Consider the following 72,089-nt stretch of genomic DNA (forward strand, 5'->3'; position numbering starts at 1 on the left):
CAGTGTTACAGACATAATGAGTCCTTGCAGGGAAGCAGGGATGCCTTTGCAGTGGTGATGCACAAACCACAGAGATACAAGAGATCTGTTGCAAGCTACTATTTCTACCATAGATGTTTTTGTATGCTGATGTGATTACAGTTCCTGTGCAAATACAGCTTGCTATCCTAGTATTTTTTTCTTAGTACAGAAGCAGAAAACATCATTTTATGTAGTTCCTTGTTTTCTTGTGTACTTTCTCACTGTATGTGCAAGCTAGGATATTTGAAGCAGGGACAGAGTTTTTCCTCCTCTCCTCTTTTAACTGAATATAGTATTAAGTGTTTGAAAGAAGCAAAGGGACAGGTCTTCTATATTCTCCTCACTGCACACTTTGTTCTTGACCTCAATGAGCAGCTCTCAAAGCATCAGGACAGCATTGGTGTTCTCTGCTCTCAGGCCTTGAATTCTGCCCATGAGTTAATCTCCATGGTGGTCATCTTACTCACAAGCCATTTAGTCACAAGGAATAGGCTAACAGTACTTGATCATTTCTCTCAGGCTACTAAAAATCTGCCATCAGAAGTGACATTCTACCACTGTCAACACAGGCTGGAGATGAACCACTGGATGGTGGGGCTATGCCAGGTTCAATCCCATTACTCTCTAGCTCCCATTAAGGACAAGTCAGAGCTCAACAAAGATGTATGATCATCTGCACCTCACTAGCTTTCACTCACAGTTCAGGTGCAGAGGGAACAGAGGAAGCAGAGAGAGGAACAGGAAACAAACCGAGAAAAATGTTTAAAAATCTGTTGGTTTTTTTTGCAGGATGTCTGATGTATTAAAAATTCTGATACTGTTCTGTGTTCCTGACTTTTTACTGCATTAGAGCATTTTCTTCACTTGTCCCCATTCCCCTGCAGCATTCAGCTCTAATTTCAAGGTTTAGATATATGAAGTGGCATTATTATATGCACACAAAGCATGTTTTATCCATAAGATTCATGTAGATAAAGTAGATGTGAACCATTCCAATACATTAGTTTGAAGGGCTGCAAAAGCCATTTTGAGCACCTCATCTGTAGCATTGACTCAGATGGTTATTCCAGGATAAGTACCCCAGGGAAGCTCTCAACAGGTAAACTCAGTTTCACAAAATTAGATTGAGATGTCAAAATATCACCATACCACTGAAAAACTAAGTACCAGAATCATAGTGCTTAAGTTTCAGAGGATAACTGGGGAGTTGAATGGGAAATTGAGTATTTGCTGACCCATCATGCTGTTGAATGTCTCTATCTTAATGTGAATTGTACCTATAGCTCCATATTAGGTATTTACTAAAGTGCACCAACACAAGAACACTGCTTTTACACAGCCAGAAGTAAGTGCTGAGAATTCTTCTCTTGCTTTGTTCTACTTAGAATTGTTCATGAATGTTCAGGCTTCAATTAGCATTTGCATGTAGGAGACTCTCCGTAGCTTTATTGAAGTTCCACAGCTCCTATTTAACCTTGTAAAAAGGAGGTCTAACTTGTATCTGCATCAGCAAGTAGGTACAAAAAACAGATGTGAAGAAACAGTGATGAATATTGCACAAAAGCATTGACATGGTTTGTTTATCCTCTTTTCAATATCTGGCAGCATATCCTACTTAGGCTATGACAATTAACTATTGGAAGAGCTGAACAAAAGCTATTGAAGTGTCCTTATATGAATATGCACACAAAACATATGGACATTTCTGTATAACTTATTTATAGATATTCTAAACCACAGACCTTTCATTACAAACTTGTAAAGGTGCATGCCTTCCACTTAACATGAGAATTACATTTTTTTCCAAAGTTATCAAAATGTTTTTTCACATGCAAAGATGATTTCACATATAACTTTCTGCACAGAGACACCCCAAATCCTCTCCATTTATGTAATTGTTATCATAATGTTAATGTGTGGACAAAATTTGCTCAAAAGAATGTGCAAAATCACAGTTTAGGAAGAAAACTCAGTCATGCCATCCTATATTCAGAGCAGCTTCCATAATGTTTCACCACAGAGATTTGTTTCATTTTGTCTATATTTCATTATATTCTTCACATTATTTTACAGAAAATTGTCTGGGCTAGTAAAGATTTTCTTATTTTAACTTGCCAAAACATTTTTTTTTAATCAGCTTTTGTATAACATCAACTGTTGTATAGAGCTGTCATTGGTCCATTTATTTAAGATGTGTAAAAGCAATGCTTTATACAATTGTATTTAAGAAATAACAGTTTGTGTTTTTTCAGGTATTCTAGGGTCAATTCCTCATGCATGCTAAAGTGTCCTTACACTGCTTGGTACAATTCAAGAATCCTGAAAAACACTGGAATTAGATCCATGTATATTTTATCTTTTCCAGCTATACCAGTACAGAATTGTAGGTTTAGTGTATCTGGGTGTTTCTGTGGTGAAGTGTTCAGGCAGGGCAGCAGAAACCAGCAGATCCTTACACACATTCGCTACACACTTGAGAAGCTTATTAAAAACTGAAAAACAGTTGGGTTTGGGTGATCTTTTTCATCACTGCCTACTCTGCCAATGCCTTTGGATACCTGTTAGCAGCAAGAACAAGATTCAGCCCATTTTATAGCAATCATCTACAGAATCTGACAATGTGCTTGCACAATGGAAGTTGCCGGTGACAGATTCTTCTGTTCTTGTCCATTTGATTGAATTAAACTCAAACTTTCTTTACAAAAATCAATGGAGTACTTGACTTAATTGATCTCTCTTGCTAAATATGCACACAAGGAGTACAGTGTGCTCTTAATAGCTCTGGTTCCACTTCCAAATGGTGTCAGAAATGCATCCATCTCCTATAATACCATTTTTACAGTTCAGAACACAAAGAAATTGGAAGATAAACAGCTGAATCAATGCCAGTTTCTGCCAAGCTGCTCAAAGGTAGCATAACTAAAACAAAGGTAGAGTGGTTTCAAATGATAAAATTCACATCCTAAACTGTTCAGTGCTAAGGTGTCCCAGCTTCCCCTATCCAAGCACTTACCCTCACTGTTTTGATGAGAGGCTTACTTACACCTGCCCTCAGGTGTAAAGAGAAAAGCAACACCACACAGCATAAGCATAATACATATTAATTGTTCCTGCTTTAGCTACAGTTTTCACCCTGGGCTATTGTCAAGGTCCTGTTTTTCTCTCACTAATGCTTCTGACACTTTTAATTTGGCCAACCTTTTCTAAAGGAATGTTTTTGAAAGGCATGAGGCCTAATATATTTATAGCCAAGAGTTAGCCCATCGGATGCAGTTTTCTCTTTTGGGGGAATCGCCTCTGGGATGCTATAGAGCACCTTTCCTTTTAGTAGGGATAGTAATGGGCATCAGATAGAAAAATCCAATGCCATCTTATTATCCAATATTTTTTTGTACTGATTTTATAATCTACTTTATGGCAATGTTAGAGTCAGCATAAAAAAAACCCTGAACTTTCTCATTATATTTTGCCTTCCTGAAGATGATTTAATAAGCATACCCTTTCTATTAATTTTCAGGAACATAAGTGACACCCACTGACTTGATAATTAACCTGCATCATTCTAAATTTGGAGGCTGTATTAACTTCCTGAAAAGCGAGGCATCCTTGTCTTGCTACAGAAATGATCTCATTAAGATCTGGCCCAAAGGATAAACTCTGCACAAGTACTCACAGGCATCTCCAGCTCTGTGGCAACCCCATAACTTAGGTAGATGGTACACACCCTAGTGCCAAAACCCAGCTTTAAAATTCATGCTTCACTCCAAGGAAAGCTACACCTTAAGGCTAAATTACACCTGTGCACACAGACCCAGCACAAACCTCTTACATCTTCAAAGTGTCTTGAGAAGAGCACTGGCCCTGTGGAGTCTCTCTCTGCAGAGGGGACTAAGGTAAACACCAAACAGTGCTTTACAAATGATTGTCTGAAAGTCACTTTAATGATTTGCCTTCTCTCTTACACATTCCCACGACACTTTGCTATAAAGTCTATCTCCCTCAAACGAACTATTCTGGGATCACCAAAAATAGTGTTGCTACAATAGGAAGCATACTTGACGGAATAATTGCATGTAAAAATCATATTTCTTTATCACTGTGTATTTCTTTATCACATATCACTTTAACATAGAAACAGTACTTTCACATAACTTCCCAGTAATGTATTTTGGCTGGTGTTCCTAGACTTGAAGACCTTCTGTCATCTGATAGTGCAAATATATTAGCACATACATTCCTCTGCTCCTCACCATGCCAAAATTCATTCACTCTTCCCAAACCATCTCCTCTAAATATTAGAATTCCCTTTTCTCTGAATTTTCCACTTCTCCTAGCTTGTTCTAGTCCCTCCCATCCAGTTTTCTAAACCAAAGTTAACCCTATAAATGTTCAGCTGAGCACAATCCCCTTTCAACTTCTCATCTCTCAAACTTACATGTTATTCTTTCTACACATGCTCCAGTCTCACCCCTAATCTCTCCTTCCATCAGCATATCAGTTTGTTTCACTCCACTTCTCTGCTATTCCATCCTGACAGCAGCTGGTGCCCAGACCAAGGATCCCATCCACCGTTTACACCTGTCACTCTCAAAGGTTTCCTCTGCCCTTCTGTAACATACACTGAGGGTATGCATACAGCACAACAAAACAAAGCAAAACAAAAAACAAACAAAACCACAAAAGAAAACCAAAAAACACCACACTCCTTTGGAACAAACCACACACCATGACAAATGGCATCATTCCTAGGGAAAATACATTAGAAAAGACATACAAGATATGGGAAATATCCAGAACAAGATATGGGGAACATTCAGAACAAGATATGGGGAGCATTCAGGCTGTTTCAGAGACCATCCTATTGGCATCCAGGAGGGATCTCCAGTTAAACCTGTAGAGAGTTTAAGAGTAGGCTTTAATCAATGGGTATATGAGAAGCTGTGTGCAATAGAGGTCTGCTAGACGCCATTTAAACACGAAAATAAATAATCCCACTAAACCTATAGTTTCAAATTTCTTTTGGCTGGAATTCCAGTACTTCAAAAGCCAGTAAATCATGCTCATGACCAGTGTTCTGGTAAAACATCAGGCCATAAGTACATCAAGTGAAAAATTGAGCATAAAGATTTATTTGAACTTCAAAATAATTTGCTGACTCTCAGTCACTGTTTACAAACTTCTCTTCTGTGTGAAGCACAATGTACTTCTGCAGGTCTCCCCAGAATGCAGATGTAGACATTTCTGAGATTCTGATGTCTGATTTAAAAAATCAGCAAATGGCCTTTCCATTTGCCTCTGATATGGATTCTTATCAGTTTCTGCAGGATGAACCTGCAAGGTCATGTGAGAAGGTGATGATCTACCAAAAGTGCCATTAAAACCAAATAACTCCTACCCTGCACACTCTCTGCTATCTAGGACAGACTTCCGCTGGCCATAACAGATCCCATTTAGATTTCCTTTCTTTCTTTCTTTCTGCTTCAGAAATTACAAAGCTCTACACAGACATAGGTTTGGAAGTGAGTACTGTCCAATGGATATAATTTGAAAAAAGAAGTGCAAGCCCAAGATAATGACCTGTGTAGGTGCATTTGTCTCATGAGAACCTACATAGACAGTTGTAGCAGGAAGCATGTGAGTCCCAGAACTTGGTAGCATGTTTGCATATACGTTGAGCAAGAGATGAAAGACCATGCACAGGTGATACCACAGATGGTGGTCATCACTTCTATCAATTCACAGGGAATGAAATAGAAAACAACAAAGAAAAGCATAAAATATAGTAAGACCTTGGTTGAATAAAACACATATTCAGAAACACGTTGTAAAGGTAGTAGCCCAAAGTTTTTCAGAGAAACTCCTTGAGGATGACCATGGTGCCTTAAGAACAGGTGTAATGTCAGAAAGAACTGAAAAAAATACTATGCATTGGCGACATACTGCCTGTTACCGCAATGGCACTTTCACAGGGCTAAGAGCTCAGTTCTTCTCAATACCAGTTGACGGGCACATCTTCCTGCTGCCAGGAGAGAGCGCCAATAGGTTTGTTCAGTAGGAGTGAGGGAGAAGATACCCTCGGCCTTTCCTGTTGTAACTAACTGTTGCCACTGGCATCTTGTGAAAAGAAAATTAATGACACTTGGAAAAGATTCTGTGCAAATGCATTGGTCCTCCATTTGCTGTGCACGATGTTAGGCCATCCAGTAAAGCTGGCTCCAATCAGAGATGGATGGAATTTCTAATACCCATCCATACTATGTCCTACCTGCTGTCTCCCTGCTGAGCAAGCACCACTATTCGTCTACACCCCTTGCAGGGCTGGGGAACACAGACACTTCACTTGTGGTCCCCGACTGCAGGGTGTCAGATCAGTGCTAAGGGCTCTGGGCCCCCACTGGGTGGCTTTAGATCTGATTGCCTCAATCATATAGATGTTCAGGGCCTCACTGACCTCCACTCTGGGATGAGAGGAAAAGCTTCCGTCTTTTGACTTCTCTAAGTACGAGCCGGGAAAAAATATCTGACTGATAAAAAGACATAAGAGGAAACAATCCTGTGTAATTTAACTGAAAGTGGTATCCATTTTTAATCCACTAGGTAGCATATCATTCCAGATCTTTCATTCTTCCATGGCAGGAGACACACTCCTTTGGAACAAAGTGAAAAAACGGGATGCTTTTTTGTTTCAGAAAAGCCCACTTGCATTCCTGTAAGCCTTCCCTGAGTACCGTGAGAGCCCTCAAGATTACTCCGACTAGAGGAACGACATTCAGTGTTTACAATAATCCTTTTCCTCAAGAGTGAAGAAAGCATCAGATGTGGCTGCAGCTTTCAATGCATTATTAATACCAAGCACTTGGCAGCATTTGTTTCAGTGAGATAAATTTCATCTGTGAACACAAAAGAAAAAGAAGGAAGACAGCTGGTCAGACTGGTCACAGGAATTCCTGCTGAGCCAAACCAAAACCCAATATTTCTGCACAAGGACCCATGAAACATGGACATGAAACAAAGCATAAAGAGTAATAATATTTCAAGAAAATGTATTCAGTTACCAATCTCAAAGAACAATTGTAATGCAAATTACATCAGCAGTTATGCAACAATGCAGACTAATTAGCGATATTAAACCATGTAAACAAACCTTTTATCAAATAAAGCAGGCACTAAAGGAGATCCTGAGGTATTTATGATGCCACTGAGTTTTCTGCAGGGGTTTTGAATCTGTGAATGTATAAATGTTTCCCAGGAAAGTTGCATGTCTTGCATGGTAATACTGATCCTACTGCCAGCAGGGTCTCTTTACTATCTTATGTGACCTATGTGGGTCTAATTTCTCGAAGGAAGGGGAGGGGAGGGGAGGGGAGGGAACCCAAAAAGAATGAAAACAAAATAAAAGGAAAAAAACAACAAAAACAACAAAAATCAGCAATATGAGAAACCTCTGTTTTGTTGGCTCAAGTTAGCAGAATAGAAAATAATCACTCACACAAAAAAAAGGGCAATTGCATGTCTGTGATCTGCACACTGCCATAGCTCCATTAGTCTGCTGGGGGCTTGAGTCAAGTGAACAGTCAATTTATGACATGATATGTAATAGCAGCTGGGCAGAACAGGAAAATGACCCAGACAAGAAGGTCAAAGCTCCTCATTCAAAATGTGTGTTTTCATGAAAAAAAGGTCCATGTGCCAGCTCAGAACTGACTTATTTCCAGACTCCTGATGAATGATTTGAAGTGGGAAGAGGGACTAAAGGTGAAAACTGAGATGTAGCTAAGTGCCCAGCACAGGCACCCAAATCAAGCAGGTGACACAGGGGTCCGTGTTTGACTTTCAAAACTGCATCACTACCAATAGTAATAAGCAAAAAACTCAACCCAACATCTTTGTGGCATTTAGTGTGGGTTTGCCACACAGGACTGGAGCAGTACATCAATTCATGTATAAATTAAGTTCATTTACCCTTCACCCTCTATGAGGACTCCCATTTATTCCCACACAGTTGTTCTTCAATCACAGTAAATTAATCTCGCCTGGAGTGGGAGAAAGCTGCTGCAATCTAATAATGTTACACCTGATTGGGAGCTTCCTGGGCAGTGTAACATTGTCCAATTCAACACTACTCCATCACAACCTTGGCTGATTTGTCTCTGTTTCCTTGAAAAGCAATTACTTTAGGGAGGGAATTGGTCAGTGCAGTAGTTCGTTTTACCACATAAATAGGCAATGCCTGTATCCATGGAGGGAAAAAAAATGGTGGCCAGGAAAAGAAGTGGATTCAGTCTGGAAGCAGGTGTGCAGCTTTCCTCCAGCCTCATGGAGAGGCCCCATGAAAAGATATGAATGCCATGGGCTCTGCTATCTCATGGCAGAGCACACTATCCATCCCAAGGCAGGCTCAGGGAGCAGCACTGCTGGTGTAGTGATAGGGGATTCTGTTTGCCTCAGTAGGTCAGGGTGAACTGCAGGAGGGTAACAGGAGTGTCTTCAAAGACTGAGGAGAACAGGCATTTTGAAGTGTGCTTTTCTAAAACCAACTCCATAGCGTCACAGGGCAGTACGGAGGGAGGAAATTACCCTAAGAATTCTGTACACAAGGACTTATTCTGTATTTTCCTTTCCCTTACAGAAGGAGGTCTACTTGATACTGAGCACTTTTTCAGTAGCTGCAGCTAAACTTATGTCACTGAGCTTGGTCATTCAACTGCTCTTCATGAAGTTTTTCATTTTATGCAGCTGACATCTCCCTTTACTTTTCCTCCTCTCCCACCTCAGATTTCTGTGAGAATACATCACTATGATATACCATACTACTCACAGAAAAATTCTGCAAGCAGCATTTACATCATCACCTAGTGACCTATTCATCCCTGATAGACCTAAGTCTTTCTTTAATCAAATCTGTAGTCCCTCCACCATGTCATCTTGCTAAGTAGGCCAGACTTATCTTGAGATGTCAAGAGCCTCTGTGACTAATTAATTATTCTACATTATCAGTCTTTTGAAAAGTACTTCAAAAATCACTGAAGATTCCACTTCAAAACTAAGAAAGTTAGCACACAAAAGAATTGAAATAATTTTTTTTATTCAGTGCAGAAAGTTCACTCAGACCAAGAAATGGCATTCAGTGCCATACCACTAGCTTCACAAACTTTAAAGAGCTTTGCTCACAAAGAATCTTGCTTTGTTTTTTGTGGTTTGCCATGTCCTTCCTTGCCAAGCATAAATGCACTCTTACATAAATTCTCTGAACAGAGAACAACCTTTCAAGAGCAGCTGCAAGAGTTTCTTTCTCTCTGAAAGGAGGTGTCCTTTTCTATGTCTTACAAAATCTTTCTCAGACCCATACAGGTCTTTTTCCACCTTCCTTTATCCAGCCTAGGAAACATGTCACAATGCCAATGTACTTTGATCATCAACCAATTATCAAAAAAGGTAGAAAAACTTCTTCATAATCTCAGTGTTATCAAGAGCAATCAGACTCTGAGTGGTATAAAAATAACCAATTCAACAGGTTTGTTTTTTCTTAAATTAGTCTAATCCACTAACACATGCAAAAAGACGTATTCATACATTATAATAGAGAAAGACAACCCATTCCTTGAACTGTAATAAAATGCCCACTCATGCCTGTCTCTGTCTCAAGGATTGAGCAAATGCAAAAATGTCACAAATTAGGGTTTATGCTTATTTTATCAAAGATTTCCAACCAGAGAGTATTTTACAAACGAATCAGTTGAAGAAAACAGTCTCCTAACTGATTTCCACATCAGTCTAGCCAGACCATATCTTGGCTTGCCATGTTTGTATGCCCTACCAAACACACTTAGAGCCATTCAAGATGCCAAAAAAAAAGCTTTTCACAGAAGTTAGAGTATCTGCATTAACTTTTATATTTCTTAATTACCCATACAATGTGTTCTTTGTATCAAATATCTTCTGTTGACTGGGAGGAGCATTGCTATTGGAGAACTAAAAATAACTCATGCTCTCTACAAAATACAACAAGTGGAATTAAAGGAAGAAAATAAAAAACCTAACTGTTTGCCTGTCATATGTACTCCTCTGTCATTCCAGTTGTTTTATACTGAGATTATTTTCTTTTGTATACACAATAAACCTTACAGAGCAGGTATTATCTTCTGTACAGGGAGATTCCATATAGTTTTAGTAGAACTTAACTGAAAAAATACTTCCTTAAGTATACATTTACAGCTAACTGTAACATCAAATGGAAAACATTCAGTATGATTTCCTCCTCTTATCTTCCCACCACTTTTAAGGTGAGAATTGGCCTCTGTTATTTTTTCCACACCTGCAAAATGCAAAAGCCTGTTTTTTAGAACCCCAGGAGATTTTCCTGCTGGAAAATCCCACTATGCTGTTAGGATGTTTCTGCTGCCTGCTGTAGGAAGCAGCTACATGCAGAATAAAAAAATGCCCCTTTTCCCAAGCTTATTTGAACTGCACAAATCAGTACACTGTGATAATAGGATCAGGTTTGTTTCATATCTTCAGTTCACTACTAGAACCTAAAAGAAGATAAACAAATTCTGTGCTCTCACAAAGAATAGAGAGTGTTTCTTCAACGAATCAACTGATTGATTTATTATTTTATTTAAATTTCATGTATTAAATTGAAAAGCTACTCGCCTTGGTTAGCTGCGTGAGGTTATCAAATTTTTTTGGTGCAGACCTTCAACAACCCAATTTTGTTACAGAAATAGCTTAATTTCTACAGTTAAGCCTGTTCTCTTTGTCTAGCTGCAAAGGGTGTCTAATAAAGTTGTTACTGCCTAGAAAGGAGGCATTCTACCCTGGCTCTATCCTCCCAAGCCCTCAATGAGGAAAGGGGAACTGATATATAACAAAGCCAACTATTTTTTTCCCCAGGGTTTCAATTAAAGACAGAAAATGGTTCCTCTCGGAACAGAGGAAATGGTTGTCCAGTAAATACACACTGAAAAACTACAAACTGTGATAGTGACTGGTAACAGTGGACACCGTACACAGTGCAACAAAAGCAGTATATCAGTGGTCTGGATATACACAGGACTCCCCCTGGACCTCCAGAACTTGACCAAGGAGAGAAGCTATTGGGGGACTGAAAAGGAATGATTGAGTGACAAACACTTATGGAAGAAGATGCCTTAGAGGAGTTGTGAGGGAGTCCGCACACTCCTGACAGCCTGGAAATTTATCTTACAGCCTGCAATACTGGATTTACTAGTGGTTTTTCACAATCTGTGTCAGAATAGGAACAGAGATGCTCATCCCCTGGAGGAGCCACAGCAGGAGTGAGTCAGACCTTAATAGCCTTAGTTCTCCTTTTCTCAGGGGAACATCAATTTGCTGCTGGCTGTGACTATCTTCTCAGCTCCGTGCAGATGACCAACAGCTTGCCTGGGAACATAAGGCAGATTTTGACTGTGTAACTGTCATGTAGGCAGATACGTGTGCACAAAGACCAAAAGACAGGTCCCAGAGGAGGCACAGCCAGGATTGCTTCAGGCTTTTCAATAATGGAGTTCAATAGGACCGATGGCTATTGCCAGCAAACACTAAAAGCCTGTTCAAGACCAGTGATGTCCCTCAGGGCATCGGCATGCCTCCGAGGAGGATCTTGAGAGGAGCCAGTATGGCTGAGTTAGTGCTGATTAGGGAGTTGAAATCCTTTGAAGAACTAGCTGAACAACTGGCCTTATCCTCCATACAGCATCTCACAGAGTTCATCAAGTTAAGCCCTCAGGATATTTGTAATAAGCCTGGAAGAAGGCTTTTTATCACCTCCAGCTGAGCAGGAGTCCCTTCTCTCTAGATAAGCAATGGTCACAATGACCCAGGCATGATCACTTCTCTGAGCTGGATTACTCTAATTCTCTCTATCAAAGGCTGGATGCAGACTGCACCAAACTTCTGTTTCTCAGGCTGTGACAAGAGTAAGTGAAGGCTCTGCTCAGTTTTATCCACTGAACCCCACTAATTTTCAGAAGACAGATTATAGCTTTGGCCCTTGTATTCCACACAGATAATGTGTGGGCCAAACAATTTTTCAACAGCCAATATGCTTAAAAAGCCAGTTTTCAGCCCACCATCTACCTAGAGACTTCCCTGGAGCAATGAGCAATGCAACTCCATGCAGCCACATGACAGCCAAAACCAAGAGCAGCTCAAGTGAAAGGATGCAGGTCAAGAATAAGGCACTATAAAATACTGTTAAATTAGGAGCTCACAGTTTTCAGGAAATTTCAAAACATTCAGAAGAAAACTTATCTGCTCACGTGGTGTTGGAATTACTCCAACACCTAAAAAGGAACAGCATCTCATCCTCAGAGACTGCATAGTCTTTTCCAAAGCTTGTGTGGATTTGTCCACACAATGACAGACACCTCTGAACTTGGAAAGGGAAATATTCTGCACTAGGGAGATGAGAGAACTCCAGTGGAACCCTGAAGCGGGGCTAGAGCTCTGCTCCCACATAACCCAGTGCCAGCTGACGGGTGCTGAGATGCACCAGGTAAGGGCACTCAGCATCTGACAGAACCTGCCTATGACTAGTCCCGAGCTGTTGGCACCACACAGTAGATTTGCTGGTTTCATTGGAAGAATCACCAGGATCTCCAGTAGCTGTCCAGTTTACAATGGGGTCAGAAGTTTATGCATAAAAATCATCTATCTTGGCTATCATGCCTGAAGGACACCTTCTTGTTTGCAAGGGTGAAACAGTGGGCCTCAGGCAGAGTGATACACAAGCTTATTGAAATAAAGTATCATGAGTTCCAAATTTGCTGAAGTATAGTGCAGGATAAATAGATTATTCCCTTGTTTTATTAAAAGAGAAGGAAGAGCCATGACTCAAGAAGTAAGAACAAGACACTGTAGGGCAAACTATTGAAAACAAACTGTTGATAAAACTAAATAATCAGTTTAATTGAACTTTGTGCTAATCTTAGTTGCTAACACAGTAAAATATCCGCCCATAAGTTATACTCACACAGGCCTTCTCCTTGTAGAGCATGAGCCACGTAACAGCTGCACACTGGAGAATGCAAAGCCAAGGACTACAGCTTAAGGTTGTTAGGTATATGGGAAATGCCAGTTTTTCATTTTAAAAGTCACACTGAAGCTGTGCTAGCTTTGTGGATTTAGCATCTAGCACCCATTTCTGCACACACATGAAATTAATAAATCTCTCAACTCTGTGTGAATTGTCTTCATGCACACTGAAGTATGTGGCTTTCACTGAGTGAAAGAACCCACATTTGTGACCACAAGCTGAGAACTTCATCTTCAAAGGTGTTGTGGATGGTTTCCAAGTAGATAATGTATATCTCTTCAGGTCCAGAAAACCTGTTTGGTTTCAAAACACATCTTGTGCTTCAGATGAAATTAAGAAGTTGCAAAAGAACCTCTTAAATCTCATTCTTGCTAAAGGTGCCACTTACATACTTAAGGTAGCACTTCCAGCAACATAGTGTTTGCTACCCAAATGTTATCTTACATAATTTCTTCTCCTTCTCCTTTTTTAATTTTTTTTTATTTACCTGAGTACTTTCTCCTGTTGCCTTCAAAATTCCCATTTATGTAAGTAACCTATGGTCTTTTCTGGTTTTCCTCTTCCTTCTCTCTCACGATTTCAATTGTTTTAGACGTCTGTCCTCTGAATGTTCTTTGCACATCTCAGAAGCAAGATAAAAACCCCGTGGCAAGTCAACAGCAGGTACTACTAAACGGAGATACTAGTTCCACACCATGACATACCACAAATGAGCAGCAAAACCTTTCCCTGTACCCAGGCTCCTACTTGGTCTGTGAGGAGGATTTCAGGGGCCTGAAGTAAGGGGTGCAATGCCATATGTTTTGAAGACAGAGTTGTGCTGATCTGGGGGAAAAGAGACCAGAATAGGAGGTGGTTATGGGATGTTTTAATTTAAAGGGTGCTATAAGAAGACAATAGTTATGTCTGGATTCAAAAAGAACCATGAAATGCACAGAATCTACTGCTTCCTACACCACATGCTTTGGAGTTCAGTATAAGTAATTTTAATCCTTCAATTTTACTGAAGAAGAAGTAGACTTTAAGGTATATCTCCTCTTGTGTAGTCACAAATACCCAAGAAACAATAGCATTTTGCCAAATTTTCTGCCTAACAAATTAATTTTGCTAAACAAGAAGTAAAGCAGAGCCTGCCAGATGTAGCTGAGTAGCAGTCCCTCCTTAAAGGACATTCAAACCTCAGATAGCCTGTTATCTGACTCCCAAAGGAAATTAAGAATATTTAGAGCTAACTAGTGCTATTGCTCACACAGTTAGCAAGCAATTCAAGGGGCTAGGGCTTGAAGAGAATGCACAGCCCAGTTCCCTGAACAGCTGAAGTCCAAGTTGCTGGCTCTTGGAGATGTGTAAGCCACCAGGTGTGCCTTGCTTTCTTTTCTATCTATGCTATCTTAAACAATTTGGTGTAGATAAACCAGCACACCACTGTAACAGTACCTTCATTTATCTGTGTGGAGACACCCTTCACTAAGTGGTAAGTACCACCCCTCTGCCTTTACAGAAGTAAAGGTAGCAGAGGCTATTCCTAGACTTCTGTTTATTTTGACACACTTTTTGTCTATATTCCTTTCTTTTACTGAAGTCAGAAAGGCTCTTTCCTAAGCAGAATCAAATCCCTCTACACAGGCTACAACTTTTTTCAACAAAGTAGTTGTGACTACCATTGTCACTTCTCTTAAGCAAACAAGCCTCACCAGTCAGCTGTACTTCAAATCCAAAGTGGCTGGAGAGGTCTCAGCAACATTACAAACTAGTGGGCTTAGAATCCTGGCTGCTTAGAGCTGGAAACAACACTTCTGTTTGCAGCAGGAAGAAAAATTAAGAAAATTAAGAAAATTAAGAAAAATTAAGTCTGAAGACAGTAGTTCACCGAGTAGCTTTTCCTATTAATACAGGCCTCGAGGCCTGTCTGACTCAGATCCAGAAAAATTGCTATCTCCAAAATTCCTTAAATCCTTAAGGTCTGTAGCTAGGGAATTGAACACAAAGTCCCTTAAAGTGCAAGAAATTTGTAATGTTCATCAGTCACTCTTGACAGCATTCTCAGCAGCTTCTGGATATCCACTGAAGATAGCTATCAGGAAAAGCTGTGGGCACCCACTCAATGTGGGCACTGAGCCTTGCCCTGATTGATTGGAAGTTACAGTACATGAGGTAAATGCAGACACTATGACTTGATCAGCACTAATTTGTGCCATATGTTTTGGGAATAGCCAGAAGTCCATTTGTTCCAGAGAAGTGCTTAATTAATTACTAATTTAATTTTTCCTATCAGTTAGAATTACATTACATGCTACCTATGTAATGTAAACCTTGCAAAATGGAAACCAAGTAGCTACACTTTGGCTCACACTAGCACTGCTCATTGTCTGTGACTACTTTAACAGACTGGCCCATCACAAAACAGATTGTATATCACATCAAAAGTGTCCCAGATGAAGATCTGAAGATGCAACGTGTCTTCAAAGCATTTCAATAAATTTAATTGCTGTCTTACTTTCCTCTCAAGTACACTAATCTGTTAATCTGTAGGTCAGCTGTTGTGACCTGTTGTGTTTTCTTTAGCAGAAAAAACCCATATGCGGCTGTGATTTCCTTGGCATACCCAGGAGAAGCAGTATAAATACTCTCTTGCTTTACTCCTCCACCTAGTATGCTGGTGGAGTTATCCTTAGCTCTTGGAAAAGTTTAGAGGAACCCTAATGCTTTTTCACTTTCAATAGCATCATTTTCCAGCTCTGTATCATTCACGTGAATTCTTGTATCCTTTCCTGATAATGCTACACCATTTGGCTGCAGGCCTGTTCAGTTTTGGTCTTGGAATTGTCCTTTTCCACTACACACTTTAAATAATCTTCCCAGAAGTTAATAATTTGTTAATAATCCTAACACTGAAGGCTTGAAGCTCATCATCTTAGAAGATGAAAATTTTATAGTCAAAAGAGAAAGATATTTTTATAATCAGTTCCTGGCCAATTCCATACCACCATGACTAGAACTGAGGAATGTGTAATGATTTTTAAATAACTACAGTGAGAGACAGACTCTGTAATCCATATTTCAAAGACTCGGTGAAGATTACAATAAAGCCAAAGATGTTTGTTTTACACCAGTTTTCAACTCTGTTGTTAGCTCTCTGCTTTTGTTTGAGAGCTCATTAGGAGCTGTTAAACATGAGAGCAATGGTTGCTCTCCTGATTTTGGAGTTTCCTCTCATCTCAGGTCAAGGAAGCCCTTGAACTGGTCTGAGAACCTAGGAGTGAGTAGTTTAGAGTTGCTTGAAGACAGTATTGTTTTATAGCTTACCCCACTCAGAAACACACAGGCTGTATCTTATGTCTCACTTTTCTACAGTGCTGAAAGTGATGTGTGTTATTAGCACCATTTCTTCATAGGCTTACACTTGGCTACTGCTTTTCAGAGTCTCCAGTGCCTATCCAGATACCCCTCCTACAAAACAGAGAGGGTAGTCTTTGATTTTTTTTCTGCAACCATTGGCATCCTTTGTAAGTGGTCCACAAAAAAAGGACATTTGAAACAGTAATTTTAGATAAAGTCTGCAGCACACTGCACGTAACATCTGTCTCCAAGTCCTTGTGAATATAGCTATAAATAGCCCATGTACATGATGGAATTTTGTTTACTAGTGATTATGATCTTGGTGGTTGTGGCAGCAATAATAATAGCAACAAGAGCTGATGTTAGATAGGCAAAGTTTGAGTCAAGAGAAGGGGATTTGTCAAAAGTTGTGCTTTGGATAAAGAGGTGGAGAAGTCAACTCCTTTTTTTAAGCTGAGACTGGTAATACAGTGTTAGACACATTGTAATGCTGAATATCAGGAGACTATTGATTAAATAATAAGTTTTTAGTCTATCTTATGGTTCCCATTCAGACATTAGTGGCTACTAAAGTACATTACCATCACTTGATGAATTTTATAATCTTTCACACACTGATTTCTGGAATCACACAAAAAAATACCCCATCAATGGATGAATAAAGAGTGTGTTTGCTCATGCAGTCTCTTTTAAACAAGAGCTCTTCCACAAGAAACCTGTAGAAAGCCCCTTCAAGAGTGAATATATAGTTACATAATTGGTCTAATCTGATGGTGCCAAGATGCTGTGTTCTCTAAGGGTTGTCTGTAAAGGGTGTTTAATATCTCAGTTAATGAATGCTTGAACCAGAACATAGCCTGCTTGGCATGTCCTGCTCAGCTCCTGCAGGCACTTCAATTCATTGAAAACAGCCCAGTGGGAGTATTTCTGAGTTTAGCACAAACCAAATTTATTTTGAGAGACACCTTGTTTTGTAACTCATAATCCTCTCCACATACAAGGTAGAGGATTTTAGTATTTATAAAGGTAAAAAATAAAAATTATCCCAATATAAATAAATATACTAAGTACCTAGAAACAGTACTCTGAAGCTTACTGCCACAATCAATTACAGTGAAGGATGTAATCCCTCTTCTTTCTTTTTACAATCACCACACAGTCTAGTCATCCATCTGCAAAACCCAGTACACTAAAGTTTTTGAAGTCCAGTATTGCACGGTACCCTTTTAACTGTTTACCAGGGCATGCTGACTGACAAAAGCAAACGGTGAAGTTCCTTCACCTCGGAAAAGGGTCTCTACAATCCTGTTATATGCAGTAGAATCAGCTAGAAATGGAAGATACAGACAGAGTAGGAATTTAAGGAGCTGGATGTTAAGAGAAAGAAGAGCTGATATGCAGAGAATGAACATGGATAAGCACACTTGGGAAGTGTTGTCAGAAAATACATAAATCACTGGCAACTCAATGGAGAAGGTGTTGGAAATAGAGAAGCAGAGAGCAACAGCATGCCCTAATAACCTTAGGCCATTTATGTACCTTTCTGACTGACTTACTTTTGGCTGGTCCTCCTTTCCCATGCAGAACAAGGATGAAAGAGACTGTAAATATGGGCTCACAGTACTGACAGACACTTCTTTTTTCTCACCATCCCACTAGTGGTGGGTTCACAATCAGTATAACCAAAGCAGTGTGGAATGCTCATTTATGTTGCATAACATTATTCCCACTAAAAAAAGAAAAGCTTCATTCTCACAACACAGCCACGGTAGCTGCTAATGCCAGCACAAAAGAGGCAGCAGGAATGTGTGGTCTGGTAGTTGAGACCATTGTGAACTTGCACACTGCTTAAGGACAGAGTCATTGTACTGTCACTCCAGGAATACTCTGTAAACAGAGAAATGCATGACTGTCTTTTGAGATGCCATAGTTTATCATTTGCCAAACACTGCTTTGCTCAGGTCTAATGCTCCTCCTTGCTCCTCCAAGAACATCAACGTGGTGTAAATCATAAGAAATGTAAAAGGGGTACATATCTGTGTAAATCACTGTTGGTTACATAAATCTCTTCACCAGCGTGACACAACCTGGAGGATATTACAGCTCCTGAGCCTTTTAGGTTTATTTCCTTCTATGGTTCTTATGCTCAGTTCTTTTCAAGTGAATGAATAAGAAGACATGTCAGGAGTTTCCTGTAAAAGTATTTTATTTCGTAGATAATCTACGAAAAGCTGATCTTACAGCTCCCAGTGTGTGAATGTTAGAGGTTAGTTATTAAATGAATCATATTGTCAGTACAGACACCTGCAAAACAACTAAGTTTATGCCACTTAAATGCTGTGGCAAAAATCATTAATTTGGCAGATGCAAAACTGGCCTATTTCAGGTGGTGGTTAACTTATTCCCACTAAGGTGTTCCAAAAGTATCAGCAAACTTCGATAAACAAGGCTTAGGATGGAGAAATTTTGAGCCTCATTTAAATTAGCATTTTGGTTAATCATAGATTTTTGACATAGAAATCATAAGCAAAGACTGCAATGGGAAGCTGGTTTATAATTTAACTAAAGAGTATATATATATGTACGTGTGTGTGTGCATCAATACAAAAAAAAATAAATAAAAATATATATATATACACAGAGATAGAGAAATAAATCCAGTGCTCAAATCTGTGGTGATTACAGGTAAGTGATTCTCTTGGGCTGAGACCAGAATGAGATCTTACTGAGCAGGAGTAAGAACCTGCATTAAGTCCTGTTGCTGAAATATCTTTAATGACCATGGAAACAGCTGATAAAGGTGCCATCTGTTCATACTACATAATAAAGCAGACAGATAAGATAGCACATTTCCCTAATTTCTGTCAATTCTATGTGACAAAATTTCTTTGGAAATTTTGAGCTGAAGTAACACCTCAACTAAATAGCTCTGGAGTGCTGTCTCAGTATTCCTAAAGGAGGATAAACAGAAAAAAACCCACAGCTTCCTGGGCAGCCCTCCCATCTGAAAGTCAGAAGATTCAATCATTCACAAGCTGTACTTACATACAGATTAACCCTAGACAAAGTCACAAATAGCTCCATTTGTGGATAAACTCTCAAATTGAAGGCCTTTGCTTAGTGTTCACGCTTTGGAGGTCTGGATTAAGGTGTGTGCTGTGTGCCATATTTAGAATTCTGTTTGGAAAACTGTTCTCCTTGAATCTCAGCACATCAAGGCAGTATGATACACCTGGATACGGAGATGGTTACAGACTGTGGCAGAAAGCATCTGTTGGGCCATGCTTTAAGGCAGAGCTTTCTGTCCTTTTACATTTACAGCCTCAGGGGAAACAACCACTAGCAACTGCTCCCAGTACTGTGTGAACTACTGTGCAAAGGAAAACTGGGGGAAAAGAAAATGAACTTTTGAAACTGCATCTTTGAGTTCATTTTTCCATTAAAAAAATATATAAATTTAAAAATATTTTAATCAAATCCAGAACTTGTCCATTTTTAAGCAGTATTTGTCAGGAAATGTCTCACTGACAAAAAGTTGGAAGTATACCTCTTGATCTGACTTCATAAAAAGTAGCTCTGGTAGTAAGAATGTGCATGATTATTTCAGATTTATTTTTTTTTTCTTAAACAGAGATTTAGAGCTGTTGTATTGATTGCTACTAAATTATTGTGGAATATAGCTCACAAGTTCAAGTCTTTGCTGCATAAAAACAAACCAGCTGTCTCTTTGTTTTTCTATTGAGGGTTTTTTAAAAATTATTTTTGGCAAGAGAAATAATGTTATTGCTGAGAGGAAAATTTGTCTTGTAGTGAAAACAATTTCTCACCCATTCCACCTATAAAATTTTTCATTCTTACAATAAATTCTTCTCAGGGAGCTAATTAGAAAGTTCTTTAATTGATGAGCATTCTGACCATTAGGGCATTTTCAATTTCTCACAGCATCCCAGATGACATTGTTACAAAAAGCTGTAACTGAAAAGAGTCTAATTGGAACAATTAATTGAAACAACATATAGTTAAATTTCAATTATAAGAATCATCCTGACTGCTCCCTTGTCCCTTGTTGTGTGGGGGGCTGCACTGGGGTGATGTTCCTACAGACTCCTCAGCAAAAGCTGTGTGAAAATCCCATCTGCTGCTGATTATTCCTGTATTTACCATTTGTCTTATCATAACACACATCAGCTCTATTGCTGCACACAGTACCCAGTGTAAGGTGTTCCATAAAAGCAGAACAGGAAGATTCGTGACTGTAGACAGGAGCATGGCTTTGCATGCATCAATTACATATTCAGTCAGGAAAAAAGTTAAGCAACTCACTTGAATGCTTTGGTTTTTAAATGTTCTCATCACAAATTTCCCCAGGAAATGTCAAAGAATGCTTCTAAGCAAGAAGTCTGTTTCCAGCTAAATATCCAGCTCTGATACTTAATAAGCTCTGGGAAAATGTTCCAAAATGTGCCTTTTACAGGCAAAGGTTTCATGCTCCAATTTGCAGGCTCACAAACATTGAACTACAAAGTCTTACCACCTGTTCATCCTAAATCAGGAGGCTTCTTGCTGTCATTTTTACAAGAAACCACTGTGTATCTGTCTGTGGCGTCCTGCAAAAAGATGTGTGCTCATACCCTGTCAGCTGATCTCAAAGTCATCACACTCCCTTGCTTCACCAGTTTCTGCTAGCCATAGTGATTAATAAAGTTATGATTCTGTCAAATGCATGCCAAGGCTTCCTGTGGGGTTAGGATTTCCTGCTGCATCATGAAGTGGATACAGTAGCTTTTGTGCAGTGTGCACAAACACCACATTCACCTGCAGAAATCCTTCAGGTTGTAGCTTGAAACAGCACATGACGCTTTCATCTTTATAGAGCTGGTTTTGACCCCAAGACTTAAACAGTGATACAACTTCTTATAGGAAAATATTTTTGATCTTTTTATACTAGCATTCATTTCCTATGCCATGACTCCTAAGTCAGCTACAGGGATCTTATATAAACAGCCTATTCAGTAAGCTGTGCTGAGTTTGGGACATGACTAATTGTAATTTTATATGGTTGAGAGAATCAGGACTGTACTGTCAAAGAAAGGGCTGTCTGGAGAGTTACATTTATTCATAACATTCACCAATATTTTTCCTCACTTTCTTGTGCATTGTCCTCCCTGCAACAAATTAGAGAAACCATTCCTACATCAAATTAATTTTTCCTTCTGTATGGTTCCCCATTCCCTTCTTGTGGACCTTCACAGTTCCCTATAGGAAACACTATCATTTCACAGTTCCCTTCGCAGGAAATATCATCTGAAACTAAGTTTCACAATGACAAAATCTCTTCTACTCGTAGAGTGAGCAACCATCCTGACTATCAAATGTATTAACAGCTCCCGGGTCTTTGAATCAATGTGAAGACATGATCTGTGGAAAGCCTGGACAATGATACTGACTTAAACATACATCAAATCCTTAATCTTTTATTTTGCAAACCGCAGATCACTCTCTGTTGAAAAAGTAACCTTTCTTTGTAAATGCAGCCTATGCAGATGGGTTTTACACTGGAAAAAAACTAGTCATGTAATGATTTTGTGTGTGAATAAAAGTAACCTTAATGCCTGAGAACCTATATCAGGAATATGATCTTGGATAATGAAGTGTGCCAAACCTGTTTATTGAGACTGGTTTTGTTGGTCTCATTTTAAAGTACAGTCTTAGGTAAGATGATGGTGCTATGGCAAGAGCTAGAATTGCTCTCTCAGGCCCCCATCCTCAGCAGGAGAGAGGACAAAAGGAAGTTGAAAAAGCACCTGGGTTGAGATAAAGTCAATTAAGTAAGAAAAGCAAAAGCTGCATCTGGAAGCAAAGCAAGAAAAGGAATTTACTGGCTACTTCCCATTACCAGGCACATGTCCAGTGCAGGGGCTTAGTACTTGTAAAGATTGATTGGGATGACAAATGTCATGAGTGGAAGTGTCCCTTGCATCCTCCTCTTTTCCCTCAGCTACTATTGCTAACCATGATGCCATATGGTACAGTAGAATCTGCTGTCCCAGGTGGTGCCCTCCCAACCTCTTGCCCATTCCCTGCCCACTGACTCCAGGAGGTGAAGGGGTGCTTTAGAGAGAAAGCTTTGACACTGTAAGACAATACATTCAGTGTATTGTGTTCCTAGATCAACAGAAGTTATATAACTGCCATGAGGACACAAACTAGATCTTCTGTGGGTGAAGAGAAAACCTACATTGCAGTGAACTCTGCAAAATGCCACTTGTCAGAGCTTAGCAAAATTAAAAGTTACAGAGAATTGAAAAAATGAAAACAGGAGACTTCAGAGTTTAATTAAGCAATTTCATTAAATAACAGGCTACACATTGCCAAGCAGGTAGCACATGGTATCTTCAAACGCAAATGAGAGCTTCCTTTGACTTGTTTCCATCATTACTTTTCCACATTTTCACCTAGTCTACCCCATTTCAGAGAAACCAACTGGAATGTCTGGTACAACTGGCCTATGAATGAGCATTGCTAAAATATCCACAGCTTCTGAGCTATTAAAAATCACTAGGAAACTGACTGCAGCAAAGGAAACACATTGTGAACTGAAAAATCTGAATGAGAGAATATTTCATATTTTTGCGCTCACAAATGGTTTCAGGGGTTGATGAGAGAGTCAGTGGTCTGTAAGCCTCCTGGCTTCTCTGTTGAATACAGCCTAAAGCTCAGGATCTGGGAGGGAGATTTCACAAATTGCTAAAATTCTGCCAGTGACATCAGGTATGACTGAAATAGACTCCATATATTTGTCATAGGTTTATGTTCGTATCTAGACACAACAGCATTCAAGATAGGTTGCTTTACATTTATTTTTCTCCTACCAACATATTTAGTGTCAGCATGTTTCTGTTATTGAGTAGAAATAAAAGAAAATTGAGAATTTCCAATTGTTCACACAAGAAGCAAGATAAGGACAGTGAAACCTCATTTCACTGGCATAAGCAGTTTGATCACTCATGGAAGGAATTTGCTCTGTGATCTAGTCCTGTTGCACAGCTGGTTAGATGCAGACAAGAACAGCTGTCTTTTAAAACTGTAATAGCCATCATAACTGATGATGATTGGAATCAATAACCTGATTTGCAATGCCAAGCCATATAATCTTACACTTTGAAGGTAGTATTGAATGTATTTAATGTTGCTGTTGTCTTTATGTTTACAATAGTATAAACTAGGCAATATTTCAGAAATACTGATTTTTCTTTTGAGGCCTTTTGGCAACGTGAAATTTTAGGCATATTTAGGCATGATTATAAACAGACCTTTTCAACTAAGTTGCCACATAAGCAGTCACATCTATATGTCATCACCAGTACTGTGTAAATTTAAAAAATTCTATTGAATTCAGAGTATTTTCATATTTTACAACAGGCTTTCAGGAATTCTAATAATCTTAACCAAAATGGAACATCCTTAGTGGAGAATATGTCACTGTTTCAGCCCTTAATCCATTTGATTTTGCTTGTGGCTTGTGTGTACAAGAAACAGAATCCATGTTTCCAGTTGCAACACAGAATATTTATGGATGGTTCATTGATCCAGATGTAATGATAAAAAGTCACCTAAGTGAGCAGCAAAATCACACTCCATACAAAACTGGACATCAAGTTTTGCTTTGTAAAAGATATCTCTAGCACAGTGTAACCCATGAAAAATTATGGAAATCTGGTGTTGGTGTGTGTTACCATCCCACTCTTTGTTTATTCAGTACCTTAGTAATTGTGGTCAGCTGCTAATCCCATTTCCCCTCCGCTGATGCAGGTGCAGGCACAAGTCCTCCATCTCTTCTTGGCACTCCTACACCGCACTGGCAACATAAAGAACCTTGGTAATTCAAAAGTTGTAAACAGAATTTGACAGAATTCAGGTGTATCCCTTGTCACCTTCACTATGCCACAGTGATATAAAGCAACCTTCTTGTCAGTGAGGTTGGTTACTATGCAACTTCTATGCTTGTGGGTAAGACATAAATAACAAGAGCTGAAAAAAGTCACCCCCAGAGACAAGCCAATATCCAGAACACAAGGCTAATCAAATCTTTTTGTTGAAACACGTTATAAATATGAACACTAGCAGATCAAGAGTCACTGCAGGAACTCAAATCTATGTGGAACAAGAACAGTACAAAACCTGAAAAAGAATCTGGGGCATGGTGAAGGCACTTCCGTGCATAACATTTCATTATTTTTTTGAGTTTCTATGCAGACCTATGACCCACTTCAGCTCCCACTGAAATCCACGGCAGATTCAATAGGTGCTCTATTTTTTCATTTTAATAGGCACTCTATTTATAGAAAAATGTGTAACTTAAAATGATGTGAATTCTAGTCTTGCTTCACCTCCATTCCTCAAGGGATACTTCTTACTGAAGAACTAAATACTACTCCACAGCATAACTGTGACAGTAACCATACACAGTGCCTAAAATGCCTGTCATAGTATGTTCAGCATATTATTTTACACTAGAGAATAAACTTTATTTACCAGCTACTAAGATACCACAATCACAGTTTGTCATTAAGGCTGTGCCTGCTTTTGATAGATCATCCATCAAAATACAATCAAATTATTTTATGCTTCCTCATCTTCAACTTCCACCAATGTGTATTTGTCAAAGCATAAGACTTTCAGAAAAGGCACTGATGACACATCAGAGCAGCAAAATGTGGAGCTGCTTCCCATTAGTGAGCCTTCTACTCTCTTCTGCAAAAACATGTCCTAAAAGTTTATTCTCTGATACAATTCACTTTTTAATTTTTTTAAGATTATCTGAAAAAAACCCAAACCTTTCCTGCTACTACATCTGGGAAATATCAAGGTCATTTCCCCACAAAAGATTTCACTCTCAATGACCTCATAGTCAAAGTTCAGTTCCTATGATGGGCCTAATACAGCTTTCAGGACTTAAGAAAAAGTAACCCAGGCAAAGAGCCCCCAACACATCATTTTATAAAACTAAGTATTTATACAAGAGAAAAAAACAAAACAAAACACCACCACACAGATATTGTCAGGATAAATTGTAGTGGAAATTAAGCTTAGATTCCAGTTATTCCAATTTCTTGCAAACCAGTGCTTGGATCCACTGCAAGCCAGACTGGAACTCTGAAGCAGTGCCCACAGCACCTGGGCAATGATGTGCCTCATGAGTTGTGTAATGTGATGTTATATACTCCTGCAGTGGTTGGCAGGGACAGCTGTCCAGACAGGACAGTGAAAATTGGTGCTGCACTAGAATGAGTGGTTTCACCCGCTTCTCCCTGCCCACAGCCACTTTTCCTCTTGTGCCTGTGCCATCACTCATGTGGCCACGCAGAGGGGCTGGAACTTGGAAGCTGCTCAGCTGAATGCCAGCAACAGGGAAATGACTAGGGGCTTAGCCAGGTGGTCCCATCCTTGGAAGAGAAAGCCGTGGGGAGGAGCAGTCAGGCACAGCGGCAGGCACAGTGATGTCTGCAGGGGCAGCCTGAGCTGCACTGACTAAGCAGCCAGCGAGTTGCAGGTGGGTAAAGCGCAACCCTGCAGGTCAGCTGTGCTTGCAAGCCCTACACAGGAAAAGGCTGGCATAGCAATACTTTAAGTGTGTGCAAGCCTGCCTTTTAAGTAAAAGCCTTCCTTTCCATGGCCTCTAAAAGCATATGAATGACCCAGTCTACAAGTAATATACAAGATTGCTTAATAAAAATAGTTTCGTTCAAAAGAACTCCAGAGCATTCTATTCATTCTTCTTAACCTCTGTGTTACTGCTTATCCTGGTAAGCTCTTATGGGATGTGGATAAATGAGCTACAAAAAGTACACAGGAGCTCCCTTTGCCGGCACACCAATCTAATGGGCCTCTAGCCAGCGCCAAACTGAAAACCCTTGTGACCTTGCTAGGGTGACACTTTGCCCAGGCTAATAAGCTATATGCAGAGCCTGCATGATCTGGGCTGGGCTTCACAAACATGCTTTTAAACTGGAGCTGGCTGGTGTCCAGGAAGCTGAGCACACATGCAGAGGGCATTCGTGCATGAACTCAGCCAACCATGGATGCATATTCTCAGTGTCATCAGACTGCAGGCTACAGCTTCCCTCCACAAAATCTCAGTATCTGCAAAGCCTCTAGTCTAGATTTCAACATACATGCCATGTATTTCACCTAACTTTCCCTTCTGGGGAATGGGAACCTTCTGCATTATACAAGCTATCCAGTCATCTTCTGGCATTGTTTAGTCCTAATAAATCATAGGATAGGCTTGGCTGTTCCTTGCTGCAGGGACCACCCATTTCCATGTGGTTTGAGGAATATTCTTCTAACTACCATTGTTCTGCAGCACATTCAGGGCACCATGATGTGTCTTCCAGTTTGTAACTGCTGTGTCTCACAAACCTAAAATTTGGCCATATTTTTATTTTCAAGAAACCATGAATTATGAAAGTCATGTTCAGCTAAGGTTTTTTTTTGAAGACATCAATAAACTTATACAAGTTATGACCATGGAATACAGTTCATGGGTGTTTTAGTTCACATTACTTCAATTACAGTTCAACATAAATAAAGGCTAATATGTTTTCTAACATTGGTTTTACCCAGTTCTTACTGCACACTTCAGCAGGGATATTGCAATTATCTACCACACCACCACTGATACAAAAGCAAGTATTTTTACTTCTTGCATTATTTTATTAATACAACTGGAACTTAGCTCTTTCACACACACCCCCTCCCCTGTTTATCTCCCCTCTCTAAGACATGATGACAAAGCTGGATCCCTAAAGCTCCATATATCTGAAAACATGTAAGGTTATGCAAACAGAACACAAAATAAATGTAGAAAAAGAAACTGAAAAGCAAGACTATTCTCTGTCTATGCATAAGAATAATAGACTATACAAAGTATAGAGCAGAAAATGGCAGCTGTAATTAAATGTAAGAGAGTACTTCCAGCAGGAACAAGTAGTCTAAAAGTCAGAACAGGAATGGGAGGGAGAAATAGGCCTACTATTGTGCAAGTGAGGCAGAAATCAAAATGTGGTATTTCAAGTGGGGAATAGGTACACCATGTATGTTAGGCAGCTATTCTAACAACTTAGGTGTGTCTGGCAAATATCTGCATGCTGGATGAATGTTGTAATTTCCTTTGAGAAGTAAGCTTGTACAACTAACATATGTAATATCTCAGAAAGAAATTCAGAGATTTTTTCCTGACTAAGTTATGACATAATTCTGTGCCTTTACTGTGTAACAGCTATCTGAGGTTAAGAAAGGCCAGTTAGGACTTATTTAATTTCCCACATACTTGGTAGCAAGCATTTGCTTGCATCTTTTTAGCAACTGCCGGTATTATTTGCCATTATGTATCTTGCAGCCATCTTGGTATTCATAACACCTTATTTAAATTGGAATTAGGAAGCATGATTCACAAGCTTGATACTGTGAAAACTTCTATTAAAAAAGGTACCATTATTTATGTGTTATTAAACAGCTGTAAAAACTATTGGCACCAAAAAACATGTATTTAAGCATAACAACTAGCACAATGAAAGCAGAAATTTTCTAATTATTTAATTAAGCTGCTATATTTGATGGCTTAATACAGTTTGCCTGCACTGAAGAAAACAGCTCAGTTACTCAAAAATCTAATAACAAAAAATACACAATCAATATTTTTCCCCTCTGGGAATGGGAGCAAGTACCACCTGCCACATATATATATACATACACATAACTGAGATCTGGCTCGAGAACCAGTATTCAAATTTGCATAAGAATGACCAAGGAGTGTTTTTTAACTGCCTACGTGACCCAGGAACATAAGTGCTTGTAGTGAGAGTTAAAACAAGCAAGCTAAACTCGATACTTCAAACTCCCCTTAGGTATCTTTACCCTGACTCACTTAAATATGCCTCTGGGAGATGTCTTCGACAGGAACAGAGGGAAATCTGAGCACAGTGAAGACACCTCACTGGATAAATGGAGGGATTTCCATCACCTCCAAGGAGGGCAAGGGCTCAGCTTAGCTCAGCTTACATGCAAACAGAAACATTCTTGCAAGATTTGCAGTTTAGCTGCATTTGATGGTAAGAAATTCCTGCTAAGTGCAGCATCCTGAATTAGAAAAAATAGCTTGTGGCCATGTTTTCAATATGCAATGCAGCTAATCTAGTCCATCTGGGAACATGCTCTTTACAGGGTTCCACCTGTACCACTCAGAAAGGACAGAAACTGCTGCTACCCAAATTCTTTGCACTGTCACAGAGGTCCTGCCACAACATTTGGAAGGTTATTGAATCTCTTGTGCTTTGGGCTTCCTCAGCCTGTAAAGCTAAGGTAACAGAGCATCCCAACTCCCATGCCTGCCCTGATGGGAAATACATTAGAGCCTACAAGCTTCTGAGCTTCTGATATAGGCCATGAATGATCACTGCAGTTACATCATCGTCCTTAATCTAGGCCATCATGAGAAAATTAAGGCTCCTTTGTGTCCTCAGTATTTCAAGACACGAATTTGGTTGCAAATAAGGAATTACTCCTTAATTAACTAAGTCTTTTCAGCATCATGTTTTTCAAACTTGTAAACATTTAAATAACAAAACAAACTAACCAAAACAAACAAATAAAATAAACAAATAAACTAAATAAATTAAATAAAATAAAGCCTATCTAAGGAGACAAATATTCATTCAACTGAAATGTTTTACTAGTTAAAAATGGCAAAGTAAATAACACTGAAACTTAAATACCTGAAACACAGGTAACTTTCTGTCAGAGATCCATGTTTCTGTATTATAAAAATGCATTCAGCTATCCTACTGTACAGGATATTAATATGTAGGTCTTTCTTTAAACTCAAATTAGATTACAGTGTTAGTAGGTCATAATGGAGGCATTGTTCTCATAACATGTGCTCTCCTGTGCAATTCTGCTGCTGATAACTATTCAAATCAAGGAATTTAGGTGGAAGTAGAGTGTTATACTTTCTATGTCAAGCTGTCTAACAAATGTGAGTGTAAAGAAACAATAAATTCTACATCAGTAAGTGGTCAAATAAGTTTTTACTTCTGATATTACCAGTGAATACAACAACCTCAGGCATCTTTCTGGTGACGCAAACTCTATAAAAACTTACCTAGTCTGACCTTTCAAATCAGAAGTCTGAGGTTCACCTCTAGAAATGAGAAAGGAGAAGTGAATTTGGCCATGAACGTTGTTTTACCACATTACCCCTGCGAACACAGTTTTTTGATATTCATGCTTCAATGACAGAAAACTCGCCTTTCTGCATGAACATGTTGGAGCTACTGAACAGAAAAGGTGGGACTGAGAGGGAAGCAAGATGTTTATATACTGCACCAGTTCTCTGCCCTGTGGCCTGGTGCACAGAGGAATTGCAGTACGGAACTCTATCTGCTACCACATGAATCAACCACTTCAAAATAATCGTCTAGAGCTTGCAGAGGCCTCTAGTACACGGGTAGATGTCGCCTGACTTTGTTCCTGCTTTGCAATCCGCAAGTGCAAAAGTACCATGTCATGGAAAACTTTGCCTTGGAAACAGCAGAGGACTGGGACACGAGCCTAAGAGGGGTCTGGCTCTTTCCCCTTCACCAGTCAGAGGCTGAAGGGGGCCAAGCTGCACATGGGAAGGGAGCAAGCTGCTGGCTGCCATCCTGCTCTCTGCTTCCTGCTCTCTGGCTAGCAAAGGATAGATTTCATCACCCACCTGCGTCATGACTGCTACGAATAAGGAGCCCAGTTGGCAGTGTGTACACTGAGCATTTCATTGAAAGGACTCAGATCCTTTTGACTTCTGGTAGGAGCTTTTGCAAATCACATTCAGATCATCTCATCAGATGAATTTGTGCATAATCCCAGGACTGCTTCCGTCACACAAAACAGCTGTAACTGAAGTTTTCACCTCTGCTAAAGTGCCTTTGAAAATTTCTTCATGCATTAGACAGGCATGCTGTAAGCATCTGGCTTGTTTAACCAGGAATAAAACAATGTCATTTGAATTTGCAAAGATACCCTCACAGCCTCTCAATCTTGTCCAAAACATAGCACAGATACTGCATCCTTAGCACAGTTAACTTCCTCTCTACAAGGCTTAGTGCATCTTAAATGTCAGGTGGAAAACTGCAGATAACAAACTAAGGAGCCAATAATGTCCTGCTGTTGCAGAAAAGTACCTGGAGTCTCCATTGCTGCAAGGTTTTAAAAACATGTTAAGATATGCTTTTTCCCATGTCAAGAGCAACCTAGGAGTATAAGCCTTCTCTAGAGGCAGGAGTTGGATCAGATGACTTTGGAGGAGCAGTTCTGGCCCAGTTTTTCTATAGGTCTGTCTTGCACTACCCACCACCAGCTGCACTTAGGCAGATGAAAGTTTACAAAGGCAAATAGTAACATCAGCCTTTGCTCACCTCTGAGTCTGAAAAAGTCTCACTGGAAATCTTAAAAAATTCCGTGAAGTTGTTAAGATTTTCTTTATTATGTAATTAGCATGAATTATTATTGTTAATAAATTAATTCTAAAAGTTCTAATTTTAAAAGCTATAAAATAGTAGTATATTTGAGTTAATTCTGTCATAGTGGTAATACAATTCTCTGATGGTTCACATGATTATACTTGGGGTTTCTAAGGAACAACTGAACTTTATCTTTGCAAGTTTTTTTTTTTGGAAGTTTCTTCTTCACTTGGGATGATCTGTCCCCAGCTTACACACAGAATGTTATGTGCTACCTTCATGCAGGCAGATATGCAGTTGCTTACTAACATGTTTGCAACACTGACAGACCATTTCAATTCATGGATATTAGGAATGCTTTTCATTAAAGCAGTGCACTGAACTCTTAGTAAACTCTTCAAAAATAAGAGTGAAACTAATTAGTTAAGCAACCATATATGCACTTCCCCAGCTGTTACTGCAAAGCTAAATAATACAACATCCTTAGCCAAAATTTGAGCCTGGGAAGTAAGTTTTTTGCTTAATTTTTAACCATACTAAAATCAGAAACACAGCAGCTAGCTATAACCAGGCAGCTGACAGGTGTGCCTTTGGCAAGATGCTGCTCTGAGAATTATTTTGGCTCCCAGTTACATAGGGGCAGAAGGCAGAAAACCAGACATGTTGACCGAACCAGAGGCTACAGTCAACTACATAATAAGTCTTAAGCTTTCAGAGTGAGTAGCAAGATGCTTCTATTTAAGGTCCAAATAGAGAATCTGTACCCCAAGATAAAGCACATATGTGTTGACCCTATTGAAGAATCTGGATTCAAATTGAACTAATGAAGGAAAGCACATCTAAAACTGCATAGAAAATGCTCCTATCAATATTTCTTTAAAAAGAATGAGCTAGATTCTCAGTTAGAAAGTGTCGTACATTTGGCACAGGAGACATTTGGGGAGACTATCCAGGGAGAACTGGCCCCAAAACACAGAGATGCCCCTGTTTGACAAACCTCAGGATGTCTGGGAAGATTTAAGTGCTTACACTTTTTCAAATCCAAAGCTTTCCCCCTCAGATTCACTGCTCCTGGGGACCACCAGTACAGAACCAACTTCTGAGACAGTTAACTTCTCTGAGAAATGAAAACAAATAAAACAGGGCTAAGGACTCCATGGCGCAGTGAGGCAGCAAGAAGTGGAAAAACAATCAGGGCAGCTTAACATGGCAATTGCCTTCCTGCTGAACCAGTCCTGTGGCTGTCCCTCAGGCTCATATGCACGAGTTCCTTCACAGAACTGTCGCAAAGCTTAAATTATTGATATCTGTGAAGCACAGCCTGTCAGGAGGTACCAAAGAATGCTCTCCCTGGAAAATAAATATGAAAGAGAGCAGATCCTTCAGCCACTTAAAGCCTGCTGATGAAGGGCTGAACCTTGCTCTGATCTTAACCCTGCAGATGGGCCTTCCAGCTCCAGTTGAAAAGCAGCATGCAGCACCAAGCCTGTCCACATCCCCACTTTGCAGTTAAACAGACATGTTCCCAGGCTGTAGCTTCTTGCTGGGGCTGCTTATTTGGAGCCTAACACCATTTCTGAGCTAACTTTCAGGTTAAAAGCAGGTAGTCCTACTGCTTGTTACTTGCTCAGAGCAGTGTAACAACTATGAACAAGGGCAAACTATCAAGTACCAGCTGTTGATACCAGTGGGCAGCCTGGCCACCAGTTTATGACATTTCCTGCTTCTTTCCATCACAGGAATGACTACCTAGCAAAACCACCAAAGATAAAATAAGGTTGGTTTTTCTCAGCAATTTGCACTAATGAGGACCTAGAATTTCTAATTCCTTAACAGGAGAGGAAAAGGGATCAGGAATTTTCCTAAGATTTTTTTTTGTTTCTCCCTGGAAAACACAACCTTCCACAAGGTTGGATTCTGCTGTATCCAAGCCAAATGCAAGTAGACCTTCACTCTCATTTTTTTTTCTCCAAATAACCCAAGTAAAGCCTAGATAAACCCCACAGCTGTATTGAACTGCTGGAATTAGTCAGAAATCAATGGTGTCACTAGCACAGCAACAAATGGAGTTAGATACATAGGAAGAAGAAACAGGTTAGGGTCACACTCAACCTTTCTTGCACACTTTTGTTGATGCTTACACAATAGATAAAGCACTGCAGTGCACTTGAGCAGGACAATGAAGATAATGAGAACTTACTCACTGAGTAAGCAACAGTGAGAGAAAGATGGGGCCTGCTGGGAAAACCAGAGCAGAAAGCACATTTAATTTCAATAGAAAATGAGCTGAGATAGACCCTTATCTCACTGAAGGCACTGGGGTTCACAACCCTGGCTGCAAAGATGCATTTCAGTATGATAGTCCATTGGCACACATGACTGGCAGCTGTAGGAAGATTTAGGAAGATGATGCAGAGAAACAGACGGCCTTTCCTAAGCTCTTGAAATAACTAGCAGCTGGAGAAGCTCATCTGCATCACCTAATCTGTCCAGCTCCACTTTGCAGGAACACTCATGGCCCCCGTAACCCATCTGCAGTGCCACTGCACCCTAGTTCACTGCACAATTACTCTCATTGTAAAAAACATTCTCTTATGACTTGAGATTTTCCCGTTTCAGCTTCAGGCCATTGCACCTTGTCTTTCTTTCTTCTGAGAATGTGGGTAATTCCCTTCTTTCATTTATACTATTATCTCCGCAATTATTTATAGTCTGTAACTATAAATCTCCCGAGTCCTCCATTTAACACAGTTCTTTCAGTGTCTTTTTCTGTGGTCTTACTTTTCTATCATCATCCATTACTGGCTTTGTATCATCTCTGTTTTTGATAATGGTTATGATATGGGGTATTGGGTGAATTTACCATTCTAATGGCAGGAAAATCATAGCTTTATGAATCAGAGACTTGTTATTTTAAATCTATTCCTTGAGAAAAGATAGTGTGTTTTATGAGACAACGAGACTGAAAAAGCACAGGCAACCTCATTTTCAAATGGCAAATCACACATCCTAAACTTGGAGTGCTAAAGCAACGCTCTGAGAATTCTCAGAATGAATACCCAAAATATGGTGGTTTCCTTCAACTATGTGGTAAGAAATACAAGAGAAAGCAATTTTTTGCTAAATTAATAAACAGTAATGAGAACACCAGTCTGAGAGAAGGATCTCATAATAGAAATTATTAACAAAGCCTTTTCTCCAGGTGACAATGATTCCCTTTTACATATATCAATGTAAATTTAAAATTTGAATAGTGGTGTGTATTTACCTGAAAATAAGACAAGAGCTCAAATAATGATAAAAACTACTGGGAAGGGCATGGATGGCATCTATTCTACAAAATGGCTGATGTCTTGAAATTTTTCTAAGCTTTCATTTTTGAAAAAGAAAATAAATCTGGCAATGTATTAACTGCTGTTCTGAGGCTTAAACTATCCAATCACTATTTCTCTTGTATTTACTACTGAATTACTTGAGCCCTGCCAAGCATTGATAAATATACCCCCTGGAAGTGCCTTCTGACACAGAGGGACATTTTTTCCTTCATTTTACTGGGCAAAGAGGCATCAAGAAACTAATCTGCACTAGAACATTGAAAAATATTCCTACAAAGCCAAACCATAAACTGAATCTAGACATCCTGGGCTGCTGTTCAGTATCTTCACAGCAATATTCTTAGGAAAAAAAACCAGAGAAGGTAACTGTAGTTGAAAAGCCTAAAGAATCACTAGTTGTACGCAAATCAGATTTATCTTCTTGTAATAGGACAAGCTATGCTGTATTGACAAAGAAACTAACTGCAGAGATCATGATAAAATGGATCTCCAAGGAATAATGGAGACATAATAAAATTGCAACCATCACAAAAACACAGCTTTGAAAAGATACTTACCTATATTTTAAAAAATTGGGACAAAATGAAATACTGGTTATGACTGTGCAGTGGTTTTGCATACTAATGGTGTGACAGTCTTCAGGAAAAAAAATATCAAAATCGATCTGGAACAGAAATGATAATGGGATAGAACTGGAGTCTGATATGGACTACCAGACAGGATTGCTGAAAGATATGTCAGAACCTTGTATTTTCACTTGAACTTTCCATACATAGAAAAATGTGCTACTGATTGCTGTCAGTTCTCGCTACTTCAGCACATGAATGATGGATGTATCTATTACTAGCCAATAAACCAACACTACTGTAGTTGAGGGTGTTTTTGGATTAGGTTTTCCACATCAGAGCTGGTAAAATACTATTTGAATGATCACCAGCCAACTCACTTTAAGTCAAATGAATTGTTTATTGTAAAAGAACAAATTTTAAAAACTTGAGAGAACTAGAGAGTTCAAGAGTTTGCAATTCCTTCAAATTATCATCAAAGGTATTAATAAATTAAAAAAGAAAGTCCATTGCACATATACTGAATGTGATACTAAGATCAAAGATCCTCTAAGTATAACTCTGTAACTAAATTAATAATTGATTCACTTTTCAACAAAACAATGACAATGTCATCAAGTGTAAAATGGTTAAAGGAAAAAAAAGGAAACAATACAAGTGGAGCACAGCTGAAACTCCAAAGATCTTGCAGTGGCAAAAGCAGCGTCTATCCTAAGATGTGCTTTGGAAGAACATAATGAACATTGTTTATATTTAAGGAAGACAACAGGGTAAGTTTCTCCAACCGCTTAGCCAGTCACCTACAGTCTCAACTTCAGTAATACACTAAGTTTTAGAACAAATACAGAACAGAAAACTTCATAAACTTCACATGTGCTTGGAAAATACGAGAAAGACATTGGGATTTATCAGAGTTTGCTTGTACCCAAATAACTTCACTCTTTCTTTCAATAAGTCATATGAATTTTTCAACTAGTTAGCTAGATCAAGTCCACATGTCAGTAAAGAATCTAAATGAGATGAACATAGGAAACTATTAAGCAGCAAATGCTGGCAATTTGTACAAGAGTTGCCAGATGGAGTAACATATATAGCTTAAAGGGTATATGAGGAATAATGGTGAAAAGAAAACTTTAAAATAAAGGAGTTTACTTAGAGGTGATCAGTCATGGGATTTATCAAATAGTATTATCACCAATATTAAACATCATCACTACCGATCTAGAAATTAGGAGGTTAACAAAATTAAGGACATGAAGGTGGACAGCACACTTTAACAGACCACCGACATATAAACTAAATAAGAGAAATTGTATAAACACTTCTGAATGGCCACACAGAAAAGTCTATTTCTCCCCTTTTATTATAAAGGTACACTTGCTTCTCAAGATAAAAACTTAGGGTAGGTGGATATGTACACCAGAAACCATGACACCATCTGATGCAGCCAGAGGGAGAGCACAGGATATCTATCAGTCAGGGTACTTCCATCAAGGAAAATTATCAGTGTCAGCTTAATGTCAGCATAGAAGACTTGAAAAAGTCCTCCTGTGCAGCTCCTCGAGCCCTGGAGCACCACCTTTCCGTTCAGTCAAGCCCAGGAAAAGTGAGTTCAAACTGAGAGAGGGCCTGATGGTCCCAGTAACAATGGTTAGAGAGATTTTTTATGCTCAGGAGTGAAGAGCATAAAAGAGTTTAGCTAGTTTAGCTTAGAAAAGAGAGAGCAAGAGAGGACAGGGAAGAATGTAAGGCACAGTCACTGAACATAAATCTGTATCAGAAGCAAAAGGAACAGAGTAAAGAAGTTCTTTGTGTAAATTAGAATTAAACTGAGTAATGCAGAAATGAGACATCAGGATACTCTTGGTAAGCTTTACAGTAAATGTCTCATTGTAAGCAAAAAATAAGAAACCCTCCTTTTCCCTTCGAAATCAGTTATAACAAAGAAACAATTGACCTTAAAAGGATAGAATATACTTATATCTATCCTATCTGTGTATGTCCTAGGATGGCCCAGGCCTAAGAAAGCCGAGTTTCAACCTGCAGGATTAAAGTTGGACTCTCTGTACTGCTATAGGCAGTCACATTTCATTATACACATTATACTATTGAAATAGATTCAGAAACTGTATTTCATGGCATCATTTAATTTTACAGAAGCAATTTCCTTGTAAGCAAAATCTAACAATATTTCAGTATGCAGAACAAAAGTATCTTGCAGATAGATGAAAAGGCATCAGTACTGATCAATTTCAATGTAAGTTAAAATGTAAGGGAGTGCTGTTATATTGCATTTCCTCAGTTTATAAATCTGTCTACCACTTCTTGCCAAACACCACCTTCAGCAGAGACAAGCTTGACCATTTGCCTGTCGAATATTACACCTCTTCCCTAACAAGAGTATCCAAAAAGAGACTGTGAAACTTAAACATATGGGGAAGAGGAAGGGCTAATGAATGAAAATTGCAAGAGTTTGCAACACTCTTAGTGATGAAAATGATAATTGCATTTAAAATGTGAGTAGGCAATGCAGAATATAACAGCAAATCATTTTTGCAAGAATTATGGGACATGGAAAACACAATCCAAGTCCAAATAACTGATGAGCCCAGGGCAGATATTGCACTTTCTCCTTAGTTTGTTCTTTTTTTTGATCATCAAGTCCCACAGTCTATCTGCACAAAACAGTGAGGATTTCCCCAGCATGGTTCTCTGCTGCTTATCCTTACATGGAGGTACACACAGGTTTTCTGCAACATTTTTTTACCTCTGGTATGAACCAAGAGCATATTCCAGAATTTCTATATTCAGGATAATACATTGTATTCTGTCTTCACATTATCCTCTAGATCTAAACACTCCCAAAATAATGCAAGAGCATCATGACCCACTCCAAGCTTACTAGTAATGTGTTGCTCCCCTGTTTTCTATGCTTTACAGGCACAACACCACAATCAGAAGTTTTAACCCACTTAATTAATCACATTTCTTATTTTTAACGTACACCCCATAATTTTTCATCCTTAGTAAAGAAGAAAACAAATATTAATATCCTTCTCCACTATAGAGTTTTTTGGAACACAAATGACAGATTTACCATATGCATGCATGTGTACTTCCACAAAGGTGAACATATAGACTGTTTTACAGTTTACATTAAAGAAAAGCTTCAGATTCCTCTTATTCCACTAGAAAACTTTACAAACACGCACTTCTGGTGGAATTTTAATACATTTTCATCCTAACAGATTTTCTCACAGGAAAATCTGATCAGAATATACGTATAATAAATCTTGCAGTATCAGGAAGATCAAATTTTATTTGGTTTGTTACTAAGCATATGGAATTGGTGTCACATGAGGGCATGATATTCTAAAGCGTTTCTAATTTCTAAAGATAAATATAAAAAGTGCACATCTGCAAAATTGGTAAGCGTATATTTTGAAGCCACGGTCTATGCCACATCTGACAGAAACGGAGGCTCTTTTTTTTCACAATTAAAAGAAAAAAAATAAATAAAATTTTGGTTTCAAAGCATGACTTACATACAATTCTCTCATTTCCAGGCTTGCACACTGAACAATGAAATGTGAACTTGTGTTTTGAAAACAAATTAAATGCTCCAAGGTTCTGTTCCTAACATGACATTGCTATTATGAAGTTTTCTAATACTGCAACACTACGAAAAATGCATTTGTGTCCATTCACACATGCTCACAAACAGGGGAGCCGCACTAATAGGTGACCATACAAAGAAAACTGACCAGTTTGTAGCACAGAGAGAATCATGACCTCACAGAAAACAGCAGCACATTCCAATTGGTGTTGATATTGGGAATTGTATCCATTGTTTCAGCCACTGTGAAGAATACAGCCAAAAGAAATAAGTGTTTTCTAGCCTCTTTCAGAGATGAACATTTCTTGTACCACTAACAATTAAAAAAAAATTTAAGAGTGCATAAAAATCACCAGTGAAACTTAAGTTCTGTCCCATTTTTACAGCTCAGATGATGATCGTGGGTGAAATGGACTTTTCTGTGGGTCCTGATTCACTCCTAGATATCCTGAAGAACACAGGAATGGTGTATTTTTACTGGAAAGTTGTGTATGTGATTCTTTGCTCCCCTTCTTTTTGTGCAGACAAATATGGACACAAGCAGGACTTTTTAGCAAGAGTATAAACCTTCACCCAGTTTGCAGGGAAGCCTTCAAAAAAGAAAAAAATAGGCCAATTTAACCCACAGATACAGATACGCAATCACATGAATCAGGACTTGTGCTCATACCTATTTTAAATTATTCCCAAATGATACATTCTCTCTTTCTCATCCTCTGTACAACTTCTCTGAAGACAGTAATAGAGATCCTGGCTCTGCACATCCAAAATACAGCCGTGAACACACCTCCTCCATTTACTGTAAGTTCAGGCATGCAATCTCATGAGCAGTTATGTCTTAATGCCAGCATACAATGAAGAAAATATTTCTGCAACTGGTCCTAACACAAGGTGTTACCCCATAATACGTAGTTGCTGCTTTTTCTACCCATGAGGCTTTCCTTTTCTTTATTAGATTAAGCTGAATACTGTATACACATCCTCACTTCATGTCCTTCAGCAAAGGTGCCAAAGGCAAAAGACACACTGATTTAAGACCTGAGGCTGAATTAGTAATCCCAGTACTTCAGGAATTCATTTAGAAATGGAGGCTATATGGTCTTTAAGGAAAAAAGAAAAGGGAACAAAACACACTGCATTCATGTTACATGTACTTCAGAAGGTCCTTTTTGCTCTTTATTTTTTCTTGAAGCTGACTTTACACTCTATAACCAACAGAGTAAACTAATTATCCCGAAGGATCCAAACCAAAGGATGAGATCGCTTATCCATTTTTTTATAAGTCCAAATGTATTAACCAGTGAATTGGTGTTGGAAAGTCTCAGGGGGCCAATATCTGCCACAATTCCCAAAAGGAAAGGTAATATGATGCCTTTTCTTGTTGTGTCATATTTTAAGGTGAAGGCAATGCCAAAGTGGTTTGCTTAGCTTCTTGGCAGTACTTTCCAGCTTTTTCAAGGGAACATCACATAATCAAATTCTTGATTATTCACCAGTTATGGCCAGAAAAAACTGGGTGGAGATTTGGAGACTTCCCTGAAAACAATTAGCAGTAATAAAACAGTTATGAATAATATTTAATACCATATACCACTTGACTATAGGAACATGCTCAACTGAGATGGCAATGCCAGGCTACCTTTCACACTCCCTCTCTGTACTGAGGCTGTGCACTTTCTTATCCATCTGCTGTCTGCAGCTTCCTGACTTCCCCAAAAGTTGAAGAAGTTTAACACAAACACATATTGCAAAAAACAAAGACTGCAGGTCACTACTGGAAACAAAGCAAATGTTAATGTGTTTTCCCCAACAAAATGAACAAAGGAGTTACAGTTACATGAGCCAGCTCATATTCCCTACAAAATTCAGCACCCTACCCAAACCTTAGACCATCCTGGGTGCTTTGCTCCTACATTATCACTAGCAGAGTGGGGCTGCTATTCCCCCACATGCATGTATTTCCAACAGACAGGAACACACAATCTTATTCTATTCTCCTGTATGGATATATTCTGTATGAACAAGTGACTCTCTATTCATTATACACACTGCAGACCCCCCAGATACCTTCCCACTCCCACATGATGCAAGCCTTTGAAAGACTATAGCTGCTGCAAAGACATGAAACCCCAGTGCAGATGGCTCCCATCTGCAGACCATCTCATAGCATCCAGCAGCATTCCTGCCCCTTTCTTGAACAGAGTTCCTGTAAGGATGGTGCTAAGAAGCACCACGGAGAAGCATGGAGAAAATTTCCTGTCTGAGATCCCTTTATGGAGATTCCACCAAAACCCATGGATTATAAGATTCATGCACTAATTTATTTAAGCATTTCAATATAGCTGAAATTGTAAAAATTACTTTATACCAAGTTCTGCTCTGGAGTCCAAATCCTGGGTTATACAAAAGAGCTAGGTACATCCCAGATAGAAAGCTGGACCCCCATCACAAAGCCAGGTGCAGACTCTCATGAAGCAGCCATAATGCAGGGCACAAAGAATAATTTTTTTTTTCCCCTCCAGTAAACCCATGTCTTCCACAGACAAACAAGGAAGGCCATCAGCTACTAGGATACACCAAGGTATGTCCAGATCTGTATTTCTGCATGACTGGAGTCTTCTTGTGTATTGCTGCACTCAGTATATGGCTTATAAAATATTTCTGTAATGGCAGCAGGACATTTATGAAAATGCTGTTCAGCTCAAACAAAGCACAGCAAACCATGCAGCAGTGAGCACTGAAGGCAGTATGTTGTGTCGAAGATCTGCAAGGAGAATTATGTTTTCAACATACTACTTACACTAAGCCACCTTCTTGAGGACCCCAGTCAACCCCCGTGTACACAAAAGATTTTTCTTGCTTGAAGCAGCCTATGTTTGCAAGAACATGGCTGTAGCATCTAATGCCACATACCAGGCAGGCTGGGAAAGCAGTCTTTGCCCTGAGGCCATGAGGTGGAAGGGCTGTAGGAAGGCAAACACTAAGAATTGCTCTCTTCATATTTACACATGTGAGAAATATAAAACCCAGATGTATTTCAGTTACATGAAATCAAATCTTGACTTTTTAAACAAGTCTCTGATACATCAACTCTTTGCCCATTTGGATGACATGTTAAGCCATTCATTACATGAACTGCAAGAGATAATCCACTCCAAAGTTATTCATGCAGTAATATGATTCATCTTTAGTGTAGCCATGATATAACTGGATGTGAATCAAAAAGAGCTTCACTCTGCAAAAAACATACAAAGAAATATGTTATGGCATTGAGGAAACATGGAAAATCAAACATACTCGCTTCACTGGAGGAATCATTCATATTACTGAAAAAGACTTACAGTATTAGGCTAAATAATCAAGACTTCATTTCCCAAGGGAAGAAACAGCAACCAGCTTTTTTGTCATTTTTGGATGGAGATGCTTGCTGAGGTTCATACCTGCTCAAGAGTATTAAAAGCACAGCACACAGTGCCACCATAAACTAGCGAGTCTATAATACTACTTCTTTTTAAAAAGCACAACATTTTAGAAAGCATAAATCCGAATTCTAAGTGCCGTGTATAAACGCAACTTTGCATTTTACCAGCCCTTCTCTTCGATCTATATTTCACCGAGACATAACTGAATGTATAAAACGCTACAAACGTGGTATAAAACTACCAATTGTCCTCCTTAAATAAAAGGCGAAGCTCGCAATTACACGACTTTGGCAAAGCGTTCTGTAAAATTACTAATTAACTACGATCCCTCGATCGGATTACGCAGAAGTGCTTTTCTTCCTCTAAAGCCGCGCCTGCTTCTTTTTAAATCAAGTTCCGCTACAGAGGGAGGGAAAACCGCACAAACACGCGAGCATGTGAGCATGGAGCGGCGGGCACCGCCTGGAAGAAACGCTGTTTCGGAGGCAGCCAGGGCGCAGCGCGGCTTTCGGCACGCCCGGACCCCCTCCCCGCGGCCGGCGGCAGCGGCGCTGGGGACACGCAGGGGAAACAAAGCGGTCCCTGCCGCCGCGCCTCCCGACCCTCTGCCGCCGGGACTGCCGCGCTCCGCCGCCCCGGTGCGGGCTCTGGCAGCAGGGTCGCACCGTGCCCGTCCCCGCCCTGCGGAAGGAGGGCCGGGCGGGGGGGCGCGGGGGGCTCTGCCCGCAGCACCGCACCGCTCCGCGCCGCCGCAGCGCCACTCACCGCGCCGCCCGTGCCCCGCCGAGCCGCGCCGAGCGGTGTGCGGGCGCGTCGCTGCGGCCGCAGGTGCCGCGGAGGAGGTAGCGGGGGCGGGCGGCGCTGGCGGGAGCCAACCGGGGCCCGTCGCGGCGCCGTGAGTCACCAGCGGGCGCGCAGGGCGGCCGGGCGGCTGCTATAAGAGCGCCGCGGGGACGGCCTTCCCCCCTCGTGCATGTCTCCGGCTGCCGCCTCTGCTCCTCGGCTCTCCGCCCGCAGCTCCTGCCTGCCCGCGCACCCCGTCCCCGGCGCGGCGATGTGGCTGGACCGGCAGCACGGAGACCCGAGCGCCTCAGCCGACAGACGCAGCGCGGGGCGGCGGGCGGTCCCCCGCTGCTGGGCGCTGCTGCTGCTGCTCGCCCTCGGCTGCCTGCGCGCCGCCGCCGACGGTGAGTGCGGGGCTGGGGAGCGGGCTGGGCGCGCATCGCCGGGGCACCTCCCGCCGCTGCCCGCCGCGGCGATTTCGTCTCCTACCACCCTGTCGTTTTGCCTCGCTCTCATTATTTTCTCCCGCTCTTTCGGGCTGCCGGCCAGCTGTCCCAGGGGGAGCGGGGCGGGCCCGGGCTCCCGGGTGAGCAGGGGGCGCTGCCGCCGCGCCGGCCCCGCCGCCCCCCGTGCCGGGCCAGGCGCCGCCTTTCCCCCGGGGCCCCGGGCGGCGGGAGCTGTGAGGGGGATCGAGCCCCGGGAGCCACCCGCCTGCTGCGGGAGGGGCCCGGCTTCCTGATCGATGCTAAGGGGGAGGGTCTGAGGGCTGGGGCTAACGCGGAGGGTCGGGGAGGATTGGGGCTCTCTTGTGGCGGGGGAAAGAGGAGCGCTTAGGAAACTCGCGGCGCTAAAGGTGCTGTCAAACTGCGGTACAACTTAGGCTTTGTGTTACCCAGCGGTGTTGGCATGGCTCTAGTTCAGGGTCCGGGGTAGCCAGCGTGAGGGATCTCCACCTGGTGGCCAGGCTGAGTCCTGCCGGCGCTGGGTCTCCGCTGCCGCGGCCGCGCTCGCCAGTGGCGCTGCTCGTGGCCAGCTCCAGGGCTGCCTCCCGGCGTGCAAGCTGCTGCCCCTATTGGCAGGGGTCCTGCACACTGAGCCAGTTGGATGGTCATTTAAAAATATTTTACTCTTAAGTTGAGGTAATAATAATTTGTCTGCCTCCTTTCTTCCTTGAGAAGCTGAGCTGCAGCCTGCTCTCCCAGGTAGGAGGTGGTCAGTTGAGGTCTGCATTGTCGTATGGCTCTTAAATCTCCTGACTATTGTTCTAAAGGCCTAAGCGTCTGATCTTGGCGGTATTTCCTATAACAGTGTGGAATAGTTTAGACTATAGACACCAAGTATGTCGGGTTGACCCCTGCCAGCATGTTGTTGTTTGTATCCAGTCCTCATACAAAGAGAGAGAGAAGAAATGTCTGCCTAGTCACCTCTCATCTCCCAGTCACGTAGGTTACTCCCATGCCTAGTCCACAACAGACATGGTTAAACAGCTGTGGAATGAAGGACCAAGCTGGCTGGCAGTGAAGCTGCTACTGTCCTGTGCTCAGGAATCGTCACAAGAGATACGCAGTGGAGGGTAATTAGTAGGCTAGCCAGCCAAGTTACTCTGATTGTTCCTTCAATTTGAGTTAGTTCTCTTCTGCTAGTAGTTGCAATTGCCAGGGTCTGGGAGAAGTCTAAGCTAGCTCTGTTGTGAGCTCTCACAATGTTTCCCAATCACGGTTGGAAGCTTTTCTGGGACTTGGTGTCAAATGACAGTACACAAGTGTCACATGTTTGAAGCTGCCCAGACAAGTAATCTGGCAACTTGCTTAAGGGGCTGAGACTAACAGTGATAGCAGAGATACAGAGAAAGGTAGTTTAACTTGGGTAGTCAGTCTAACTGTGCTCCTTCGCCCCACACCCATTGCTGCATATGGGCCAACTTCTAGTAAGCAGTTACCTAGGGAACAGTAAAATAATATCTTAACAATCACAGGCTCTGACGTATTCCAAAGAAAGAGAAAATGTGTAGAGGTGCTTCTACTCTGTTAAAAGCACATAAAGGGAGGCTTTGATTTAGTAGCTAATTGATGCTGATCCAAAAATCATTAGGTGTCTAGTGACGAAAACTGCAACTTGGTATGACTCCATTGCTTCAAATAGCAGTGGATTAGACTGGTAGTATCTAATCTAACTAAATGGTTACATGACATAGAATGGTGCTTGGTGTAAAACAGGGGATCAGAGTTACTGACTGTAAGTAGCCATCTTAACTGGAGCTCATTTCAAGTGGTTGTTAGAGTCTGACAGACATCTTCAGGAGCAGTAGCAGATGCTGACCTTTACCTTTGTGCACCTGTGTGGTTGTTAGGTCTTGTCGATTTTTTTACTTGTTTGTGGGCTAAAAGTACTTGCTCTGACATTTCACTTGGTGTCAGCTGCAGAAGCAATGTCTGGTTGTTAGGATTGTAATTGTAAAGTTAGTTGTTACTCCAAGCTCTGTGGTTTCAGTTATAGTTTCAGTTTGTGCGTAGCTTCCCTGTAGCATTTGGTCAAAATGATGTTTCATTTGTAAGTTACAAGGTTGCACTAGGCAGCCTTAGCAAGCCTTTTCTGGTTATTCTAACTTGAAATAGATTAACTAAGGACCATGGAGTTATTTTGGGGTCTCCTTAGAGGCAGGCTTAGTCTAATATCTCTGCATGCTATTTTGGGCAGGTTGACTGTTCTCACTCTGAGCGCCTAGATGAGAAAGTCCCAAAACTAGCAGGAATCAGTTGTTGCATATTTTATGTAGGTAGTACAGTAAAACCTGAAATACATGACCAGGGCTCACAACTCTAACCTTATTCTAACCTAGAGGTTTCTGGACAGCAAGGTATTAGGTTTAGAACAAGCTTCTAATTGTGGCATCTGCTCCTACTCCTAGGTGGTTGCGGTGTGCTGTCTTGCACAAGGAAAGCCAAACGATTGACAGACCATGACCAAGCAGTAGTAGTAGCTTTACAAAACCATGCTATTAGAAGGCACATGCTGGTGTAATTCCCAGCCAGAAAAGGAAACAGGGGAATGGAAACAGTATACACAAGAGCTGGTGTTCTGATTTTTGATGCTTTTTGAACACACTTGCCATGAAAAATGTTGTTAGCTGTTCTAACAACTGGGTTACTGCTTTACTTCTCCAGTAAGGCCACTAAACATTAGCAGAACTCAGAAAGATGCTGTTTCACATCTTGATCATGGATTTATAGAAGATATTCAGCAGCTAGAATTGCTCTTATGTTATTCTTGATTATACTGTCCAGCATTTGTGAGTACCTCATGTGTGGTGGCTAGCCAATATAATGTAAAATGGCTGAATACCTTCCTTCTGCTTTGAAACTGTCTTGCATTTTGCATGTCATACAGAGAGGATATAAAATAGAAAATAATTACTAAAATTTGGTGGCCTTTGAGCTCTGGAATGACAGGACAAAGCACCCTCACTAAATGATGCAATAAACCAAGAAGAATCAGGAGTCTTGCATCGTGCTTTAGGCACGTGCAGCCAATGCTGATGCACAATCTTACACACTTGCCTGCATGCATTAACTGGAACAGCTCTGGCTTAGCTGCTGAAGATGCAGGCTGCTGCTTTTAGTGACAATTATAACAGAGTTTCCAAGACAAGGCATATTCCCTTGAGGGATGGGGTCCTACAGTTATAGAGCTGAAGATACTCTGGAAAATGCACTCTAAGGATCTTGCAGAAAGCAGTACCTTACTCAAGTGTACTAACAAATCAAGATTTACCAGTTGTGAAATAGTGGACTTTCTTCCAGAAGGAAATGCTAAATTACTTTGCTCTTTTAGCATCACACTTCTTATTAGTAATATAAGAATCTCTCTGGGTGCCACTGTTTGAGGAGTAACATAAAGCATGAAAACTTGCTCAGCTACAAAGCAGTTATCTAAGCTACCTTTAGAGATGTCTTGGGGATTCTGCTGTAATGTGTTAGCAGCAGAGCACTGAAATGCTAATCCAGCTTGGCATTAATCAAATTTAAACCCAGTTTGCTTAAAGTTTGAAGAGTTTTGAGAATACGATGCTAGATGCAAGGCAGCAGAAGTAATTATGGGCACACATTTTTCAAGTGTTCACCCTGTCTTGAAGAAGAAAACAGTAAGAATAGCACTGAGACTGTTTGCTGCTGTTTGGCAGGTGGACAGTTGTGGTGCTTAAACTCTGCACTTGTACTGTGAATGAAAGCTTTTGGCTCTACTTTCATGATTGAATAAGGTGATTGCAAAATTTGGAGCTCAGATCTGGTTTCATGTTGATATTGTGCTCTTTATTAGGCTGTGTAGCTTCTTGATCAGTGGGGAAAGTGAAAAGATATTGCTTAACAGTATCAAGGCTTAGGTTCTTTTTTTCATTGAAGGTGCAAGAGCAAAATGTGAGGAATCCCAGTTTGCCTGTGGTAATGGACGTTGTATTCCTCAAATCTGGAAATGTGATGGTGATGAAGACTGTTCAGATGGCAGTGATGAAAGTGCTTGTGGTAAGTAATCAATATAATACCTCTGTAGTAGTGAGTGCTAGTTGGAAGTGGGGACTTAACTCCGGATAGCTGGAGAGATGCTTGTCCCGTCCAGCACTTCTGGCAGTCAGACTTCAAAGACAAATTCCTTAGAATAACCACTTCTGATTCCTTGTATCCATCTGAGGCAATTGAATTTTCCTGAGTGTTATCTAACTCTCCTGAAATTGGCAGTTGAGACAAAGCTTGAGACCAAAATTCTTCACTTGTGAGAGTGATGACTGACAGGAACAGAATATAAGCCTGTTCTCTGTTGTTTCTTGAATACATAATAGAAAATGTTTGCCATTAGCGCTCTGCTGTTGGCTATTCCATGGTTAAAAGTCCTGTTTTATATGTGAAAGTGATTCTGCTGTGTCTCCTATAAACATTAAGTCTAGCTTTGGCTGCCAGCCCTTGCTTTAAGCAGACATAGAAGCCAAGACAGATGACTAGATTTACTTGGAGACCAGGCAAAGCATGCTCTATGTCCATCACTGGTATGGTTGAAGGGCCAGTCTCTTTAAGCAGATCTAAACTATTACCCTAGAGTTACATAGTACCATGCTTCTGTAATGACAAATCAAATGCCTTGACTATAAACTCAGAGTTCAAAACCTAAATATTAATATCAATAGATCTTATTTTAATTCAAGTCTGTTCAAAGCAGCAGCTAATATAGACTAACCTGCTTAGTCTCTTTAGCAACAGAGGTCCTTCAGTGCCTGATTAGATTAATATAAATGTTTCTCTGTGCACAGAATAACTCTGTAGGAAGTGTTCAGCAGCACTGTTTACTGGGTTGGTGGGGGACAGCACCAGGCTTCCATGAACCAAGGATATTGAATAACTTTCTAGGGCCACGAAGCTGATCCCTGTTAGCAATAAATAAGCTAAGCTCTGGTCTCTAAACAAGTGTCTTTTTCTCCCTTGCAGTGAAGAAGACATGTGCCGAATCTGATTTTGTGTGCCTCAGTGGCCAATGTGTGCCTAACAGATGGCAGTGTGATGGGGATCCGGACTGTGAGGATGGGTCTGATGAGAGTTCCGAACTGTGCCGTAAGTGAACCTGGCATGGTGGTGTCCCCAGGCCTGTGAGGAGGAGCAGTTTGACTTTTTGCCTGCTTGCAATCTGGCTCTCCTCCTAAAACAAGGATGAACTTGTCTTGGGGAGCACCTTCCTAAGTGCTTGGCCTTGTCAGGGTCTTGAGGAGATATTTCACTGCTTAAGAAGATGCAGAACTGAGTGGGCAGTCTTGCACTTGTACTGGTAAGAGATAACAAGTACCAGGTTTTGCTCACAGTCAGAAGAAGCAAGTAGAGCATGGCAGGCCTGACCATCACTGTGGCTTGTCCAAGTGATTACTGTTCTCCAAGGCAGCTACTTGGCAATTGCAGTCCCAATACTACCAAAGCTAACATAGGGACTGAGTATCTGACTACATGTTGAGTGTGGGAAGCAGTAGTGCAGAGGCTTGACTGTGAGGTCCCAGGATTAGCAACTCTGGTCCGAGGTATCATAACTCATCAAGCAATATAAATCCAGGAAATGTCATTTTCCTGTATCAATAGGATCCACAGTGGGGAATATTTCAGCTCCAAGTTGTAGTGCACTTTGGCATTACTCCTCCCTACTACTACTTGTTGTAGCTCAAGCTGCTGTAGTACAACTGGAGTGCAATCAAAAAGCTACCACAACAAAGGTTCCCTTAAAATACTTACCTCTTAGGAACTGGAAACATCTTTTTTAACTAAACACTACAGAATAGTATAGCCTTTTCCATCAATTTATACAGACATCATGTAGGCATCTAAATAACTGCAACTTTGTCCAGACCTGAAGCCCTTCAGTCTCAGTTTTCAGCACAAATGCTGAAACCCAAGATCAGTAGCCCTTAGATTGAACTTAAGCTTTTTTCCAATAGATACAAGAACATGCCGGGTAAATGAAATCAGCTGTGGTCCTCAGTCAACTCAGTGTATCCCTGTGTCCTGGAAATGTGATGGTGAAAAAGACTGTGACAGTGAAGAAGATGAACAGAATTGTGGTAAGGAGAGAAATCATGGCTGTTACTTGAAATTTACTTATCTGGAAAGGAGCTAGCTGGGGACATGAATTTTTGATAGTATCAATATCTCTCGTACATTCATCTTGTTTTGCAGATACTTAAAGCAATCTTTTTCTAACGCTTCTCTATCCTGCTAAGTCAAAAGCTACAATAATGTAAGCTTTTTAATGTGTGTCTTTCTTTGCTAATTTTGGCAGTAGCCATAGGTAGGCTTAGTCACCTGGCAAGCCAACTGTCAGAACTTGTTCTCTGGAGAATTTCTGAAATTACTGCTTACATTAACAAATTGTCTCCTAAAAGAAGAGTAGCAACTTCTAGCTAAGGGTATAGCTGATCTACTTTATAGGCCTATCCTGAAATATCTGTGAAGCTGGATTTCTGGTGTTTGAGTGGCAAGGGGGGAGAACCTTCAGGCTGGTACACAAGTAGAGCTGCCACTTGCAGCATTAGAGTGCAGAATTCCTGGCTTATTCAAAATAATTTGCATATATATGAGTTTTCTGAGGTGTCCTGAGAAATATTTCCTGTAACCAAAGCCACAGGGCTGGGTTCCATTAGAACCGCCTTACCTGGGTGGCCTTATAAGACCCAGATCTCCAGACTTTTGCTCTGTGTCTGTGGAGTTGCCAACTTACTCAGCAAGCTAATGCCTTTATCTACAAGTAAATCTACAGACAGTGTTTCTAATGAAGCTGATAAAACTATGAGCCTAGGCATACTGAGCTGTTAGCTACATTGCTATTAAACCAGCATAATTTGTACTGACATAAATTGCATGCATGTGCTTAACCATGGGATCACCTTGGGCAAGATCTTAATTTGTTATCCCCGCTGGTCCAGGCAAATGGGCCACTGCTGTCCTGAGGACCAGCTCAGAACACTTTCATTTCAAACTGCAGTACATGCTGACCATCAGACTACCTTAATCTTAGTCTGTACTCTTGGGTTAGCAATTCCTCTACCTTCTGTCTTTGATTCACAGGGTTAGACCCTGTTCTCTGAAAGACTTGCAGTCTGAAGAGCAGGACAACCTAGCTACTTCAGAAGGTTATTTTCACTCAGTAGTTCAAATCTGATGCCTATCAGATTGGATTTACAATGCCCAATGGCAAAGAGGCTGGTCTGTGGAACCCAAATGTCCTGTAGGTGGACATTTAAGCTTCCCTATTGCCTTGTACAGGATGCTGATCTTCTGTCAGCTGACAGCTGCAAAACAAAATACCTTCACACAAAAGTCAGCCTTTTTGTGATAAGGTGCTAATTTCTCTTACTCCCATTTCCCCAGGCAATGTGACTTGTAGTCCAGCAGACTTCACATGCAGCAGTGGGCAATGTATTTCCAAGAGCTTTGTCTGCAATGGTCAAGATGACTGCAGTGATGGTAGTGATGAGCTGGAGTGTGCACCTCCTACCTGTGGAGTTCATGAGTTCCAATGCAAGAGCTCAACCTGCATCCCACTCAGCTGGGTGTGTGATGATGATGCTGACTGCTCTGACCACTCAGATGAGTCTCTAGAGCAATGTGGCCGTCAGCCTGCACCTTCTGTGAAGTGCTCTGCCAGTGAGGTACAGTGTGGCTCAGGTGAATGTATCCACAAAAAGTGGCGCTGTGATGGAGATCCTGACTGCAAGGATGGAAGTGATGAAATCAATTGCCGTAAGTTCACTTGTTCCTTCTCTAGGAGGTACTGCTTGATTCTTCTTTCATTTCCTTTGCTTCAGTAAATCTCAGGAGTAAAAGTCTCTAATGGCTGTGTCCTCAGCTTCTCGGACCTGCAGACCAGACCAGTTCAGATGTGAAGATGGGAACTGCATCCATGGGAGTAGGCAGTGCAATGGTGTGAGAGATTGTCTTGATGGCACAGATGAAGCAAATTGTAACAATGGTAAGTGTGGAACTGAGCAAGAATAGTCTTTGCAGAATATCTGTTGAAGCTGGTAATCACCCTTACTATCTTCATTATGTCAGTTATTCAGTGCTCTGGACCTGGAAAATTCAAGTGCAGAAGTGGAGAATGCATAGATATCAATAAAGTGTGTAACCAGCAGAGAGACTGCAAGGACTGGAGTGATGAGCCCCTCAAGGAGTGTAGTAAGTGAATAAACTCTTTGCACAATGTTGACTACTAGATATACTTGGATATAGCTTCTGAGTTGTCAGATGTCAGCTGGAATGCCCATTGGCACTTCTTGGTGATGAACTTAGAATTGCTACTTACAATAGGGTCATTTTATCCTAGCCAAACTGGTTGATAGGATGATTTCTCTGTAGCCAAGAAGGCACTTGAATACGTTAGAAACACTGAAACTTCAGGAGCCTCAGTCTTTATTGCTGCCTGCTTGTAACACACAGAAGGTGCTGATAGCTGAGCGTATGTGAATTTCAGGTGGTTCTCTTGCATATGACTTCAAGTGCCAGAACAGTTTATCAGGTGTGGCAGACATTGTTAGGAAATGGATGTGTACTTGGTGAAATGTTTCATAGCTAAGGCTGTGAGACTGAACATGCATGCCTTCTCAGAAGTGGCCAATTCTCTCTTCTAGACGTAAATGAATGTCTCGTGAACAATGGTGGATGCTCTCATATCTGCAGAGATCTTATTATTGGCTATGAATGTGACTGTCCAGCTGGGTTTGAGCTTTTGGACAGGAGAACCTGTGGAGGTAAGTATCTAGTAGTTTAACATAGACTCTACTGATGATAATGGAAGTGAACATAAATGAAATTTTTGTTCTTACAGATATTGATGAATGTCAGAACCCTGGTATCTGTAGTCAGATCTGTATCAACCTGAAAGGGGGCTATAAATGTGAATGTAGCCGTGGTTATCAGATGGATCTTGCTACTGGGGTGTGCAAGGCAGTTGGTGAGTGTTGACCTAAGGTTTTTATATCCCCGCTTTAAAACGAGTGAGCACGTGATGCACTTTTTAGTACTGTGGCTTTTACACTAGCTGTTGTGGTGTTACTGATCACTACTAACACTTTGAATGATGCCATGATACCATTCTTAAAGCTGACTTATGCAAACTGCTTGTATCTGCTCCCTGGGCAGGAGAATCCTCCCCATCAAGTTGTGGAGGGAGAAAAGAATGAGTTATGGTACAGCCAAGACCTCTGTCAGCATCTGCTACCAAGTGTGGAATGGCAAATACTAAATAGGATGACTTAAAACTTTTTGTAAAAGAAAAGTATGTGACTGAATATCTAGAAGTACAGATAACACTTAAACTCTTTTCACAGGGAAAGAACCAAGTCTAATTTTCACCAACCGCCGGGACATCAGGAAGATTGGCCTTGAGAGAAAAGAATACATTCAGCTTGTAGAACAGCTAAGAAACTCTATAGCTCTAGATGCTGATATTGCTGAGCAAAAACTTTACTGGGCAGACTTCAGCCAAAAAGCAATCTTCAGGTAAATAGGCTTAGCTTCTTAACCTAGTGTACTTCCCTAAACCATCCCATATTTTACCCAAGCTATTTCCCTAATCTCTGGTAATGAAAACTAGATTCCTGGTGGCCTAAAGACAAAGTACAGCTGATGCAAGTTCCTAGTAACTACTGCTACGTTTGTACAAAAGGCACTCTGTGGAAAGTCCCACATACATCTTCTGCCTGAAAACTTGGCAGTATTTGCTGTGGTGTGCCGAGGGATAGTATCTGTGGAGCAAGTGGTTGAAAGTGAGTAATTCTTGCATTCCAGTGCTTCTATTGATACCCGTGATAAAGTTGGAACTCACATCAGAATCCTGGACAACATACACAGCCCTGCAGGAATTGCTGTTGACTGGGTTTATAAGAACATCTACTGGTCTGATTCAACTGCCAAGACCATTTCAGTGGCTACCCTAGATGGCACAAAAAGAAAGGTTTTGTTTCAATCTGAGCTGAGAGAGCCAGCTTCTATTGCTGTAGATCCTATCTCTGGGTGAGTATTTGTCCAGGTTCTTTTAAAAGAGCAGACCTACCAACTACATGTTCTGATAACTGACTTAGGTAGCCTTTGTTAGTTATTGGTCATAATAAAGAGTGATACTACACAGTACTATAGTGCATCATACAACATAAATTCTGCTTCACAGCTTTATGTACTGGTCAGACTGGGGTGAGCCAGCAAAAATTGAAAAAGCAGGAATGAATGGATTTGACAGACAGCAGCTTGTGACAACAGAAATCCAATGGCCTAATGGAATTGCTCTAGGTATGTTGAACTTGTCTCTGTGCCAGAGGTATTCTGGAGCTTTAGCAATTTTTTTGCTACAAAAGCCAAGGTCATTCTTCAGAGAACTATTTTCAGCTTCTGAGAAAGGGAAGCTTCTGTATGCCTGAAGGCATTGCAACAGGCATCAGCACTTCTCAGATACTGAAATAGTAACTTTTCCTGAACTGCTCTATATTGTAGTTGAGGCACAGGCCAAATAGGCATCATGGCAGCAGCCCTCTGTATCCTGGACTGGTAAGAAAGTAGGGCAGCACTGCCACCTTTCTCAAACCTGTGGGTGTTTTAATTCTTGCAGCAAGTTTTGGAGGTTTCCTCCATGTGAACACTAAATATATCTGGTGTTTTCCTCCTCCTAGATCTTGTAAAAAGCCGCCTGTACTGGCTTGATTCTAAATTGCACATGCTGTCAAGTGTGGACTTGAACGGCCAGGATCGTAGAATTGTGCTGAAATCACATATGTTCCTTCCTCATCCTCTTGCTCTAACCATCTTTGAGGTAAGAATGACTTCCTGTAGTCATTGTCAAAGGTCCTCTTGCTGGTATGTGGCAGGAATGATGGGGCTGATGGTATCATGGAGGTGATGGGATGCAATGACATTGTCTTCTAGGACCGTGTGTACTGGATTGACGGAGAGAATGAGGCAGTCTATGGTGCCAACAAATTTACTGGAACCGAGTTGGTTACCCTAGTGAACAACCTCAATGATGCACAGGACATCATTGTGTATCATGAACTTGTTCAGCCTTCAGGTAATTTCAATACAATCTATAGTTAAGTCAGTGGATAGTTGTAGGAAGCCTGCCCTGCCTGGATGGTGGAAGTGGTATCCCTTCACTGTTTAGCTGTCCATTTCTACTTCTGCTTGGAGCTTCTAACACAGGCAGCCCCATGGGGCTTGAGAGGTCTAGTTGCAATTGCCCTTTCTTGGGCAGAGCAGATAGAAATCTATAACCAGCTGACACGAGTAATTCTACTAAAACAATTGCTGAGTAAATAGTTCTGCTGTAGACCTGAAGCGTGAAGGCTCACTCTATTTCACTCCTTAATTGCTGTGCCAACAGGTAGGAACTGGTGTGAAGAGAACATGGCAAATGGAGGGTGTAGCTACCTGTGCCTTCCTGCTCCTCAGATAAATGAACATTCTCCAAAGTACACCTGTGCATGTCCTGCTGGGTACTTCTTGCAGGAGGATGGTCTGAGATGTACAGGTACTGTAACACAACTAGGATCTTTCCCAGGATGAATGGGGAAAAGAGTTGGAGAGTATTGAACCTGTTAGTGGGAAGGAAATACAGTACTATAGGCTGACAGCTTTGCTAAAATTAATCTGATGTAATTAATCTTGGATGGGGGGAATCTTATGCATTAATATGGCCCTCAGAGTCTGCTGTTTAGAGTCCATGCTTTACTTCTGCATCATCATCATTTGCAATAGGGCCTTGTACCTCCATGACTTTCTGCAGACAGCAAACACAAGGACAGAACATACTCGGCCTCTTATAAAACAGGGGTATAAACTATCATGGCTGTACATATAAATACAGTGTTCAAAAGGTGATTAGCTAATGTTTCTATCCAAGGAGGTTTGTACGTCTTTTTTGGTCCAGATGAACTTGCTGCTGTGCTACTGTTGTCAGCACTGACTATGCAGCAAGCTTGCTTTGTCCAGTAAAGTGGAACTAGAAAAACTCCAAGATGCCACTGACTATATTGCATGTTGATTCTGACTGCCACAGAGTGCTAAATGCAAGGATGCTTGCCTCCCTTGGCTGTTCTAAAAGGTTGATATGGGTATCAAGGGTTGTACCTAACCAGTAAACTTGTAAAACTAAAACCTTATTCAGAAAACCTTTTGTGAGGGGTGGGATGGCTTACAACTCTTGTGACTTTAAATGCCTGTAATTATTTTCTCATTAGCTGTCCGGCCTTGTTCTTGGAACTACTTACCATTAAGAACTCTCTGCTGAGGGTGTGCTAGTGAAATAGTTAATGTCAGTGTTCCCAGTGACGCTAACAAGCTGCATGATCATTTTTGTCATCTGCTAAACCTTCACTACCATGGCTCTCATAGCAAAGCCATTGCAGAACTTCAGGATTAACTGATCTAAAATTAGTTCTTGATCTATAATTAGTTTCAGGTACTGGAACAACTGTGGCTTACACTGAGGCTAAAGATACCAGCACAACAGAAAAATCTCCAACTGTTGGACTAGTTCCTGGAGGTACTGGTCCCAATAACTCACACTGCTAAACATTAGAGAAATTAAATGCAAACTGACCAACTAGCCTACTTGGAAGTTTTCTCCTTTGCATGCGAGTAGAGAACACAGGCCAGATCATTTGTGTAGTGTAACAGCTGGAGCATGTGTTAAATAGATTTAGTTCACATAGGACAATGTGGAACCTGTGGGTTCCATGAAATCCCAGGAGTGCTCAGAGAAGGCAAGCAATAAAGAAAGCTTCCAACTAATACAGGATGAAGCATGTTAGGCTGTTCTAGCAGTGTGCTACTGAGAAGCTAATCAAATAGGAGCTTCTGGGTTTGGGGAATGCTTGCATATGACAGCCTGCCTGCCTGTCAGTACGCAAACTCACTGCGTGAAATTCTCACGCAGGATTCAACACTAGTGGTACAACCTCTGAAGTAGCAGCAGCTGGAAGAACATCAGCAGCTTGGATCATTCTTCCTGCTGGTGAGTACAAAATTTACTAGCTTTTGGGACCCCATGTGGTAGGACAAGCCACTCTTAGGAGCTTGACCTGACTCTACTCTGTGTTTGCAATCTGTCTTCCTGTAGTATTGCTGATGATGGCTGCAGCAGCTGGCTACTTCATGTGGCGTAACTGGCAGCACAAGAACATGAAAAGCATGAATTTTGATAATCCAGTCTACCTAAAAACTACAGAAGAGGACCTCACAATTGATATTGGAAGACACAGTGGTTCAGTAGGACACACCTACCCTGCAGTAAGTAAACCTATTAACCTGTTACGCCTGAGACTCCAGGTTAATACTTTGAGAAAGACTGCCAAAGGATATCTGAGTTGAGTTTAGGAGAGGTCTCTGCTTTCGAAAGCTCCTGGCTGCAGACAAACTACTAGGCTGAATCATCTGACAAATTTACCTATAATCAAGGTTAAAGTTGTGGTAGGTAACTAGTGTCCGTACCCGGCTTGGAGAAATTTGTGCTGAATGTGGTCACTAGCCTGCAGAATTAGCCATGATGTGTGTTGCCTTATGTCTTTTATTAATGCAACCGTAGCCAACTTGTACTTATTTTTTTACAGATATCTGTTGTCAGCACAGATGATGATATGGCGTGAGCACTGGATCAGCAATCACTTTCAGTTTACTTGTGTCTTATGTTCTTTGGGGATAGTAACCAGGTTTGTGGCTGAAGGACTTCCTCCGTTCTTGGAAGAAAGAAGATACTTTCTGTATTTATGGAACACTTGTGTAAATAGTTATTTTCTACAGCTTAACAACTCTGTAAATACCTGTCCACAACAATTCAGCTGTTAGCGGTTACAGTTTTATCAGTAACCCTTGGGTTGGTTAGTCAGTAACATCACTGACCAAATATAAAGCACTTTCCATAGAAAGCCATATTCCAGCCACAACTTGTAACACCTGTACATATGTCTATAGGCCACTTGTAAATAACTATTGGAAAATCACTATCAAGCACTTTGAGATACTTCAGATGTAAATTATTGTACACACTCTTTTTCATTGATTGGGGCAATGGCAATAGGAAAAAACGGGTTACTATGATTGCCAAAAATTTGTAAACAAAAGTAATTTTATATGTATGATTGTTTCAATCTTGTCCGTTACCTCTTAGAGGCCTACAAGAATGAATGATCTTTAAGAAACCACTGTAAAACTCAAATGCAGCCAAGGGGATAAAAATAAAATGAGTCAAGCAGTTGAAATATTGTTCTTGATTATTATGTTAGCATCGAAGTAAAAGGATGTATCTCCTAAGTTGAAAGCTTTGGTAGGCTGCACTACCACTGCTAGCCAGATCATGAAGTATTTCTTCAGTTATTTCAGCAGCATTCTAGGCAGCTAAGACACTTGCCAGGTGGCATGTTTGTTCTTGAGACTGATAGTCTATGCAGAGTAATGGACAGAGTGAGTCTCTTATCACAAGGAGAAGCCTGGCTGATCTTCTAAGTTAGGACTGATGCTGGCTAAAATTACTCAACTGCTACTGCAAGGTTTTGAAAGGCAGCATTGGCAGACATGTGAAATGGAGATGGGTCAGAGCATGGTCTGACAGGTGAGTGTGGGTCCTTGCAGTGTCAGGCTGCTGGCAATTACTCCCCATGACTTCTGTAGTATGACATGCTACTTGACTCTTGCTAGTCCTTCCCCCTTCAAGGTAAGAAATTGTTTATGGTGTGGAGGGATGCAGTTTCAAGGGTAAGATGTAGTTTGGAAGAAGCAATAATTTCTTGGTTGTGCTTTAGTGATGACATGTTAAATCATTCTCAGTCAATGTCTCTGAAATAATAAGAATGAAAATCATCAAGTCAGAACTTGGATCAGTTCCTAGGCTTGCTTCTAATGCCTGTTTTCATTGCAGTTACAGCTGGGGTCTGTTCTCTTAATGGTCTTCTTGTATTGTTGACTCATTTATTAGCAGATGAGGACAGCTGCCAACTTGTGCAGATTTAAAATAAGTTGTTTCTAGCAAGTTCAACACTGTTTGGTGAGTTGAAGCTTCTAACCATCTATATCTGGCAACTCTTGACTGCAGGCATTTAAGATATGTGGAACTCATGTGGACTAAATTGTGTTGCAAAGATTAGGATGTAAGGGGGTCTCTAAAGTTTCTGGCTAGCAATACTGTATCTATTTTACCATGTATTTTTTGGGATAAAGTGCCTTTCATAGCCGCCTAATATGTGAGGTTTGTTACTTATGGGGTAGAATTCAGCTTTTTCCGTTAGACTTCTAACTCTGGATACTCTGAAGTATTTGTGTTCAAACATAATTCTCAGTCAGATGGTTGATTATAAAATCACATGGCAGCTTATTACAGGCAGAATTCTCTGCCTACCCAGTCTTCGTATAGAGCAGCTCTACTTTTTTGCTGATGTTTGTTGCTCTTACCACTATCATACCAAATGGTATAAGGAAAGTGCAGTAAGTAAAAGACACTTCTTTCCGAGGTTAATATTTATTTGAGGTAGCAACTTAAGTCTATTTTGGGAACCTGAGGTAGTTTTTACAGACACTGTGGGCTCTAGGAATTGGAGTAAAGTTTTCTGACTTCTTTGCAATGTGCTGAACAAAGTATAGTGGCTTGACAAACCAAATTTGTTCCTGTACTCTAAAGGGGACTTAACACTTTACCAGATAAACTTCCCATGGCTTCATTATGACAGGAGGGAGAAGTGTGGAATATCAGGCAGTAGCAGGAGATTATATAAGATGGCCTGTACTTATTTGCAAATGTTGTTTGGTTTTTAGTCTCACTAGGTTTATTCTTTCCTGCCCCTCTTCATTTCTGGATTATGAAGTCATTGTTTACTTCCACAGCAGGCTTAGAGACTGGTCAGGGATTCCTTCTATAAAAACTGATCCAACCTGCAATGACAAATACCTTCCTCTCTTTGAACAGATTTTTTTCCCCCTGCCATCTGGAAGTGTTTGACTCTGTTGTACTCCTCGTCATATGACTCCTTTGGCATGTAGTTAAAGCGGTACAGCTGTGCTGAGCACTCCTACAGCAGCACCCTGTAGCTGTGCTGGTGTCCACTAAAGGAATTCTCAGTCATCATCCCTCTCTCAGCTCCTCTTCTGCAGTCTTGTGGTATCCCAGAGCAATGGGACATTAATAACCTCTTTGGTCAGATTTTGCTGTTAAGTTGACTTTATATTGCTTCTGAAGAATTTTCTGCTTATAGTTGACTAGCTAGATTTCAAGATAATGGTATAGTTTTTGCTTCCCAGAAGAATATGTAAGACCTCTGGTTCTAAGTACTGTTTATTTCTATTTAGTATCTGCTGGCCAGTGTGAGTACAAAGCTAAATTTGAATCTGGCTTTTTCTTTCCCTTATAAATATGCAAATTTCTCTTAATACACTCCCTCTGCTCCCACATTATTTTTTGCCTCTTATTTGATCTGCCTTTGTTTTTATTGCACTGTAAATATTTTACATTGTTGCTTAGAGGGCAGTTAACATAAAGGGAATTGATGCAGCTCATGTGATTTTCTGCCACTTCTGGACCTTGTTCCTCTACAGCTACCTACAATTTTTCTTTTCCAACGCAACTTGCATTTGCCTACGTTTTTAATGAACATACATTTTTTCCAATCAGATCTATCCTGAAAAAGTGAAGATGCATTTATCTATTTTTATGTAGGTGCTGAATCTTGCTAGATAAAAGTACAGCAACAAAGACTTAGCCTGGAAGAAATAGTATGGGGGACCTCAGATAAAGGAAAAAAGCATACAGCTGCAGAAGCTCTCTTCACTTCACAACGGCGATATAGGTGGAGGCCAGTCAGTGCTTCCTGTAGATAAGGCACAGCTTGTCTGTGGAGAAATATCTCCTGTTCCTTGTTTGAGCTGGCTCACAATGGTGGTTGGTATTGTCACTTACTGGAAGAAGGTGTCTGGAGAGGTCTGACTGCTCTGTTGTAAAAGCCAACTTAATACGTTCCTGGCTTGCTGGCTTTCTCATTTCCTCTCTTGAAAGAGAAATTTGAAATTTGCCCATATCAAATGAGGAGTTCTTTAGAGCAGGGGAGGGACAGACAGGCTGAGCAACCAGTTAAGCTACTGAATATCCAGACTATTAAACATCTAAAATAAGGACTGCCTGCAGAAAGAATGACTGATGGTCTTAATTCTCCTTGCACAGCCCCGGTTGGGACATTTCCACACCACTGTCAAGCAATGAAAAATGCTTCATATCATACGTGAGACTTCCCCTCCACCCCAACAACCTAAACAGGTAACTGAAGGCAGACTTCACTCTTTGCTAGGTGATTAATTGCTTGAAGATAGGAAACACTAAGCATTAAATCAATGACTGGGAAAAATGCATTTCATAGAAATAAATTTTTGCTGTGGAGATGTCCTCTGTAGAAAAACTGTAGGCAGTTTTTAGGTAATTTTCCCTCCTTCCTAGACATCCTTTCCTAGAGAAAAACTTCAAAATATATGTAATGTTTTATCGTGCTGCCAGTGCATAGACTTAAAGTTAATAGTTGGATAGCAGTGTAAAAAGATTAACATTCAGAGGACTTTTTTCTTTCCAGTGGGAAGTGTTTTTGAAAGGCCTCTTGGAAAGGCTGATCATTGAGTACAGTCAATGCCACAACCTTCAAGAAACAGTGCTGCATGTTCTAATTTTCCCTTTGTGGATAGGTGCAGCTGAGAAGTGTGGTTTAGACATCTTACTCCTTTTCCAGGCCCTTAAATATATGAGAGCTCATATGAGCATTTAAATAAAGACTTTCTTGAAAGCTAGATTGTGGTTTGGTAATTCCATAGTGTGTTGTGGCTGCTACCGCCTAAGTGACAAATATTTATATTTGAAATACTGAGGGTTTCTAAGTTTTTGGCTGGTGCCTCTAGAGGTAAAAAAAGTTCATCCCATCAACTTTCTACAAATAATGATCCTTAATGAAGCCTCAGTACAAAATTCAAGTTACAATTCAAGTGCTATAGTCATACAGGAGCAGCAACTTGGTCATTCCAGCTTTACTAGAAGAAATACTGATAATTCTTTAATTAGACAGCGTTCAACCCACTGCCCCTCCCAGCTTTTTTTTTGGTGGAAGAATAGGTTAAAGCCATTTGGGGGCAGAGGAACTTTGAGGATGGTGTCTATAGAACTTTATGTATAAGGTGCTGGTTGTGATCTATGCACATTGTTAAATTCCTGGTGCCATGTAAAGATTTCTTAATTGTAGTATAGATATATCTTGTCTGAGTAATGGAGTTTGAAGAATTCCTTGGACAGAAGTGGATAGCTGGCAGATTGTAGCATATAGGAAGAATTATTTCTTCATAGCCCTTTGTCTTTCTGGCAGCCTCCACTGCTAGTTTAATTTATGTAAGTGAATGCAGAGAAAGGAAAGTTGTGAAACTGCTTGCTTACAGAGAGCATAATTCAAACGGTGTCATGAGAACTGCGTTTTGGTATTTGATCTAGTGCATCCATCTGAGAGGAAAACCACTCAAAAAAAGCCATTTTTCACCATCTTAGGTTTCAGATGCAAATACCCACTGACTGCTGAAAACTAACATTTTGTTAGCTGTCTTTGTAATTCAGATGTCACAGGCAAGCAGTGGATGTTCCCAGTAACATAGTATCATCTAAGGGTCCCTTGTTGACCACCAAGAATCTCTAGCAGAAGGCTGTTTAGTGCTCCCTGTATAAGCATGATAGACATGACTTTCACTAGGAACTACCCCAACACTTTCTTTCAGTGTTCAGCAGTTAAAAGGATCCACTCCAGAGTATGGCCTCTGCAAGTGGCTGTGACATGTAGCATTAATAATTAGACCTGACATTCATTTTGTTCTTCTCATTTGACACTACAGTAGCAGTTAGTTAATTTAACACTAAGTAGCAGTTTTTTACGTAGTGCTGTAGGAGCAACTCAGAAAACAAAACTGCCTTTAAATTACCTCAGAATAGAAGGAAGTCAAGCAGACAGCCTGGTCATTAGGAGCCTAACAATCACATTATTGAACCAGTGAAGACTTGAAATAATCACAACTTGTGTAAATCAATTATCTCCAGAGCCTGTATAGGGAAGAAGTGAAGCTTCATACTCTGCCTCAAGAGGCAAGGCTGAGCCAGGGGTCTGCTGGGAGGAGCTCAGTCCTCATTAGAGAATATTCCAGTACCTCTGATGAGCTCAGCTATGTGGCAGCTTCCCCTTTGCCTGCACTTCCTATTTTAGTTGTTTTTTAGAAGACTCATAGAATAAGGTATAAAATAAAATACCATAAAATAAGGTCTTTGTGTTAACCATAGTTCACAGGATGGAACCTGGCCCAAATTCAGAGCAATCAGAAGCAACTGCATGGGTAAATCCAAGAACAAAAGCAAGATATGCAGAACTCCCACTGCTCATGTTGCAAAAGGTAGGGCAACCAAAATAACACACACAGTCTGGGAGGCCTCCATTAGCCCTGCAGCAACATCCCTAGGTGCTCCTCGAAGGAGCCCCTGCCAGCAAGTCTGGGTCTTTTGGAAAGGCTTCAGTCCTCTTCTGAGGGCAGCATGCAATGTCTCATCCATCTGTTGAAACAAAGGATCAGGCAGAAGGATATCCTGTGTAATTTAAAATTATCAGAAATTAATGTTAAAAGTGGAGCAATACATTGAAGACAAGAGCATAAAGTCAGTTTAAGTCAAAGGTGAAGCTGCCATATTAATTCTTCTTGCATAGGACTCCTACTCAGTGCAAGCTGTTAATTTATGAGCTTTACTAAATATCATTCTCAAGTGTGACTATAAATGAAAATCCAGAAGACCAGCTAGGCACAGCTCAGCTCTGAAAATGATGGGGATTAAAAGGGCCATTACCAGGCAGTAGCACAGAATATGCATTACCAATGATTTAATTTTGTTTCTTTGTATTTGTTACAAATAGGAAGGAAATCGAATCAATGTGTTTTCATCTTGGCAAATTTATAGCTTGACTTGTTAGAAGCTTACTGTTTGCTTTTAGAAGCAGTACACAGACAAGTGTACTGACAAAGAGCCCAGTTGATTTGAGAGAGGAAACAAAACTCAGAGAAATTGTCAGCCTGGGACAGACGAAGACACCTTGCTCAGCAATTTATCTTAAACATACAAGCTGACACAGTTAGCTACAAAGAGGAATTGTCACAGGGTCCCTTGGCACTCGAGAGTCTCTGTGTGCCAGTCCGTCGTGTTTGATTGTTTAAGCCTCATGGACCTTGGAAATACAGCTAGTTGATACAGTCCTGCGCTTGGTAAGGAGTGGAAGCTGCCTTCAGATTAGGTATGTATGAAAGACTATAACACAGCTCACGTGGTAAGTAAGTGGAAAGCGTGTTGCACTCATTCTGGTGTTTTCTTCCTGTTTCCTGCAAATCTTTTCTATGCCTCAGCTTTCCCACTTGTACCAAGTCACGGGGCTATTGCAAATACAAACCAGAGCTTGTAAAGCTCATGGGGAGCAGTGAGTGCACGTGCATAGCTGTATTCGTACACAGATGCACATGCGTACAAGCAGATTTCTTAAATATGCCCCGTGCCATCATTTAACCAAATTTTAGCAAAGACCTGAGGTGAGTTGTTCTGGTGTTCTGCCTCTGTTTTTTTCTGGTTGGCAGTGTAGGTGATTGTCCTGGTTTTGGCTAAGGACAGGGTTAATCTTTGGCAGTAGCGGAGAGGGGGAGTGGCAGGCCCTAATATAATACTGTGTCACCTCAGATCACTGCCAGCAGCAGGCAAAGGGGACTCTCTTCCAAGAAGAGTGAGATTTCTGGTTGGGAGAAAACATGGTGGGGAAGAGCTGGTTGAGATTTCATGGGCTTTCCATGTATATCATTTCTTTGTCTTATACATTTTGTTATCAATATTGTTGTTACTGTTGATTTTCTTATCTCATTGCTGTTGCCAGTAAATTTTTCTTTCCTCAACCTGATTTTAACTTTTCATGCCTCTGATTCTCCTCTCCATCCTGCTGGATTGGGAAGCAGGAGGAGAAGGGGGAAGGAAGGGAGTGAATGGCAATGTGGTTTGGGAGAGTCTCGGTGGGGGCATTGAATTGGGGAGTACTATTCCTTAATGACAGATGTGCACCATAAGGATATTTACTTTCTTGTAATATTTTGCATTAAATATGCTGTTCAAAAGTTTAGAGAGAAAACAAATTCCATATATATGAAGTTTAATCCAATCACTTGTGTATACATCCATTCTGCTAGACTTACTGCACTAGTAAGATGCATGTTTGAGAGAAATAGAGAGAGCAAGCACAAAATATTGTGTCATTAACTGGATTTCAAATAACCATGGAAGAATCCTTGGAGGTCATTTTGTACAGCCTACTGTCAGAGCAGAGCTCCTTTCAAAGTTAAATCACTTTGCTTGGCTGGGCAAGTTTTGAGTTTGCAACTTAGATCAGACTTTATTACTCAGTTTTGATTAACATATCTTTATGATGCTAGTTTCTTTTAGCAATGAGTTGACAAGGCTTTCTGGTACAAGGACACAAAATAAGGCACTGTTCTTTGAAAAATGGAATGGACTCAAATGCAGATGTCAGGCATCATAGTGAGTAAGGATGAGTTCTTTGGCACAACTGGCCTAATGCTTTCAATAAAAATAAATATATTTCCAAATCTGACTTTGTGAGCTTTATATAAAAGACTGATTTTTTTGTTGTTGTTGATATACAGCCTCAGTCAGTAGCTTCAAGACTCATACTTTGCATATATTCAGGTTACATGGGAAATTCAACAATAATCTGGATTTATTTTAAGTTGTTTGGAAGTCTCATACACATGCATACTGTAATGGTCATGCATTAATAACATAAATACATTTTCAAAAGCATCAATCTAATAGTGTGAGAAAAGGCCTTGAGGATGTAATGCTGCCAACCTTCAATTGTTTTTATTCAGTTTTATAGGATTATGCTACTAAGAATACTTTTTAAGTCAAGATTTCTCTGAAACTTAACAGAAATTATAATACCTTGCTGTGATTGTGATATTTACATTGTGATAGTGCTAAACCATCTATGTCCCAAAAAAGTGGAGAATTTATCAAAATATTAAGTAAGTTAAAGGAGAGGAAAAGGAAAGTGTCTTGAGCTGATTAGCTTATTCATCCCAAAGGAAAAATAGTGAAAATCAGTTTAACACAGTATCCCTATACCATTTTGTCTTTAGGCAAAGAAGCTGGATGTACTGTATCAACCTGACCATCCTTTGCTGCGTTAAAGGACGACAGTGAATAAAATGGGCTGTTAAAAATTGCCTGGTGACATTAAAAAAATTAATTAAAAAAATCAGTAATTTGTTAGCTCTTTGATAAAGCTGTAGTACTGAACATGTAAATAAATGGTTCCCTGGCTTTGCCTGTTTTGGTTCCAATCCTGCACTGCTTTCTCCCTCGAAGTAGGCATTTGTTCCATTGTAATTGGTCTTTTAAAAAAAGAGTCATAAAGAAATGTTTCATTTTTGTGTTAATACTGCCACATGAAGCTTTCATTTTTAGTTTCTACAGTGCTGATCTTCCTTCTCAAAAGACTCCTGAAGTCATTAGCAAACATGAGCAGTCCCATATAATCAGTGACATAGGAAGCAAGACATCAGAGTCAGTAATGTGAGAAGAGACATCTTTTTGCTGGAAGCTATGTCACCCCTATATTGTTGATGATATCAAAGCAATTAAAGACTTTTTTTTCTTCTCTGCAAACAGTGTTAAGCATTCAAGTTCATGTGCTGAAGAAATAAATTTCACTGCTAAGTTGGCAGACCACTCACAACTTGGCTTCTATCCCCTTTCCCTTCTGCAGTAATACAAAAGGAGCAGAGATGTGCCTGCAGGAGAACTGAACAGATTTGGAGCATGGTGTGGCAGGAGATCACACTCACCCAGAGCAGTGCTGCAGCCTGGCAGACCCTGTGCTGAGTGGTCCTGTTTGTGCTGGGGGATTGGGACAGCCCTGAATAAGCAAAGGAGCACAAAGATTGTACAGCTGCTCGGTTCCTTCCCTTGCAGCTGGGACCTGTGCCAGACACAGACGAGCTCTGAAGAAGTGTGCTGTCTCTCCCCCTCCTCCCTGCAGCAGCTGTGCACTCCAGCACCCAAATAAGTCTTCATCACTCCATGGTGGTTCTTTTGTTCAACTGTTCTTAAACTTGGAGTCCCATTTATGCAGTCAAGTTATTAACACAAGATTCAGGGCTTGAATCTGCATTGTTGTCTGCTTTGTGCAGTAATTTAATGGGCATGCCAAAGGGCAGCTGAACAGCACTAAACCCTTGACCAGCTTTTTTTCTATCTTTTGTGTATAGACAATTGATTATACAAGAGGCAAAACAGAATAGCTCATCTGATGTAAAACAAGCTGCAAATTTTGTGGTATTGTCATTCGCATCCTTACTACAATTAATTAAAATTCACTTCATGCAACTAAATGTAAGAGATGCTTCGGGGCGTGGATGGTCCGGGACACAGCAGAGACCTCTATAGTCGAGTTAGATGTTAGTAGTTTATTTCAGGGCATGGGAGAGAGAGAGAGAACCTGCTATGAGCCAGCAGATAGAGCTCAAAGCAGCTCAAAGAACGCTATAAAAGGGGGTAAAATATGAATACATGAGTTCAAGACTTAAGATAGCCAAGAAAGAGAGTAACAGAACAGAAGCGAGAGAGCCAAGAAAAGGCAAGAAGAGAAGTAAAAAGAGCAGCAAGAGAGCGTAGCAAGAGTGAAGCTAGAGCGTAGAAAAAGAGCAAAGCAAGAGAGACTAGAGAGCAAGTCCTTTACAATTACTCATATAACCTATACATTTGAATATTCTATTCCTTCACTAACCAATCTTTGTAAGTATACTAATACAGTAACATTTGTGTGCAACCTATAGAAATCGCTGCTTTTGCATATTTTTAGTTATCTCAGGGTCCTTCAGACCTTTCCTTATAAGGCTGGGGAGAGGGGTCTCTTAGTTTTACTGGGGGAAAGAATGTGTTCTGGCATACCAGACCGGTTTTTTTTAATTATTCAAACCATGCTTTCATTGGTATTTCTTCCTTAGCCTTTCTGGCTAAAGAGTCATATCTATAATTCCTTTCTAATTCTACCTTTCCAACACTAAAGATGGAGAGCCCCATACTGAGATACATGCATGACTCTACCTAGGCACAACAATTGGCATCAGGTGTAGCACTATGCACACTTAAGGCAGAACAATTTTTTCTTCCTGAATTTTTATGGAAGTTTGCCCTGTTTTCAACAAAATCAGAACAAAATTATTAGCTTTAGATACGGGGGAAAAGGAATGGCACAGATTACAAAACGGAGTATCATGTATTAGGAGGTTTTTTAATTGGTTACTGCTTCAGAGTTAGATACAGTTTCCTTTTTAAGAGTATAAGAACATAATTTTCTGTGTCTGAGACCCTACGTGTGAGATTTGATCATGTGGAGTCCAGAGCACTGGGCTTCCACAACCATCCACAAGAAGATGGAACCCTGGGACTGGAACCTGTTTCCCTCAAAGTAGCAGCTTCACAGCCAAAGCAATAGCCTGAAAGTAACAATGAACTAAGTTCAGCACGACATATTTTACAGAAGAAAAATCTCCAGGAACAGAATAGCCTAAATGGTAGTGGTTATGAAGATTTTACTGAGATGAATTGGTTAAATTAACAGCAAAATTTTTCTGTCTCAGTTGTCAGGTGTCTTGTTGACTGCTCTGTACAGGAAGCAGCAGTCTTTGCAGGAGGAGAAATGTCTGTGATGCTGTGAAGGTCTGGAGTGCATATTTATTGCATAACAATTTAATCTGCTTGAGTCGATAGGGTTTGCCACAATTATACCAGCTTAAGAAACCAATGAAGCTTTAAGGACACTCAGCTTATTCTGAGTTTAGAATAGCCCTTCTCTTCAAGGATAATTTTGATCCACCCTTAAGAAATGAAGGCGAGTTTTCTTTGGTTTTTTGGTTTGAGTTATCTATTTTTGCCACATGGTGTCAAATGCCAGAAGGAATTCTCTTACTTGAAATTATGCGAAGAAAACATATATGACATATTTCAATAGTGACATTCTAAAATTCAAACTGCCTTGAGTGATAAAGGACAACTTCATAGGTTTAAATATTCAAATGGATAGAATTATCTTTGTTACTTTAAAAAAGAAAAAGGAAACTAAAAAAAATAATTTGAAACAAAATTTTATCTCCTGATGTATTCAGATGCACATGTAGATCCAGCACTATTACGAGACATAAACTGTTTTGGGCGATACGTCTATTTAACAAGCAGAAAGAGCCATGTTATCATGGTTCTTCCAAACTATCATGTCAGGGCTTCCAAAAAAACCCCTATATTTGAATATGAAGACCCATGAAACAGAGCAAATGACTGTTGTAAGAAATGAATATGATTTAATTTTTGGTATTTAACGGAGTAACGCGTTTTAATGGAATAAAATTAACAAATATAACAATGTCAGCCAGCAGCAGACAGGAGCAAGGAAGCTTGTGCAGAGAAGTATCTGTTTTATATCTTTATTTATATCTATTGTAAAGATCTACATATTTATTTGTATCTATATCTGTATTTTTTTGTGCTGTAGATCCACCAGAGGCTAAAACTATGACATCATGGATACTTTCCTCATGACACATTGTTTGTCCACCATGGAGGGCAACATGATAAATTTTCATCAGGCAGTCTGTCATCCAGCTGGCAGACAGTGAAATACAATACTGTCAGAGGGCAAGCCAAGAAAGAAAAGAAGACAGAGACACAATGTTTTTCTGTCCTATGACCACCATTTTAGTTATGCTAATCCAACAAATTAAATGCAAGAAAATCTACTTAAAAGGCAATGTTACGCTCCAGCTGCCAAAAAAATGGAGAAATTGCAGTGTGATGCTGCTTCCAAAATGTGCCCTCTCCACGTGCACATGTACACGTACACACACACACTGAGTGTGGTTATGTCATGCTCAAAAGTAATGCTGAATGTTCCATTTAAAGGGAACCAAGCAGACAAGTGAGTAAATTAGTGCTGTTAGAACAGCTGGAATTAGTTTTTTCTTTCTGTCCCTTTTCAATTTGTTCTCATATATTGCATTAATATTCTGTTTTCCACCGTAAGAAAGAGGGGAAAGAAAAGCAGCAGATAATAAATTCCTAGTTTAGCATTTCCATTGTCTTTCATGTTAATGGGTTTTCCCAGGCTCAGGGCTGTACCTTATGCTGTGGGGCAACCTATAATACTTCCTCTGAACTGTTATGCCTGAGTGTTAATCTGTATTCTTAATTCTGCATCGAGGATGTTAGACCATTTTCCACTCCTTTTCACCAAAGACCATGTGTACAAACATATTTTCTTTCCTGAGATTTAAAGGGATTCACCAAGAGCTACTTGTAATAAAGAGACCAGCCTATTTTGGCTTCTACTATTTTGATTTTAGGTTATGTTTTAAATATAGTAAGTTACTGTTTTTTTGACTTAAAATATTCAATATTCATTGTTCCTATATTTTTACATTCTTTTTCAAGAGCTTGTTCTGTACCAGGTCAATTCTCTTGTGATTATATGTCTTTCTTAGACAAGCTGAGGTAAACTTACTAAACTAAGGTTTTACTTTTTTAACAAAAGGGGTTTGGTTCCTGTAACTGGTAACTGAGGCCAAACACTGTACTATGAAGCTGAATAAAAACCAGGATTTCCTGCTGAAGGAGTTTTTCTGCTCAAGGAATTCAAAGATGGCAAATAAGACCTTGAAGCAGAAAATCTATGAGCTGTTTTGCTACTGCAAATCTCAATCCCTCAGGGAGGCAGTAGGTGTACTTTCTTCCTGACAGAGTAGGGTGGGTGTCCCCTCCCAGGTGGGAAAGTGTGTGAGGGGTTTCCACATGTGAAACTATTTATCCACATAATTACAGACAGAAAGTTTATTGGATTCTTTCTATTTGGTTCTATCATGAGAGAAAGATTCGAGAGAACACACATATCTTTGGCTCATCACAGTATAACTACACACAACCTGTTTTGGGGCTTCAATGGCTCTCAGCCACTGAGCAGCAGCCTGAGAAAGGGATTGCAATTATTATTGACTTCATCAGCTATAAATCTTCCAGCATTATTGTTTCTTAATTACCAGGACACCTATGAAAAATTGCAATTCCTGAAGAGCCATCCAAGCATGCCGTTGAAGACGAGCCTGATGGTAGCATTTCTGTGCCAGCATCTCGCTGCAACTTGGTGCCCAGGAAGGTGTGACACACAGATCCCCGTGGCTGACTCCACACACAAAGAGCAATTTCAAGTGACTTTTTTTAGGTTCCCCTTAGCCAACCCTGGAATATCAAGTAGGTGCAGTAAGGGCTTGGAGCTTGGCACACTTCAGGGCAGGAGAATGCTCCACCATGGCACCTCCCTAACGGGGCTCAGGGCTCTCTGCGCCACTTCCAACTGCAGGCAGGGGGCCTGGGAATGACACTTCGGTTTGTCACTTCTGCCTGGGGAAAAGCAGCAGGCCCCAGAGGCTACCCGAGAAAGCACAGTACAAATGGCAAGATTTAAAACCTCTGCCATTGTTCTTTCAGTGTGACCCAGGGAATGTTAAGCTTTAGCAGGGGATTGTAATACACCTGCTTTTGCTGTCTGTCTTTCTATCTGGCAGGCACTTGACTGGGGAAAATTACACACTTGTATACCCAGGATGGCTTTGTTTGTCTCTTAATGAATTAAACTTCCTTGGGCTGCTAAAAAAGAAGAATCTCCAAAATTTTTTGGCCTATTGCTGCACTGTGGCTTGTTCAAGTAAATCCAGGCCCTTCAGAAACCTTTACTACCATGAATTATATCTATCATCTATTATATCTACCATCTATTGTATCCCCCAGCCTTTCAGCCATACTTTCTATGTTCTCTCATTTCCAATCTGACTGACACAACAGTTGCTTTCAGGGAATGTAATCTTTAATTAATCAACTTACTAGCAGATGTTTTCTGCAGGCTATAATTTCTCATCTAAAAAGACATTTTTCTACCAAGAAAATATAAGGCTTGTAAAAAAAACCCCCAAATTTTAGCTGTAAAAAGTAGTCATTTCCTCTGCTGTAAACTTCATCTCATCACTCCAGTGATGTGATTTGGCAGCCAAATCTTCAGGGTCTCTGCTGTCAGTGCCTATTATTGCACCTTCTGGTGAATGCTGGAGTGTTGAAGCACCATCACAAATAAGAAATTCTGCTGCTGACTTGTTTTTCCACAGTGATAGCCGAACCACAGTAGTAGCAATAATAATACTTCTTACTCCACAATTGACCATCGTGAAAACTAGAGCAGAAAATAGGAAAAGAGATTCCAAAGCTTATATGTAATCTAAATTGTTTATCCTCCTCTGCAAAATGTAGTTTTACAGCTATTTACATATAGAACTGAAAAATGTTGATGTATCCCTAACCAAAGGTTTTTAAATGTTAGGAAAGCGCAGTGTGCCCCTATTCCTTAGCTGAGTTTCATGTAGCTACTATCACAGTACAAAAGCTGATCATTAACAATTCTTCTGGTCTTGAAACTTAATTTTATGGATGCATCACGTGTAAGAACATCTAGGGCCCCAGAGAACGTTATGGTTGACTCTTAGTGTAAGGTTACAGCCTGTGGGTGTCAAAGAAAACAAGGAAAGAGTGTACTGCATTTGTACAGACCTATTATTAAAGTTATTGAGACATTTTGCCTACCACATATTCATACAGCTATAGTCAAAGTCTATCTTTCTTACAAAACTCAGTCAACCCAATTTATCTACATAGCTATCAGGCTTCCTTGTGTAGCATTGCGAGTTTAGCCTTTTGTTTCCTTGTAAATATAACAATAAATAATATTTGGTAATCTGTGCCACATCTCCAG

General features: G+C 40.5%; 1 protein-coding gene and 1 long non-coding RNA gene across 4 annotated transcripts; one reads left to right on the plus strand and one right to left on the minus strand.

The window, feature by feature from the left end:
- Positions 1-36,946: 36,946 nt before the first annotated feature.
- LOC107198188 lies at positions 36,947-42,826 on the minus strand. Of its 2 annotated transcripts, XR_001518875.3 has the most exons (3): positions 42,623-42,826; positions 41,777-41,875; positions 36,947-41,670 (listed from the first exon to the last, which is right to left on the minus strand). It is a non-coding gene; the product is annotated as an uncharacterized LOC107198188 (long non-coding RNA). The 2 variants fall into 2 exon arrangements; XR_004500455.1 differs by lacking the exon at positions 42,623-42,826 and having other exon boundaries at positions 41,777-42,531.
- Positions 42,810-57,407, plus strand: VLDLR (very low density lipoprotein receptor). 2 transcript variants are annotated; one of them, XM_015614951.3, is made up of 19 exons: positions 42,810-43,044; positions 47,041-47,160; positions 48,115-48,237; positions 49,104-49,226; positions 50,533-50,904; positions 51,011-51,133; positions 51,217-51,339; positions 51,792-51,911; positions 51,989-52,114; positions 52,491-52,662; positions 52,951-53,175; positions 53,330-53,448; positions 53,826-53,965; positions 54,079-54,220; positions 54,533-54,679; positions 55,604-55,693; positions 56,087-56,164; positions 56,270-56,439; positions 56,760-57,407. In XM_015614951.3, exons 1-19 carry the CDS (start codon positions 42,831-42,833, stop codon positions 56,793-56,795), a joined length of 2,763 nt encoding a protein of 920 aa, XP_015470437.1. In that variant the 5' UTR covers positions 42,810-42,830; the 3' UTR covers positions 56,796-57,407. The 2 variants fall into 2 exon arrangements, with proteins under 2 accessions (XP_015470437.1, XP_015470438.1); XM_015614952.3 differs by lacking the exon at positions 55,604-55,693.
- Positions 57,408-72,089: the final 14,682 nt, after the last annotated feature.

The sequence above is a fragment of the Parus major genome, chromosome Z (genome assembly GCF_001522545.3).
Source record: "Parus major isolate Abel chromosome Z, Parus_major1.1, whole genome shotgun sequence".
Lineage (NCBI taxonomy): Eukaryota > Metazoa > Chordata > Aves > Passeriformes > Paridae > Parus > Parus major.

Coding starts and splice junctions, on each gene's coding strand:
- VLDLR (XM_015614951.3), top strand. CDS start 42,831: ATGTCTCCGGCTGCCGCCTCTGCTCCTCGGCTCTCCGCCCGCAGCTCC. Junction 48,238..49,103: donor TGAGAGTTCCGAACTGTGCC/GTAAGTGAACCT, acceptor TTTTTCCAATAG/ATACAAGAACATGCCGGGTA. Junction 56,440..56,759: donor TAGGACACACCTACCCTGCA/GTAAGTAAACCT, acceptor ATTTTTTTACAG/ATATCTGTTGTCAGCACAGA.